The sequence below is a fragment of the Emydura macquarii genome, unplaced genomic scaffold (assembly GCF_026122565.2).
Source record: "Emydura macquarii macquarii isolate MOO-44397 ecotype Brisbane River unplaced genomic scaffold, CSIRO-AGI_Emac_v2 contig_1483, whole genome shotgun sequence".
NCBI classification, from domain to species: Eukaryota; Metazoa; Chordata; order Testudines; family Chelidae; genus Emydura; species Emydura macquarii.
The window spans coordinates 4,202,932-4,275,020 of NW_027131620.1; the positions used below are offsets into that span (position 1 = coordinate 4,202,932).

Sequence of the window (72,089 nt, forward strand, 5' to 3'; positions counted from 1 at the left end):
ACCTGGTGCCAGAACCCCGTCTCTTTAATATCTAGGTGGATCCAGCTCAGGTGACTCTGCTGACCGCCCCTGTGGCAGTAACCCCTGGGAAGAGCAGTGTGGGACAAGACCGGTCAAGGCTAATGCTATTATAAGAGCAGGATGGGCTTTTGAATCTTCCGCCATGGATTTGTCTCTGTCCTATTCCTCCTCCTGCTGCTCTGCCTGAAGGATCTACATCCCCCTGCCCCTTCTGCTGCTGCCATATGATTGCAGCCCTCTGGCCTGCCCCGCTGTTAATTTTCAGGATGACACCTCACTTCATGTATCTAATCAATCAAAAAAAAAAATCATCCCCTCGCTGCATGATAGCTCTCAAATAAATCCCCAACAGATCAGAAGCTGACTGGGAACCTTTCTGAGCCTCTTCTTTGTTCTGCACGGCCACCCGTTCCCTGCATTCAAAGGGCAAACCTGCCAGTAAGCCTGCTTCCTCCCTCCCTCCATCTCATCTCATTTTACATTTCTTTCTTTAGCATACCCCTTTGGTTACGGTCTCTTCAGGCTCACGGCTACTGTTCTTGTGTAGCCACATCAAGCACCCAGGTAGGGTCTCCAGGAGTCTCTCTGTGCCAGCAATGTGCCAATGGCTAAAAGTCAGATTCTCAAAGGTGTTTAGGGCCAGGTCCAGAAAGGTATTTAGGCACCTGCCTTCCACTGATTTTAAATGCCCCCCTAAGTCCCTTCGTGGATCTGGGCCAACGTGCCTAAAGATGCAGCTGGGCGCAAGTGGGATTTTCAAAAAAGTCCAGGTGCCTAACTCCCTTTGGTTTCAATGGGAGTTAAGTGCCTGCCTGCATATTTAGGTGCCTAAATACTTTAAAAAATTGGCCCTAATTGACTTAATGTGCAATAACGAGGTTTCTTTTAAAAGGGCTGGCTCATTACATGGTAGAGTGGCAGAAGCAGTGACTTTCATGCCCTGCTTCATTTTCCATTGGCCTGTTGTTCATTTACACCTGATCCCAGCCCTTGGGCCAAATGCTATTCCTGAGTGTATCAGCATAAATGCCACTGAAATCAGTGGAGTGACCATGGAGTCATTGAGTTGCCTGGCCCTCATCCTTCTCATTGTCCTTTGCAGCTCAGATCCGCTGGTCAGTGGCTTTTGTTGTTGTTGTTTTGCACAAAGTGTTTGTAAAGCTCCATCGCTAAAGAAGTGGGGCCAGATCCTGAATCAGTGTCAGCTGACTTCCTTCTCCAGCAGCTTGAGGATCCGGCCCCAGTTACAGGTACATTTCAGGACTCACGCTGGTATTTATAAAAGGGAGATGCTAACACTCCGCTTTAAAGCCAGGCAGTGTCTGATGTCAGCTTCTCCGGGGCTGGGCTGTTGCATTGCAATGATTCCCTCCTTGCCGGTATTTGAGTCTCTCCCAGGCAGAAACTAACAGCACAGAGACCCTTATATTGACACTCACAAGATTGGAAGAGCAGCTAAATCAATGCACGCCGCATTAGCAGCAGAGGGGATGATCCTGAGTATTGCTCTGACCCTGAATGTCCTGGACAACTGGGATATTCATTCAATCACTCTTCTGCATATGTCTGAGGGATGGGGGACCAGAGGGGCCATGCTGTGCAAAGAGAGCGTCCCTGGCTCCCTACCTCTGTTCTCTGGTCACACCCTGATTCCCCACCAGGTCTCTGTGTTGTGTGGAGCAGGGACCACGCTGCGCAGTCTCACGTATCGCTCTCTGTGGAAATGCCATGGTTTTTCAATCATCTTCTGTGCCGCACAGTCAAGGGAAACATAGGGCAGCTGCTTAGGGAAGTCTGTTGGCCTTGGTAGGAGACTATTTCCTCCAAAGTACTGTCAGAAGAACTATGTGTCCATGCAGGCATTGAGGGTGGGTATAATGCTTGGAAAATATGCAGCCCACCCTGGATCTTCACCCATTTTTAAGACCAAACTTGCATGAACCCTTCTGTAATGTTTTGAAATGCACCCGTGAATGTCATGCCAATCTCCCTAGTAGGTGTGTCTTTGTACTTTGGCACCCAGTCAGGGAAGCACCAAAATACTGTCCCAAAAGCTGTGCCTACAGTACTGCAAACTGAGACTGGAAGTGATGTTTCACAGGAATGCCTGTTCCTGAGAGGTTTGTAGCACAGTTTTGCACACTCAGGGCGTGTGGACAGTTCATATAAGCGTCACAGACATATCAGAATCAGGTTTGAACACTGAAGACCTTAAAGTTCACCTGTCACTGGGCTTCCCCTGAAATAACAACGGGAACCCACATCATTTTTAAAGAGATGTCATGCTGGGCTCTGTCATAAATTGAGCTGGCCCTTTAAGAGGGTTAGGGCTCAGTCTCACCTGTGCCAGGTGGAGCTCAGCTCCACAGATGAACAGAATGAGTCCAGAGACTGTGATGAGAACATGTGACTCAGAACCAGGCCTGTTGGAAGGTATAAAAAGCAGGTGGCTGAGTCTGCAGAGAGAGACTTAGCAGCAGCCAGGCAAAGGGCTGGGGGGTGTGCAAGCTTTCTGGGAGCTGTAGCTAGCTAGGAAAGCTATAAGAACAGGCCTAAACCTGGCCCCAAAGCTGTGAGCCATTCAGGAAGGCTGCATGGGAATTCTTGTGGTATTTTGAACTTGATGTTCATTGCCCAAGGGGGAGGATTATTGAGGCAGCACCTGCAGTATGGAATTCTTTTATGAGGGAGGAAGGGGAAACTGAGGTGGCAACAGAACCCAAAGCCAGACGGACTAAGCCCTGGTCTGGGCTCTATCACGCACCCGCCAGATTTCACTTTCTGGGAGCCCTGAGCAATTCACGCTGTTCCTCACAACAGGAGGCGAAGGGTAACCGTAGCAATATCAGTACTTATATGTTGTTTATTTCAGGAAAAACACTAGGCCTTTAAGGGAATACTAGGATGTAATGACCTGGAGGACTTAGACTCTGAAAAGTAGTGCTTCTGTTTATCGCTGCCACTCCTGCCGTGAGAGCTCTGGGGACTTAATTCTCCCTTTTGATTGTTCCCCACTGTGTCTCCCCAGCACTGCCGCAGTCTGCTTTGATAGAAGGAGTAAATCTATCCCCTTGTGTTACTAACCAGTACTGCAGCTTTCAAGAAATGCAGCTTATCTCAAATGGGGACGGAGGAAGAGATGCCGAATCTCAGTTCACTCCATGCCAGGAACCATCAGTTTTAATAAAAGAAAATTTTAAAATAAACAAATTTAAAATGCTGTAGCCCTCTGAAGAAATGTGTCTGGTTTTTGGTTTTGTGCAGTGGGCTAGAAGAAAGGAGTGAGAATGGAAAGCCAGCCATTTCTCATCTGAAGTTAGGATTGTTAATAATGTAACTTTGTGGCCGGGGGGCTTGATGTATCATAGCTAATATAATTAAGACTATGACCATGTTTTCAAAGGCGTATGTAACTCAGCTATAAAACCAGGCCAGGCAGGTTTAAAGCAAGTTTACACACATACACACTTGCCTGCCTTTCTGTTCTTACACTGCGCTCCATATGTAAACCTATAAATGCATGCACACCTACACAGTGAACGTATGCATCTGTATAAACAACAGAATACATTAAATTTAGCTGGCTTTGGAAACATTTTGTTGTCTGGTTAAAAAGTGGCAGAGTTGTATTGGAGCTGATTTATGCCAGCAAAGCATTTGATGCTAAATTCCATTTAACAAGATGGGGAACTGGATATTTCTATGTTTATTAAAAAATAGATTACATGTCACTGCTTAAAAATATTGACTGTGGGAGTATTAAATATATCTCACATACTTTTCTCAATGATTTATGCACTTCATGGTGAGCATCTTAACTGTGTGATTACAACACATAAGAAGATAGTTACAGTGTGTTCATTACATAAATATTCTGTGTCCAGTTAGGGTTTCAAAGTTGAATTATATGCAGTTTTCCATTCCTAATTATAGATTTGCTAGGGAGACTTGAGTTGTTTCAAAACAGGTGTTCAAATCTCTCGAATAAAGAAAAAACAAGTGGATTATATTTTTCCACACACAGTTGCGTATTTCCAGGATGGAAGCCAGAGGAAACAATTTGGATTTTCTCAGTACTTTACGTGTTTTTTCCCCCTCTCTTTGCTTCCATAAACATAAAGAATCAAAATCCACGAAAACAATTGTACATTAAAAAGTTACATTTAAACTGGCCAAATTTATGGAACAAATTGACCAAAAGCAGACCATCAAACATCTGTAGCTACTGATCCATATCTTAAAATGACTGAAAAAGTTTTGAGAGTCATGATGGATGATCAGCTGAACATGAACTCCCAGTGCAATGCTGTGGCCAAAATCACTAAAGCAGCCCTTGGATACATAAACAGGGGAATCATGAGTAGGAGCAGAGAGGTTATTTTACCTTCTATTTGGCAGTGGTGCAACCACTGCTGGAATTTAGTATCCAGTTCTGGTGCCCACAATTCAAGAAAGATATTGATAGGTTAAACAAACTCTCTTTTGTTCTCTCATTTCTTTCTACAGCACACAGGCTTGAGAAGGCTTCTGCCAGCCCATCAAACTCAATCTTCCTAGGGGTTAGCACAAACATAGCCCTGTGTGTTCAGAACTCAGGCTCAAATAATTTCCACCATGCTGAGAACTTATTTTTGGCACAGTTTGGTATCCATGAGGTTTGTTATCATTTCTTATTTGTATTGTTGTAATGCACAGAGGCCCACAGTCAAGATCAGTGGTATATAATGTATAAAACACTTAGTAAGAGGCTGTCCTTGCCTTGAAGAGCTTACAGTCTAAACAGACAAGACAAAGGGTGAGAGACCACAAGGTCTATCTCGATTCTGTAGATAGGGAACTGAGGCCAAGAGATATTAAGGGACTTACCCATGGTCACACAGGAAGTCAGTGGCAAAGAAGGGAACTGAACCAAGAGTTTTTGCATCCCAATCTATACAGGTACTTATACAGACTTCATCACCCTAGTAATGGAGCATCTCATGGGTATTAATGGATTTTGTCTTCATGACAGCCCTGCAAAGTAGGGAAGGATTATTCAGTAAAGAACTGTCCCAGCGGTGGCGGTTTGCTGTAACAGAAAAATGCCCATCTTCAGGAATTGAATCCTTTTAGGTCTTTCTACTTCACTCTAGCTAGGTTCAGGTCCTCTAAATGTAGTGGATGTACGTCTACTCCCTAGCAGAAGTGATTTGGTGTCTAAAGTTTTATCACGGATTCCTAGATTAGGGACCATCGTGACCAGCTGGTCCGACCTCTTGTATAACTTAGACCATAGGACGTCCCTGAATTACTTCCCATTTGAACTATAGCAGATCTTTTTTTTAAAAATCTCCAATCTTGATTTTAAAATTGCCTGTGATGGAGAATCTACCCCCCCCCCCCCCCCCCTCCGAGTGGCTAATTACCCTAACTTAAAAATGTACACCTTATTTCCAGATTGAGCTCCTTGTGTCTATCACTGTAAGGCCAGTTTTCTAACCATGGACTCATTCCCTGGCTCTTCTTTGAATCCTCTTTTTTTGAATCCACTCATTTTTGCTCCGTGTCGGGGGCGGGGGAGAGCTTCCCACATAAGCCACTTTTGACAGGTCTCTTCATGAACCCCATTTGATTCCTGCTGTCCTGAGCTTTGTCCTCTTACATGGAATGCTACATGGAATGCTCGTTTCTGAGTAGAAAGGAGTTGTAAGCACTTTGGGAAACTTAACCTGTGAGCTGGGCATCATCTTCGACCCTCTTCAGGTTCTCACATCCAGGCGATATCTAAATCTTGCTGATTCTTTCTGCGTGACATCTTTAAGACACGGCCCTTCTTATCCATCCACACAGCTAAAACTCTCATCCAGGCCTTCATGATATCCTGTCTTGATTCCTGCAATGTCTTTTTTTCTGGTCTTGTCAAATGCAATCTTGTCCCGCTCATATCCAGTCAGAATATTGCTGCAAAGATCATTTACCTAGCTCGTCGCTTCGATTATCCCTTTGCATGTCTCCACTGGTTCCTCCTCTATTGCATCAGACACAAACTACTTTCCCTTTCAAGGCCTTTCACCACTTGTCCCTATTTTGCCCATCATCTTCTATTTGCTAATGAAATTTCAATTCCTGGTTCTGATCAGCAGCACTATGACCAATTTTCAGACAAGCACTTTTGTGCTTCCTCCCATATTGCCCCTCACATTTTGGGAGGTGCTTCCCATAAACACCCACCAAACTAACACATTTATCCTCCCTTAAACTTTTCTTTTCATGATGCCTACAAAACTTGGCTGCTATTGACTTGTTATTATTATTATCATTTATTATGTGTGTTGCTGTATTGTCTCATTGTTTCCTTGCACTCTCCCATCAGTCTGTTTGTAACCACCTCTTGTGTCGTGCCTTATGCTTATAAGGTCTTTGGGACTGGGACTGTCCTTAGTTCTATGTCTGTACAGTGCCTGGCGTAATGTGGCCTACTCTATGGCGAGGTCTCTAGATGCTCCAGTAATACAAATAATTGGTGAGCCATCGAAAATAGAGACTATTAGTATTATAGTTGACTAAGGACCTACTTTCACAGAAATATAAATGATTTGGGAGTTATAAGACTATGCAGCAATTTTTTACATTTGTGGTAAGGACCTCCATCTTGTGCTCATTGAAATTAGGGCAGGTCTGGCACTGATTTCAGTGAAAGCAGGACTTGAAGACTAATTGGGGTCTTCTGTGGAATTTGGTTGCAGGCAGAGGCAAAACAAGTGATTTCTGTGTCTCTATATTTTTATTAATGCGAACATTTACTAATTGCTGGATTCAGCATGTGCAATAATTAATGAGAAACGATTGAATATTACCCTCCTTCAGTAGCAAGTGGTGCAAGATGTTGCTAATTTGCACCCTGCACGCACACTGCAGGTACCCATCATCCAGGAGTGATAGCTGAATTTTCTGACCTTTCCTTTAAACTGACACTTTGCATTCTCAATTAGCTTTCCTCTCTTGCTAGATCACTTCCTTGTATCTCCGTGTGCAAAATGATTTCATACCTTGTGAGATTAATTCTCTGCTCCTGGTTGGCCTTGATTACAGTTCAGCAAACTGTGCTAAATGTGGCAAAACAGCCACGACACACAGACATCTTCACCTCCCAAAAGCTAGGTCAAAAAGTCAGTTACATGCTGCTGCCTTTGTAAACCGCAGGGGTTTGAAGCTATTCTCTGCAACAGTAACTAAGACCTGCTGTATTTTGGCATACTGTCTGTGACTGTAACATTTATTTCTACCACTGCTAGATTCTATAGTTATTGGCAGCAAATTTTGATTGATTAGCTACAAACTTAAAACATTTTCTTCTCTGGGTAGTGTTTGTCTGGCTAAACATTTGAACCCAGATGGTGATATGATGTGTTTTGGTTATGCACTCACTAAAGCTCCCGTGACTTTCAGATAGGTCTGATATGGACACCCTGTAAAATTAAGGCGCTGATTATACAAACCTGTACTCATCCCGTGCTACTATTTACCTGAGTAAAGACTACGCCTGGGATTAAGGTTTTACAAAGGCTACTGCGAGCACATCAGACCTGTCCTGCTCTCAGCTCTGATTTCCTATAGCATTTCAAAGCAAGTTCAAGGTGTCAGGCCTTATTTTCCTGGGCCCAGGCTATTTAAAAGAAAATCGAAAGCTCTGGGATGAAAAGCCTGGTCGACAGTTGTGCACCTCTGGCCCAGTCAAGCTCCCATCTGTTCAGTAGACAGATCCTTCAGTGGGTGTGGCCTGAAACTGCGGAATGAACTCCTCCAAGAACTAACGACCACCACGTACCTCACTGCTTTCTGCTTCAACTACCAGGCACGTTTCTTTGCCCTGCCTCCTCTACCATAAACACATAGCCACAGGAACATTTATACGCCCCCTCGCCCAACAGTGCTACCCAAAGAAAACACATGACTGCACATGCTTCTCCCTCTGGGGAGAGGATGAGAAAACAAAGTACACGTGAGGGAGGTGTAGTGACATTGCTTGCTGCAGTAGTGGAAGGTGCTCAGCTAGTCCGGTGAGGAGCGCTGTAGAAGAACTTACATCATGATGATAGAGTCTTAGGTTGACGTCGACGTACAAGGGTGCAGCAAACGCCCTAGGTGAAGGCATATATGAGAGACCAACGTGAGAACCATGAACATGGTTACATGTGGGACAGCCCGAGACTGCCCATGACCAGAGCAGGCTGTTGGGTCCTTGCTTGCAGTGTTCAAGTCTTTCCCGTAAGGTGTTAACGCGCCTTGCTTCAAAGTGGTTAACAGCCACATGACAAGTCTACCCCCACCTTGCTCTGTGTTGGCTGCTGCTTCCCGGTGGCTGGGGTCAGCCTGACATGCTTTCAAGTTTAACTTCATTATGCCTTTATATTGTTTGTACTGGCCACCGTGAGAAGGAATGCCTTTCTCCAGCTGGCCATAAAATATGGCCTTGGGTATTCTCAGGTCAGCCACATGAACGAGATGTCCAGATTGATGCAGCTGGGTTTTCATGAACATATTTGAATGCCAGACAACAGACAGTATTATGGATTTCAATACTGGGACTCGTGTTCCACCATTTGACCGTCGAAAGAGACTGAAGACAGTGTATACGAAACTGATCAGGTGTCCTAATGTGGCGGCAATATGTTGTCTGTGTCTCATAACTATACAGAAGCAATGTTAGCATGCCTGCCAAAGGGTGCTGATGACAGACTTACGCTCCTCTGCAAGAATGAAGAGAATACATGATCCTCTCCCAAATGTGATTTTCTAGCATGCTTTATGATGCAAACAGCTGAGACTTTGCAAAGCAATTCAAAACACATGCAAAAAAGTCAGTTCAAGCAAGTTATTTTTATCAGGCTCCTAAGTATTTGTTAAAGTAACTGCCCGACTCTCAGATAACCTGGATTTGGCATGAAAATTATGCAACAATCTGTTTTGCACTTTATCAGAGAATCTGACACAATCCAGACCTGATCCAATGCCAATGTTGGACCAGATGGAAGTGGGCAAGGGTTTTCTTTCCATTAATTTCAAGGACTGTTGGAGCGGGCCCTCAGTGCTTTCATGGGACGTATGTGTTTATAAGGAATGCTGCGTACCTGTGCGCTGGTCTTTAACACAAATAGCACTCATCCACGTACATATTTGTTTGCAGGCATAACCCGTAAAATGATTTAATCTTGCTGGCAACTTGGCTATGATGGCTGTTATTAATTAGGGATAATTATAAATAGCGAGTGTCAAACAGTGTAGGTTGACACTGGACATTTCTATATCTAACTACTGCCATTTCATTTCAATGTAAGATAAATATTCTATTAAGTTATTATCACAAAACATTGTTCTTGGATTTCCCCCTCCCCCCTAGAAAAAAAATAGGAGCCCCATTGGTCCAGGTCCCATATACACATATGGTATACATACAATACAATATACATAGTAATTGACAATCCCCGTCCCAAAGAGTTTACAGTGTAAATAGGTAAAGCAGGCAAAGGATGGGAGGGAAATTGAGTCGCAGAGCGGGGAAGTGACTTACCCAAGGTCAAACAGCGGTTCAGTGGCAGAGATGAGACAGAATCTAGATTTCCTGACTCAGTCCGATGGGCTGTTGACTGGACCTCCTTATCTCTGTAACCTACAGCCTCCCTTAGTTTCTTTCCCAGAGGGCCTGTTGACATCCATGCAGCCATCACGTTGACCCCGTTAGTGTGTAACTAGAAATGTACCAAACATTGGCGCTGACTCTCACTGACTGTTCAAACTGGGCCTTTGGTTTGAGGCTTGGTGGGATTGTGAATTTCAACCCCCAGCTCCCTGAACATAGGCTGAGGATGTTCATGGAGCGGGGAAGGTGACAAAGACCCCTATCCAAGAGCTGACCTCCTTTCCACTCTGCCACTCAGTCTCCCCAGCTAGTCTTCGGAGCCCTGATAAGATCTAAAGCCGGGATCCTGCGTGTGGATAGATCTCTGCACCTGGGAGGAGCCCCACTGATTCTAGCAGTGCACTGTGTGGGTGGAAGGATCTGTTCACATGGAATAGCCTGCCGGATTGGGGCTGGAGGTATATAAAAATGGGTGACCTTTTGGGTTTATTAGGTGTGGCAGGTTGGTTATGCAGGATGAAGTGGCCAGCTCAATGGGAGGTTGGGGGGGGGGCAGGAGTTTCCTTGATCGATTCAAGTTATTCTAACTGAAGCCTTCAAACAAATCTACAAAGATGCATTTGCTCCCAACGCCAGAAAACCAACTGCATGGTGGAGATCACGCAACCCCCTTTACTCAGCCCCCTGCATAACCGCCGGTCTCAATTCAAAAATCAAAACAACTGCGACAAAATAAACAGCCTTCCTACACTGTACTTGCTGCATAAATTAACATAAAATGAATATCCTGTGACTTAAAAGCATTAATCAGATGGGAAGCCAGCAGAAAAGAGCTGAGCAGAATTCACAAATGTTCTTCTCTGAAGCTTTCACCTCCAGTAGCACTTCCTGCTTCTTGGCACTGATCTACTGCTGTCCTGCCTGCAGGTTTTGAAAAATCAATCCATTAGCAATTAAAGTAATGGCCAGGCCATTATTTATCACACACATTTGTTAATGGGCTGACAAAAAAGATATGCTAAAAACAGGCCCGAATGTGTTCCTCTCTGTTTTGAGCCACCCTGTTTGATGTCTGCAGTCGAGTCCAGAGATCTGTGAGTCTAGGAGTCGCTATTAAACCCTAACTCATGATTATTCATATTATAGCATCCCTTTAGGCCCAAGAGATCAGGGCCCCCTAGTGCAGGGGACTGTATGAATGCATAATGAGAGACAGCACCCACGCCAAAGAACATACACAAGACAAACGAAGGATGGGGGCACGGGGGGGGTGGGAAGCCAACTGCTCAAACTCAGTGGCAGAACCAGGCAGAAAGCCCTGGTCCTTGTGCTTCCTAGGCCCGTCCCCATAGCACCCTGTTGCCCCTGGTTTAGGATCAAATTGAATCAAAGGGCCTGATCCTGTGCCCAGCCCCCAAAATCCCAGTCCTGCCAATAGATCTGAGTGGCAAACCCCTGCGGCCTGCCCCGCTTCGGCTGCAGCATCTCCCACGGAGGTCAGGCTGTAGGATGGCGCGCTCCGCTGTTGTGCTGCATTGCAATGCCAAATATTTGAGCATCCGCTGACCACTTACTTCTATGCTTTTGGCTGTTACAGTATCACGTCAGGGCCAGATTCTTTTTAGCGGGCGCTTCGGGGGTTGGCCAAGGCAACCCCCGCTAACCACGCATGTCTCCGGGATTGCGCACATGGGTAACAGGCGCAATTGTCAGTCCGGACCCAGGTGTCCTGTGCTGTGTTACAAAACCCTGCACTGGAATAATAATAATATCCTCCCCCCCACAAAACAAACAACAGCAACAAAAAACCCAGTACACTGTAACTTTCCTCTCCTTATGCTGCTTCAGGGTCTTGGGCCCTAGCACAGGGCGTAATGTTTGAACTACAAGGAAATACTGCAGGGGAATGTTAATTTGTTGAAAAGCAAAAAAACCCCAATTTTAAATTGGAATTTAAAAAAAAGAACCGTGGGGACATTTCCATTGGCCTGTTGCTTTGTATAGGCGTATTTGTTCGCAAAAGCTACATTTTGGGCCCACTTTGGTCTGCTGCTTTCCCCTCAGTGATAGATTTTTTTTAAGCCATTCTCAGACTCTGCTGTATCTCTTTAAGGTGGCTGTCCCTATAAGAGTGCTCTGGATGCCTTTGTCTTGCACTGAGATCCAGACCTGGTCTGTGGTTTGCTGGCGGAGAGATGCATTGACATTACGCAGAGGGAGGGGTGGATTGCAGTGGTGGTATGACTGGCCAACCGGAGACTGCTTCGCTTCCCCCCAAGTTTGCTTCACTCTGCAACTGGTAGGGAGGTGATGTAAGCAGAGCTTACCCGGACCCTCTAGAAGGCTTTCAAACTGGGGTGGACAGTTATACATGGGAATGATGGGGGAGGGGGGAAAAAAACCACTCAGGTGTTTTACACATTGGGAGAAATCACAGTCCAATTGAGCTAGACCGGAACTGCAAGCCAGTCCCTCTGCACCGGGAGACTTAGAACTGCAGACAGCCCTGGAGCAGCTTTGGTTAGCAGATCAGCACTGCTCCGCTAACACCTCTCCGCACCTCCCCAAGCTCAGAAACGTGTGCATTTTCCCCTGTAGAAATATCTTCCTTCAAGTAGGATACTGTGAGCACCACATTCAAATGACTGCTAAAGCAGCAGCATCTCACAAGCAGGGAGAAGGCTGGGAGAGCTCTCGTGCATTTGCTTTGTTTCTCTTTCCTCATCTGGATTTAATTTATGGACCAGAACATTGCTGCAGCCAAAGGGGGGGGAAGATCTAGTTTCCTAACAGAAGGTAAAGGAAGTGTGCATTGAGGTAAGGAGTGAGCATGGTTATTTAACTTTGTATAGTCCGACATTCCAGCTGAATTATTCCTGTTACGATTTGATTGCATGCAAGGACAGTGGGGGCTCCCTTAGCAATGAAAGGAGCCGACAGACAGCAGCTTACAATGGACATTGCAAGCAGACAAAGATGTATTTTCTGTCCGTCGGCTCAACTGGCAAAACAGAGAGGTGTTCATCTCACCAGCTCTAAGCAAATAAGCTAGCAGGGTAATGCAGATGGTGTGTGTGTGTGTGTGTGTGTGTGTGTGTGTACGCACGCATGCAAAAAGACGGATGCTACAGTAGAGAGGGACATATTGTACCCCCAAATGAGTGCAACGTGTGGCTATGCATAGTCTCTGTGTGAGTGTGCTATATTTCTATATTTGTGTGTGTAACACAGGAAAATGCATAAGATTACTGTGCTGGGGTTGCAGAGGTTTGTGCCTGGGCTTTGAGGTTGCTTGACAGTACCCGTTTCCCTAAGGGTTTGCCACAGATGTATGATATTGCAGGGCTAGACAATTATTGATTGTTATTAATCCCATTTCCATTATTGCTCTTTTGGTGCCCCAGGTCTTTGCCCCGGGCTGGCTGGGTTCAGGATGGATCCTCTCTTCCCTGCTCATATCTTGGAAGACCCTGATCTGAGGAAACTGCTGAATGACTCCTCAATGCTGAACCTGACCTTCCCCAGTAACTGGTTTAACAACGGCACGGGGGACAGCTTCCTGCCACTGGGCATCAAGATCACCATTGTAGTCGTCTACTCCATCGTGTGCATAGTGGGGCTGGTGGGCAACTGCTCGGTCATGTATGTTATTGTCAGGTAGGCAGTGCACACGTCTAACCAAGCCTCTTCTTCCTGAGAGTGGGGAGTGAGCTAAGGTGGGTGGGGGTGACCTTAGACTGCAGGTGGGAGTGAACTGATGACCTGGGTGATAGAGGCCATCTCTGAAACTCTTGCACTTCTCCAAGTTATTTCCTTTGCGCGTTAGCTAAGGAAGATTTTTTTTCCCATGTCCCACAGGGATGATGAAGGTTTTTCAGCCACTGTTCATGTTAAACAACCCTCTGGTGCCTCCTAAAGGCAGCAGAGCTAATCCAGAAAACAGAACAGAAGGGTAAAATATCTTTGACTGTTTACAAACTGTGCAAGGTGCTGCCCAGGCTGGCAGCGGGAAGAGCAAAGGTTTGGAAATATTTAGCTGACAGTCTCTGAAGGTCCCTGGGGCCCCGATTTCACCCTGCAGCTACTGCGCCATGTTAGGGATTGCATTCAGACCGGAGAGGGAATCTAATCCCTGACTTTGGGTCTATACCAAAGGGAAATGAATTGCACGGCTGGCTTCATATCTCTGTAGGGTGCAAATCTGAGAGTTCCTAGCGTCACTATTTAAAAAAAATGCCATATAAATAGCATGCAACACTCTGCTGCAGAGATGAGGGCAACATCTCTAACTGAAGATGGATGTCTGGCTCTAGATAGATTGGCTGCATTATCTGTAACAGAAAGACTTTTATGCAGGGTGGTAGAACAATGAGCAGATCTTGCCACCATCGAGGTCCATCTCCCAGCGTTTAGTGATCTGTTTCTAGTCTTTAATATTGAATGTATCAGTGGTTTTGATGATTCTGGATGGAGAAAAATTTGGAGTGAAAGCTCCCATTTTCTTCCATGATTTAAACCACCACCATCCATGAATCCAGAACAAATCATTCCTTTAAAATAAAATAAAAATGTGCATCATTCAGGGGCGTCACCCTCTGTAGAAGAACCGCCGTTTCACTTTTGAGTCAGGTCAACGCTTATTTAGGGCTGGATTGTGAACCCTTTATACTGGGAATGGAGTACCTCAGGTGAGCAACTGCTCACTGATGTGACTGGGTTCACAATCTGGCCTTGAATTCGGAGCTATACATTCTGGAGTTATTTTATACTGATCTGAGCACATACAGATGGAAAATGTTTATTGCAGTAAAATAAAGGGTTGCATGATTATCTTTTCTTTATTCTAGTCCTGATGCTGCATCTCTTATTCATGCTGAGAAGTCCTTACTCCTGCGAGTAATCCCACTGATCTCAGTGGGACTTCTGTGAGTAAATGCTCCTCAGCGGGAGGAAGGGCTGCAGGATCTGGCCCGACCTGTCACAGCCATTCAGATGAGTCTGGATCTTTGAGATCTTGCAGTTTTTAGCAGGCAGCCTGTCAGTGCCCTTACGGCAGAGGAAGACCGTGACAGACCCTCCTGGACGTGGAGGGGCTGACCCTGGAGACTGTACAGATAGCAGGGGCGTGATGCAGCAGCTGTGCCATGTTTACTTGGTCTGTTGCAAGGGGATCAGTGTTTAGCTCGTCCTTGTCTTTCTGATCTGTTTATGCTGTTATTAGCGTTATTATTCAGTATTGTCTGTTTCACACCAGAGTTAAATAGCCAATCAGGCCAGGCCTTCTGCCTCTCTCCCTGCTCGCCTCCTGCCAGCCCCAGGATCAAGAAGTCTCTGCATTTGCAGGAGAACAGGGATTGCTTCCTCTGTGCCCCTCCTGGGCCTATTCCACTCTGATGGGTGCTGGGAGGAGTTAGGGGTAGGGCTGTGGTCCCTCTCCCTTTCCACCCTGGCCCATGGAGCTGTCCGTGTCTGGAGAGGGGCATAGACTGAGGCATGCCAAGAGCAGTCCATGCACTGGGAAGGACTGTGCCTCCAGGTGCTCCCCAGCGGGCCGTTTGGCTGTGCACCTCATCCAGTGCAGGCTTGTGCCTTTCATTGCATGACCGGTCTGCAAATGGAGAACTACATCCAATGACATAGTCAACCCGCATGTGACTGAGCCGAGGGTGCTGGGAGAGGAACTGCTGGGTGACAGAAATGGGAATGGGGAAAAGCCTAGGGGGAGCTTCTGAGGTGAGGATGAAGAGTATTCTTTAAGCCCTTGACTGTAGGGCTGTCATTTCAAAATGGGGCACCGGGGTCTTCTTTTCCCTTTTGTGCACCCACTTATTGCAGCTACAGAGCGCCTGCATGTCGTACCGGTGGGGGTGCTGGTGCCCCATGTGGTCTGGCTCAGAGGGGGAGCGACGGGGTGGGGCAGGCCAGAGCCGATGGATGTGTCACGATGTCTAAGAGCAGCCGCTGAAGGCAGCCTGTGGGTTGAGGGGAGTGGATTCTGTCCTCTGGGGCCCATGGAGTTCCCCAGACAAAGTCGGATGAGTGGTGAAATTTCGTCTCAGTAACGTTCGGAAGGAGACGTGCCTGCAGAAGCCCCGTGGGGCTTCTGTGCCATGCCTTGGCTTCGTCTACAATGCACTTGTTTCCTTTGCCATGCTAAGTGCTGGACTGAGACGGCTGCGCAGGAGGGTCGTTTATGATTTGTTTGTTTAGGCCCCTGAAAGATTTATTCTCTCCCTGCCGGAATGGATCCCTCTCTTCTCCACACCCCGTGAGAACTGCCCAAGAATGTTTTGTGACCCCAGATATTCCGGCTATACCCCAGCCCTGGATCTGATCAGCCCTGAACTCTAGGGAGCCAGGGTGAGGATTTCAAAATCCACATCCAAAGAGCCCGGGGCTTTATAAATGGCCAACCCCAAACCCCAGAGCTTCAGATTCCCACAGTTTAAGAGTTCAGAACCCAGATACAGTGTTTTGGTCCGGATCCCAGGAAATCCTCTGGGGTTCATCAGGAAAACCTGATGTCCAATAGGGGTGCGGCTTCTTGGCTTTAAAACTCTTGCAATTATTTTTCAAAAATATATTTTAATTAACCTTTCTATAAGGCTGATTAAAAACAAACATATAAACAAAAGACCCCAATACTGTGAGTTGTTACTTGTTCGTAGAGTTACTAGCACAATGGATCCCCCTGATCCTTGGTTGCGGTTTGTGCGTGTTACGGTGATGGAAATAATATATAAAACTATTTGAGTATCAAAAATTTGAATGGGAAGGTCTAATCTCCTATCAGACATGGGTGCCACCACATGCATCTTGCACTAAGAAGCTCGGGTTTAACTGAAGCAAAGCGCTGTCTCATATTTGTGTCTTAGGAAAATGTGAGCAAATGTGGCTAATTCTCTCTGCTTGCTAATAGGGCAATTCAAGCCTAATGCAAATTGAAATATATGAAAACCTGGGGAAATCAATCCATTATGGTTTCCATCAGTGAAAGAAAGGAAAGGGAGTAGGCAGGGGATTGTGCTAGTCCTTTTCAGCACCATCCCTGGTAATAAATATTTGTTGGCTGGATTGAAATGAAAAAGGAGTGTTACGAGAACAACCATAGAATCATAGAAGATTAAGGTTGGAAGGGATCTCAGGAGGTCATCTAGTCCAACCCCCTGCTCAAAGCAGGACCAACCCCAACTAAAGGATTACCAGGAACATTATTCATCCATCTGCCACTGGTGACATAGGCAGAAGAACATCAAATTGAAACGTAACCATACGAGGCCACATTTTCAAAATGGTGGCCATCATTTTGGTCCTGAAGTTCACTTTGCAGCTACAACACATTGCAGATCCCAATTTTTCAGAGGCAAATTGCACTCCCAAAAAGAAAGCCCTCTTGAACTTTTACACAATGCATTTCAGAAAGCACTCTAATGTTTTCCCTGTTTAGGGGGTGTGGAAAAACAGACCCAGGATATTTTGACCAATAGTAACCCTTTTTCCATCTTCACTGAATACAAGACCACAAACACTAGACAAGAGAAGAGAAGCCCAAATCTCCCCAGAGGTCCATGTAATAGTTTCATGGAATTTTCACGGGTTGCCTGAGTTTGTATTTTCATAGATATTTGCGTCGGGCAAGTAGGTGATCATGTTTGTTCTGAGGAAATAGGTGTCTCTGTAAGTAAATGTAGCTACCACCTTCCCCTGAAAATAGCGTATATACACACTGGATATAGTCCATCCTTAACCCCTCCTTGAAAATTGGCTTTAACTCAAGCTTAGGGAGGAAGCTGAGGTTTGTTTCACTATTATTTGAGTATTCCTAGATTTCCTTACAGCTCGTTTTCAGTACCAGTCCCTAGTTCCCTCTGTCTCTAGAGAGGCTCCAACCTCCCTTATATCCTAGTTGGATACTATGAATCAGCAGCATGTACCTCACATCTTTGTACAGAGTTCAGGCAGTGGGCATGAAGGTGACTGGAAGAAGGCCTGCCTCCCTATGAAGAATCTCAAATCTGCCATCTTCCTGCAGTCTCATTTGCACCCACTAAACAGATAAACAACTGCACAGACTAAAGCATTTCGATCACCTGTGACTTCTGGAGAATGTGTGTTCTTGAGCTGTTTATTTTTCACACTTCCCTGCTTTTGTACTAAACTGATAAGCAGTTTGCTGCAGCCTCACTTCTGACAAGAGCTTTTCAAATGGAGCACATCTTCGATTCCTTAACACTGGCTCTTTCAAGATACAACAGCCTCTCAAGATTGCTTCAGGATCTGCAGCCACTAAACTTCCAGCAAGACCAATAACAACTGTTTGCACAAACACTGTCCCTTCCTGAGGCTTGCAAAGAACATCTCAGTCAAAGTATCAGAGCTTTTGCTTTTTTTTACTAGAGTGACAGGGTGAACTTCAATGCGATCATGAGTTGTGGCTATGAAACCTACCTATTTCATAAGGTCTTAACCATGAACCATAACAAAGACGCACAGAAGATAGAAATAAACAAGACCTAATACATCAGTGAGTCCATCTCCCTGTTAGTGCAGGAGTGTTCTGTACAGGCTAACGTTTTCCTTGGTTTAATTTTAAATGTTCCAGGAGACGGAGCTTCTAACTCTTCCCTTATGAGATTTTTCCACAGCTTTATATATCTCTCACTTCTAGGATGTTTTCTGCTGTATCATTTAAGCAGTACTCTTCCCTATTCCTTGGAAAGTTTCCTTTATCTTCTCACCTAGCCAGATGCAAACTTGGCCATTCTTTCTTGAGATTTGCCTACATTATTGTCTGGTTTTCCAAGGAACTTCTGTATGACCCTGAAGAGGTTCCTTGCGTGTGTTGGGGAAAACCGTAAATCTGTCCGAACTTTTGTCTGCAGTACTATTGTCTCCAATTTCTCCTTTTCATTCAACATCTACTGGTATTTCAGGATCCTGTTTTTAAACGAATAATAATGAATAGTGTCCAGTTGAAGAATGCTTTCTTGTCTAGTGGGTGAATAAAACTGCTTCTGTCATGTCCAGCCATGAATCTATCCCACTTTCTCAGGCCTTATTATGTCTCTTTGGTTTTTCGACAAGCCCATTAGCCAGTGGGTATTAGGCAGAGGGAACTTTTTGCATGACATCTATTCTCTTGCTCAGCTTGTCAGACAGAGAAGGCCACTCACGTCAATACCAGAAATAAATCAGCTCAGCATTTACAAACTCTTCAAGCTGGCTATTTATCTGTAAAGAGTTACGATGGCAAATTAGCTTACAGCAGAAGTAAGGAAGCCCCTGATTTAGCAGACTTGTCAAGTGGAGGTTTGGCTCCAGACAATTTACTAAGATAGCTAATGGCTATCTTACTTTACTTTATCTTATCTTTATCTTTACTAAGATAGCTAATGGCTGTGATGACACAAGAAAAGTGATTCACTTTGGGACAGAAGAGAATGCTACTGCTTATTAGCTTCAGAACTCACCTCTCATCTTTAATAGGCTGAAATTTGGGTGCTTGCTAGAGGAGCCAGGATTCAGCTTTTAATAAGCTTTGCATGATCCCCCATCCACAGTCTTTCTGTTTACGAAGGACAGAGCGGCAAATAAAATCCCAGTCAGTTAGAACAATATATTTTGCCCAATCACTACTCTTTTGCAAAAGCAAGCTTTTTGTTTCAGTGCTCACATTCAGGCCGGCATAGTCAAATGTTATGATATTATTCTGCTTTGCATTCTCCCCTTGCAGCTTCCAGTGACAGAAGCGTCTCTGCTCTATCTTGTAATGCACTCAAATGTTTCCCACTATGAACATTTGCACAGGGGAAGAAAGTTGAGCTGCATGGGGCAGTCGAATCATCCTGCAATATTTAAACAAGGCTAACAAGAACTGGCCGCTCAGCCACAAGAATCATAGATGGTTATGTCCTACTTAGCAAGAGATCATGCATGAAAAACTTGACCTGAATCTTGGTCTCTGCTTGTTGATGTCCTGCAGATAAAGCCATGGGAAAGAGTGCTAAGGCAGATTAAAAAGTCAAACGTGGTCAAAGCCATGAGAAAACCTGTTTCCACATGGCCACCCTTTACTGGTCACAGTCCATCCAATAACTAACCCTGTGGAGAAACACTTCAAGAAAGTAACAGAACCAGCCACTCACACTTTCCGTCTATCTGCTCTTATTGCTTTGAGGCATCTCTTCTCTTCCATGGCTCAGTGAGGAATCTGTCTTCTGCCAAGCTCTTTTGCCACTGCGGTTGTATCTCAAATCTGGGAAATAACACTGATATGCAGCTGCTGTCAAACCAGCGACTGCTTGAAATGTGATCAGCTTATTTTGAGGTGTGTGGGGGTCGTCTGGGATGAGAACAGGGGGGTTTGTCCACTCACAATGACCCAGACTGACTGTTCTGAGTCAAAGACCAATGCCCATTTTCAGTGCAGTGCTTAGCCCTTAATGCAGCATTTTACAAAAGGTGGAATAAGTATCATGAGCTACATCTAGGGGAAACTGAGGCACAAGCAGGTGACGTGACTTGTCCAAGGTCACATAGGAAGTCTGTGGCAGAGCTGGGAATAGAACCCAGGTGTCCAGTGTCTCAATTTGATAATTGTGCTTCTGGATCCAAATGACCCTTCTTAAAGATGCACAGTAGACTTTTGTATGTCGTGTGGTACCTGAGGAATAATATATTCCAGGGGGCTAGCCAGAAACCCCCACCACTCCATCTCTCCCATAAAAGGAACCCAGATCCACCAGCCAGAAAATACTCTTTGCCCATTTTTCAGTGATTCGTGAAATACAGAGACTCTAATGGTCACATTTCATCGATATTGAGGCTTTAGGGAGGTTTGCTGTTCATCCCTTTAGGGAGGAAAGGATGAATTTCCTGAGATACAGAGGGAAAATTCTAAGATCTCTGGGTGTTTCAGACAACACCTGGAGCCACTAAAAAAAACACTCCAAAGGCTGCTTTTACCATCCAATGTATGATCCAGCCGACATCTCTATTATATTTGGAGTGATTTAAAAGGTGAACGGATTAATTTGTCGGGAGTGTAATCCTATGACTGTCAAATCCACTTCTACTGATAAGCCCTACTAATTGTAGAAGATTGACAATGCCGCTCTGTAGGAGTTCTATTTCTTTGACAGAAAAGGGCTATCATTTAAGTTTGCCTCTGCTGCTTCATATTCCTGGCCCCCGGTTTGACTTTCCTGCAAATTCAGATCGTTGCTGCCCCCCTCTCCTGGGGCCCGGAAGGCGTTTGTGTTTGCGCTACATTTTTTTGATGAATTTGAAGCAGGTAGTGGGGCGGCAGCAGAGGGAAAGGGTTAGGTGAGAAGGGAAACCATGACACAGTAAACTCTCTCCCACTAGTGAAAGCCTGAATTCTTCTATTTCCCAATATTTTGATTAAAGCAGAATAAATAAATAAATAAAATAAAATCTGTTCCCAAATCTGTTCCAAATCCCAAAGCAAGGAGATTCAGAAACAAGATCCAGCCTCCACGGCTATTGCCTGTTACTCTCTGACACTCAGTTGCCTGTGTAACCAACGGGCAAGCGCCTGTAACGAATCCCCTTCTGGGCCGATCCCGAGGCGATGAGCGGTAACCCTTTCAGCTCTGAAGAGCCCCGGTTCAATCCCCCATGTTCTGGCCAACAGGCTGGCTGCCACATGTGCATATTGAGCCATGGGGCTTTGGGCACCGGTAGCTGGGCAAGTTTTGACTTCCACAGTCTCAACGCTATTTATCTGGGCTTGTAGCCAGGAGCGTTGCTCTCCTCCCAGGGCTCTCTTCTTTCCGTGCCGCTCCTGTGGCTACTTGCTTGGCATTCTGTTTCATGCGCACTTACTCCCTGAGTAAAGTCATTTGCCTGAACTCCCTGAATTCTTCCACCGGTTTACACCAGCCGGACTTGCTTCTCCCTGGCCCTCAAGTCTGGGCTAATTGATTTTGAATGCTCTTCCTTCTATGGTAAACTCAGTAGTGTACCAATGGCGGGGGGAGGGAGCCATGGCCCCAGGGCGCCAGCCTGGGGGTGGGCACCAGCTGGGCCTTCGGAGGACCTTGACCCCAGCTCAGGCTTGCCGGCGGCCGAGGGCTCCCGTGGTGGGGGGACCAAGCATCGTCCCCCGGTGGCCACTCCATCCCCGCGCTGGGCACAATGACACCAGGGAGCCGTGGGGACCCTGCCCCCGCAGGGGCCAGGCAGCCAACCCAACGGCATGGCTCCAGAGCAGAGCCCATCACGGCTCCCCCCCCGCCGCCAGGCAGCCGGGGGCATCTGCCCCTGTCACTCCCATTCCCAGCCCGCACCCGCTGCTCCCACAACAGGGAACGTGGTGGGGGAGAGCGGGAAATGGGCCCGCAGACACCCCCCCCCTTTGTAGGGCACTGTTACCGTACCTGCCGCTGCTGCCGACGGAAAGGGTGGGGGTGCAAATGCAAACATTAGCCCCCGAGTGCCGGAGACCCCTGGTATGCCACTGCGTAAACTGGAGTCTTCTGCAGCCCAGTCAACTCAACAGTGTATTCACAGCCTTTCAGTTCTACTTACTTATTAACATTGTCTCAAGGGCAGATTTTAAAAAGTGTTTAGGCACCTAAAAATACATGCAGGCATTTACCTTTCTCTACAACTTGAGATACCTGAACATTTGTAAAAGTCTGGCTGTCAGTCCCTCTGGCACTGCTCAGGGTCACAGACCCCTTGTGAGAAAATATAACATTTCAATTATGTGAAGTTTTGCTAGAAGGCTTTCTAATGGGAAAGGTTTAACAAGCTGCACTTCTTAGAGATGAAACAGAGCTGGAGTATAATGTAACACAAATCCAGTGGACGTGAATGAGCCCTTTGAGGCCTTGTGGGCAGTCACATTGTCTCCAGGTCCTTCACTTTCATTTTCCCTTTGCGAGAGGCAATTGGTGCAGAGTGGATAGAAATGAAATTAATATTGAGTGATCTGTGCTGTGTGGAGTAATCAAAAGTTATTATACCATAGAGTGCAGAAGAACAAGAAATACAAATTGATGGAAGATGAAGTCTTTTGGTTATTACTGTGGTATGATGACAAACGTATGATGCCTGCAACTCACAGCTTGCATGTGCACATACCTATTTGACTAATTTTCCCCTCTAATGGCTGGTCAGTGGAGAGGATAATAGCCCACCACTGCTACCAGCTGATGGATTTACTTTAGCTCAAGCAGTGGAGGCCTGTGCTTTTGGAGCTGAAAGGTTCTGTTCCTGCTGGTATCACAAGTTGGTGGGTTGTCACACGCTGACCTCACGCTGGCTTTGGGGCGTGCGAGAACGCAAGTCAGTTGCACACGAGTGCATGCATACTGTTAGAAATCTGTGCCTAATGTACACCAGTAGCTGCTCTCAATGCCAATAATGCTACAGGCTGAGTGGGATTTTCAAAAGCTCTGTACAGAGCACTAACCTTCTCAACAGGACTAGCAACTTCACATCAAAGCCCAACCATGGCTAAAAAGCCAGACTAAAAACACTGAAATGACATTGTGCCCAGAACCTTTGGTGAAATTTCTTAAGTCCTGTTTAATTGGGACCAAGTCCACAGCACTTTTCAGATCAAGTGGCAGGAAGTTCCAAAGGCAGAGGTGTCACGTTCAAGATGGAAGTGGAATTCCAGTAAATATATCAGGAGGAGAGTGGATTGCTATAGAATGGCTGTTTGAAAACCAAATCAACGTCACTCATAATTTGCCACATGACTGGTTACGAATCCATCTGCATTTCTGAAAAACTGGCCATACGTGATGAAAGCTTCTGAAAGTGCCTGATTGCCAGGACTGTAGATTAAAGTGCTGCACTCATCCACAGAACAGGCATGGCACAGGTAACAGCAATGGCCTATCGACATATTTCAGTCGTCTCCCCAAGAGATGGAGAGAGGGAAGAGACAACTGCTCTGTCTTCATGGCACATTCAGTCCTTTTCTGCTCTGCTGAAGCTCACAGTAAAGAAGATACTTGAGCAGGAGTAGTGCTTGCTTGTGATTCTTCTATGGAGAGTCTGCTGACTCAAAAACCCTCGTTAGCAGATTGCAAGCATCTAGATAATTAATTAGATCTTGTTTGACCACAAAGTTGGCAGTATCTGTTGGGGCATCTGGTTGCTTTTTCTAGGACGGTTAAACCCCATCTCTGTAGGCTGTGAGGGATCCACACAGCCACTGGGAACAGAATGCTACTGAACTGCCATATAGGCTTGAATTGGATGGAAATCTGGGGCACAGGATAGTCATGCACTAGGAGATTGGTGTGACTGTAACACATACTTAGCATTCTCGCTCCTTACTGTTGCTGGCCCGGCATTTGCATGTCAAAAGACTGCCATTTCTTGCTGAACATGTATATCTAGAGAGTCAGTGTGGCTTTCCTCTTGGTAGATCAACTATTCACATGGTCTTCATACTAAGGCAACTGCAAGAAAAGTGTCCAGAACTAGGAAAAGCTCTCTACATGGCCTTCATGGATCTTACTAAGGCTTTTGACCTGGTCAGCAGAAAGGGCCTTCTCCAATTGCTAGATAGAATTGGTTGCCACCCAATCCTACTCAGTCTGATTCCATTCTTCCATGATGGCATAAAGGCTATAGTCCTGTGTAATGGTGACAGCTTAAAAATCCACAGTGTCATCAAACAGGGATGTGTTTTGTCACCAACACTTTTTGGTACTTTCTTCTCTCGGCTGCTTCATCGTGCTTTTTTCATTTTGCACTGTGGGTGTACATCTCCAGAAAAGATCGGATGGAAAACTCTTCAGCATTGAACATCTAAGAGCACAAAGAAAAGTCAAACACCTGCTGATAAAATAACTTCTTTTTGCTGTCAATTCAGTGCTCATTGCACACAGTGAAGAGGAACCCCAGCAACTTTGCTCTGTGCTAGTTTGTGAGGAGTTTGGACTAACCATCAATCTAAAGAAGACCCTGATTATGACACAAGGTGTGTTGACAGCACTAGAAGTTGTGCACAAGTTCTGTTATCTGGGGTCAACTGTATTGGATGACTTAACTCTAGATGATAAATCTTAATTCTTGCATAAATGCAACCACATCCAGTCAACCAACCAACTAAACACATGTGAGATAACAGAAAGCTAATATTGAATATGGAGCTATTGGTCTATCATATGTGTTCTGAGCATGCCGCTGTACAGTGGTGAGACCTGGACCGCCTACAACAGGTACAAAAGAAGGCTAAACACCTTCCACATCCACTGTCTTTGCAATATTCTACATACCAAGTAGGAAAGCAAAGTTCCTGACACTGAAATACATGAGAAAGAAAAATGACTAAGTCTGATCACTGTTCTCATACAAAGACATCTCTGTTGGCTTGGTCATTTGCAATGGATGGACGAGGGGTGCATTCTAAAGTTGCTCCTCTATTGTGGATGCTCCAAAGCCGTTGGGCCAACCTAGGCTCAGGTTCAAGGACCTGTGCAAGAAGGACTCGGTGAACATTTTCAGCATCGACATGGCAAGCTGGACAGATGTAGCTAGCAACAGGCTGTGCGGTACCAGAGTGGTTGAGAGAGAGGAAAGCAAAGAGAGGGAAGAGCAGCAGGGCTCAAGCACTGCTAGTGCATCAACTTCATCTGCTAGCCCTGTGCCTTATTCCCACATCATCTAGGTCAAGGACTGTCACTCGGGAATTGAACTTTTTAGCCATTCATGACTGCAGCACAACACACAGAACTTGAATTGCTTTGGCGCTTAATCCATTGTCTTCCGAGACAGATAGCTGCCATACAGTAATAGCCAGTGGGTATCGGGGATGAAAACAGTGTGAGTAAGGGGGTATGGATGGGATAATGATGATGGTGATGGCATGTAATAGGGTTTCCCAGATCTGATCTAAAATCTAGGGGCCAGTCCCTCGGCTGATTTACATTGGAGTCCTGACTTCAATGAAGCTACGCTGACTTACACGGCACGCCCGTGGAATATACAGTCTGATAGATGTGAAAGAGCCGTGCCCTTTTTCGTCTGTTTCATATCCCTTGTCGTTCTGGAGACTGCAGCCATTACAGAGCATTGCTGTCTGCAGAGGGAGAGGGAAAGGAAGCTTGTCATTGCAGCTAGAGGTCTAGTGGGGGAAGGAATGTGCACAGACTGCATGCAGATGGATGGCACAGCCTGCGTCTCCGTTCGTTGGAATTATGAATAACCTAATCAAGAGCATCAGGATCCGGAGCCAAACAGCAATGCTAATGGCTCTCCAGGCTAGAGGTTTCACTCTGTCCCTTCCCTGCCGCGTCCCAGCCCGAGCATTTGTATTCAGTTCATGACTGTGATGTCAGCGAACAATCTGTTCAGAGGCCTCATTTTGCAGCCTGGCTGTGAGCAGTGCCGGGGCTTTACGGATCTGCTCGCTAACCCCACCGGCCCTGGGTCTGGTAACTGTGGGGAAATGTAGCTATACCGTCGGAAAGCGACGCCACTTGCAACGTGCTGTAGGGATCGGTTAATAAGCACCGCAGGAAACACCGTGCATCGCTGTCAAAGGTGCTAAGATGTCAAAGTACAGGTGCAGGAAGAGATATTTCCATCTTCTCTCACCCCCTGCCCCTTTGCAAGCTGGCTCTACTCAGTGCACATGCTTTGGTCTAACATTGTTCAGGGTTTGCTTGGTGGAGGGGGGCGGAGGCAGAGCTGTAGGTTAATGCACCTGGCTTTCATTTCTGAGAGCTTAGGTTTAAAGAGAGGTAAAAACAAAACATGAGCCTGGTCTTGATTTCCCCCCCCCCAGTGGGAAATTAAAGCGTGGGCATGAGGGTTGTATTGGAGAAGAGGGGAAAGATACAGGCAAAAATAGGCTGGAAAAGGACAGGGAGCATAGCAAAAAACTAATTGAGAAAGAGTGAGCAAGGAGCTGAGACAAGAGCCAATGACAGGGGAAAAGGGACAGTTGATACACTGTATCCAGGGCTGCCCTCCAATCTGGTGGGGCTTATGAGGGTTCTTACCCACAGCACAGACTTCCCTCTCATTAGTAGTTGAATCACCCTGCTAAAAACAAAATTGCAGGAATAAAAGGTTGGCAAACTCCGATCCAGTTCCTGATTGATTGAATCGTCTATTCAGGTCCTTGTCCCAACCTCCTCACTGTAGCATTTAAGTACCTTCCAGCAATGCATTAACTGATGCATCTAGCATCTGCCAGGTGTGGTTCTTTCTTTGTCCCTTTCTCCCCCCAGGGAGAAATTGTTGGGTGGGGTTTTTAAAGATCCATTATATTATATGCGCACAGTGCTGTGTGTTATTGGAGAAAAGGTTGAAGAAGTGGGCTTGGAATAAAGGGTGGTGGGTTCTTCATGTACCGTGTGTTGGGTAATAACCTCAGAGGGCTCCATACTTGTGAAACTAGACTGGCTCTTTATTAAGAGAATGATTCACGGAGGTGCTGCAATTTGCAGCTAGCATTCCAGCCATGGGCACACAGACCAACTTCCGAGTGCCTCCTCCAAACTCTTCCTTCCTGCAACCCGAGCTCCTCCCTCCAGGTTCCATGGAGGTCGCTATATTGCAGTTTGTGGTGGTTCTTAGAGCCTGGGGGCAACAAAGTTTGGCTCAGGAGGGGTGTGGTTTTGAGCCAACTTTGCACTCCACCAGGGCAAAGGTTGTCCCTCAGTCCCTCGTAGGGAAAGGAGCCAAGGGGCCATTCCACTTCCAGCAGCTGGGGGTTGCAAGGCTGCCAGGATGCCCTGGCCAGGCCCCCTGTGCAGGCAGTAAGGAGAAGAATGGGGTTGGAGTTGCTGCGGGAGCTGTATAGCACCAGAGGTTGCCCTTGCATGAGAAGAATCCCCAAGTGGCTGAAGGTGCTGGGTTTCATTAACACCCGCTCCCCGTACCCCTTTGCAAAACCAACAACAAGTTGTGGAGTTCGAGAGTTTGTAGACTAGGAAAGTTCAACCGTCCCCTGATTATCACAGCCATTTCAAAGACGGGGTCCGGGGGCGAAGGGGGTAAATGACTGGCTCAAAATGACCCAGCAAATCAGTAGCAGAGCGGGGAATTCCCAATACCTTGCCCTGGCCTGTGGACACATTGCTGTCTTCAATAAGTTTCCTTTTCAGTCTCATGCAAAAGAAGCAGCTCTGCCCAATTGCTCACTCCCCAGCTGGGTTCATATGCTTATCTGCTTAGGGACTGTGTTAATGGGGGGAACTGTCTCTGCCTTTTAAATCTTACATTAATTTCTGCCTTTGCTGGGACTGATTTAAAGCTCTGTTGGTCTGAGTTCCTGGGGAAAAACAATCACAGGGAAATGATGAATTGATTTTGTTTGCGCTGAATATTCTGGAAGTGTTTGAGAACATTTGGCGGCTGGGGAGATGCCTGCTTACTCGGAGGCTGTCAGGAAGCAGAGAGAGTGAGCTTGCTGCATTGGAGCTGGGCAAGAATTAATTCATTCTATTTTTTGATCATCTTGTAAGAGCACAGCGAAAGCAATTTCCTCTTTCAGAAACCGCTTCCCCAGCCCATCTTTACGTTCTGGCCCAGCTGATCTCCTGCTTCAGCCTCATCCCATCTCCTCTGTCTGTTGTTGCAGAGGGGAGAAAGTGTGGGAAGCCTTGTTAAACGGGCCCCGAAATTCGATTGGAGGCAGAGAACCCACGTGACCGCGTCTCCCCGTGTGAGGGCTCTGCAGGATTACTGGGAAATGGCTGGGCAGAACAAAGGCACAACTGGGGAAAAGTGGTTCTACATAGACTCCCGTCTGGAAAACACCCATAGGAATGAATGCTGATTGCCCCCCCCCCTGCTCTGTGCTGGCACAATCCCTCAGAAGCACGCGTCAACAGCCAGGGGCAGATGGGACGGCTTCGGCAAGACAAGTCCTGAAGGAAACATCCTGGGCAAGGTGGATCGGGAACCAGAGAGTAGCGATGAGGGGCCAGCCCTCCATATTGAAGCTCCAGTCCTCCAGTGATGCTCTGAGACTACCAGGATTTCTCAGTGGCTCTTGGGACAGGGGTGGGCTTGGGGGCTATACCCTCTGCTCAGTCCATAGACACACTCATCCTGCCTCTGCTAGATTTTTGACCCAGTCTAGCTAGTAGTCCGAGTAGCTGCCTTACTGTTGTGTCCACTCAGAAAACCAATGGCTCTCGCCCCTCAGTGCTGAGGTGGTTTTTCTTTGTTTTAACACACAGATATTACGAATCTGTCCAACATTCCTTCAGGTGGTAACGTTTGCAAAACAGGGCAAAGATTTGGGGGAGGGAGAAGGTTAAGCTGTTGACGAATCGCCTCAAATGCAAACTCCCTTGAAACGATCACTCGCATGAGCTTCCATGGCTTATCCCTCAGCGAGACTATTTCCTAATGCATCCTCCAGCTGACCAAACCGCTGTCCCAAACACGACAGCTTTCCTCCCTCTCAGAATGCCTCCGGTGTCACGCTTGTCAAGGTATAAAGAATGACGGGCTGCTCATGTAAGAAGTCTACTGCAGCCTTGTCCAGGCTTTGGGTCGGGCAACGAATGAGTGACCAAGGGGCATTGTTACAGTCTAATGGAGCAGACGGAAGACCTACTGCAGGCCAGTGACTCTGATTTATGGAGTGGCACAGGAGTGGTTAAAATCATGGCCAAATTGTACAAGAGAACACTGGCTTTTTGCAAGGTGCTTTGTAATGCCCAACAAATCCGTTTGAGGGGATTTCAAAGTACAAATTACCCTGTGCACTACAGGCCTTTGACTGTTAAATACCAACGTTAAGGTTAAGTTTAAGCTAAGCATCTGTTTGCCACATCAGTTTCTGGAAGCTTTGTCTAAAAGGCCAGCTGGAGTGCCAGTTTTGGGGGCACCAAGGGTTTGATGGATGCGTAACAATTTTTCCTTTTGCATAGAGATGGGCCTGAACTAAAACCCAGGGTCTGAAAAAAAGGTTGACCTTTGGGGAATTTTGGCTCTATCCCTTTAAAAAGTATCATTAATCAAAGTCGATGATCTTCCCGTTTGGGATTCAGAACTGGAGGGCGTACGCGTGGCAGTCATGGCTCCAAATGCAATGGATACTAAGGTAGCTGAGAGCTTTCCCCTGCAGCAGGATGTTGAGCAGGTGAAAACCCTTCCAGTTTGTCAAAGGGCCTCTAAACAGCTGCGTAACAGAGTGTCCTCTCTGTATCAAAATCAGGTGTAGAGCACAGCTCTCTTCCTTTTGGGCAAACTCTGGGAGGCAAGCCATGCATTTGTAACTGGAAACAAGAATAGAGTGTGTGTTGGAAATTCAAATTCACATTGATCCGGCTGTAGCGAAATGAGATAAGTGTAAATTACTTTAGCTTCTTCTGATTCCTTGAAGCCTCTTGAGAGCACGGGAACACCGATTCACTCTCACCTCTGGCAACCCCCCCTGTGCTTGATTTTATTGCCTTGCCTTCTGACATTCCTTTCCTGTTTGAAGATCGAGATTGTTCTGAGGTTCTGATCAGTATCAACAAAACCAGGAAAGGTGCATGCGCTAGTGAATAACACACATCGGTCTGTGGGCTACCGTCAGGGAATGATTTAGCAAACACCCATTCGTGAGGCAGATGGCATGACAGGACAGCACAGGTCTCCTTTAGAGTTGGTATGATTCAAACTTTACCTACATTATCATCGTCCCTGTGCAAAGGAGAAGCTGGTTTTGTGGTTTGGGTGCCGGACTCAGGTTCAATGGAGCGTATGGGATAGGATATGTCAGGCGAGGTATATCCAGTAGAGATAGGGATGTATTAATGTCATTGTGCAAGGCTCTGGGAAGACCTCCTCTGGCATTCTGGTCACTCATGTTGAAGAAAGATAAATGCAAATGGGAACAGGTGCAGAGAAGGGCTGCTGGGATGTTCAAGGGCACAGAGAATCTATCACACAGGAGGAGATTAATAGGGGGCAATGAGAATGAATGCCAAGCTCTCACTGCTCAGATACCACTCTAAATATCGAACCTCTCGGGGTGGTGTTGTGTGTCTGAAGGGACAGGGTTGGTGGGGTGTGCATGCAGTGGAGGAAAGCACATTTCAATAAAGCAGTACACTTCAGCTTCATGTTTGCAAGGTGGGAGGGGACCTATCAACAAAGAGGAGAGCCAAACGTACTTTAAAAATGATCCCATTGCTTTGGTCCTAACCTTATGTTAAGTGAATGCAAAGTCTGACAATTGAGGATTGCCCCTAATGGAGCATCCCATAGATTTATTGTACAAAAGTTCCAAGGCTCCTTTAAATTTATCTGGGGGTCAAAGCAACCCCTGAGGGCCCAGGGGGTTGTGAGAATGCAAAATTGGCTTGAAGGTACTTTTGCTTTCCCCTTCTGCTCAGCTGTGCTGAATAACACTGTGACACATTTGAGGATCTGGCTGCCGGTGTATAAGAACAACCAGCATATAGGACCTTCAGAAATACATCAGCCCTCTAGCTGGTAATCGTGTTTTCTAAATGACATGAGTGGTGCTGGAAGGGGTTTGGTTGAGGAGATTTTATTTCATCAGAAGAGCAGCTGGGCTGTTTTTCCATAGTTAAAGGGGAGGAAATGGCTCTTTCAGGGCAAAGAAATCTTTGTCAGATTCGTTTTGAGATCTTAATTTTATGTTGGGAGGAAGCAGCCTGCTTTCATCTGCAACAGGAGACTTTCTATGCGGTTGTGTTGCTCTGCTCTGTGCACCGGGAAACAAGACTTATAATCCCTAGGAGATGTTTGTTCTGTGGGGTGGTACTGGTCTCCTGTCCTTTTAAAGCAAAGCAGTTTATGAACCCTTAATATGTAAATATAACCCCAGCTGAGAACTGGTAAGGTGGGCCAGCTGAGAACCTAGCTGAGTAACCCCAGCTGAGAACTGGTGAGGTTAGTGCATGTGGATGCAATATGCAATCTTTAGTTCATGACCAGTTCCTCCAAAATTTGAGGCTTTGTTCATACCCAAAATTTGCATTTAACCCTGCAATCGTTAGATCAGCTCACTTCTTATGTTAATCATTTCACTATCGACCAAGGGCCTGATCCAAAGGCCAATTGAAGTCAATGGGAAGTTTGCCACTGAATTCTGTGTGCCCTAATGTACAAGAAATTATCCAAGACAATGTCTAGTAAAATAAGTGGAACCAAATGAAGACGTGTTTCAAACCCCCCCATTTCAAGCGTCACGTCTTACATCTAGGAGAGAGCGTTGTTGGGGGAAACATTCTTGCACTGGCCAGTCAGCCTTGCTGAATGTTGTCAGATCATTCTCAGAAACGCACCTGAGGTACGGCATTATTGAGAATGGCATTCAGCTGAATCTAAGTGCAGAAATGATGGCTGCGGGGGTGGGGGACGGGGGGAATGCTGCCAGGCTGCTGTGATAAATGATTAGAGCCTGCCTTTTATTTACCAGGGAGCTAATGAAGTGAAGCTAGAAATAATAAGCTTTGTTTAGTGGTTTCAGTTCAGCTAGTGGCCGAGCTGCTGACTTCTGAGCCATTTGCTCGCTGCCTTGCAGATGGCTTATCGGGTAAAACTCAGAGCAACGTTATCCTACCTGGGCGACATGCGATAAAATCCTGGCCTCAGCCTTACGAAATCATTTTTCAAAAGATGCAATCTGAGCCTTCTCAGTTGATGATAACCCAGTTTCACATTGGCCTGGACATGCTTGCTGAATCAGTGCATTAGGACATGCTGGCTGTAGCACTGGGGAAGGCTTCCCAGCTCATGTTTGTGTGTGCAGTGTAACTGGTTCATGTATTAGAGAGAACAGGTCTGGCTTCAGAGCGGCTTCACCCTTCCATCCTACTTACTAGAGAGTTGAAAGAGAGTGGGGGAGAGGTTGAGTCAACTGTTTGTCAACCCTCCACTGTAACAAGGCATGCACTACCCATTAGCTCTGGGATATCCACCGTAAGTAAATTAGCACGATGAGCCCCAAAAGCAAAAGAATGCCTGGGGCAGCTATGAGAAATATGGCACCCCATGAAATAGCTCTCTCGATATTTCCAGCCCACTTCTGCAACTCCAGAGGCTTTGCATAGTTTGGATGAGATTTGAATAAGGAATTCTTCCCCAAACTGAACCCCACAAATTATCTGAAATTCCCCTGTGACTGAATCTTAAGATCAAGCCCTTCCTAGAACTGTGAAAGATTAATTCCACCTGCCTGTTAGGGGGAGAGTGAATTATTTGGCAGATAGTGTTAGTGTGGGTTTCCCCCTCTGTGATTGGTGGGCATAAACTAGGAAAGCTGATGAGGTTCCATCCTAAACTGCTTGTATGATGGTAGACTATTAATTCTCTGTTCATCTCACTGGAGTTCAAAAAAGCAATTTAATATTTTGTCTTAATTATTATGATGATTATTATTGCTTTTAGAATATTTTGCCAAAAATGAAAATGTCAGAGTCTTTTGGGCATTTCAACTTTTCTTAGCGGTCAGACAGTAAAATTTGTCCCATAGGAGCGATCTGAAAGAATTTTTGAAGCAACTACAACTAATTAAATACCAAACGTCTGGCTTCGTTTTGCTTTTTCTGATGCTGGAGAATCTACAAACTTCATTCCTCTCCATGGAAATCTATTTGTTACCACAGATTACTGGAACATGTTCCAGCCTTTTAAACATTTATTTATCTCATTACAGCCCACGGTTGCATTTTTTTGACAATAAAGAGAATTCATATAACCTCTTTGCAGTGCTCCGGAAACACTTCAGTAATTTAGTTGCACACATAAGTTCCTATTAAGTAAACCACTAAAAAACTGGGAGTTGATCAGGGAGCAGCTGAATTTGAAGAGAAAATTATATAATAGTTGAGGGCGATAATAGGCTGCACATATTTCAGCATTTCCCAATTAATTTTCACAACCAGGAAAAAAAGCCATGTAAATTATTTCTTCATGCCCCTGGCTATTATTCAAAACATTTGATTCTAGCTATAGTGCTCTGCAATAATAGTGAAAGACATACAGTTGTGGCTTTTTTATGTAACCTTCGCGGGGGCGGACATACAGAAATTTGTTGACCTCTTCTCATCATCCGCAGAAGAACTCAAAATTCAACTTTTTAATGCGAAATCAGTCAGACCAAGAACCCTCTTGGCTCCTGATTGTGGTGTAACATGCACCTCCCAATTAAATATCCCATGAAGAAATTCATCAGTGAGAAATCATCAGACAGTCTTAGGGAGACGTGGTCATGTGCTCACTGCATACAGACATAGATTGGAGATGTATATAAAGTAGGACAGCCAGCTGTGTAGACAAAGACCATCAGTATTCATAGCTTCCAAGGCCATAATCAATTGGAGAGCTTGAAACACAGACCTCAAGGTCTGCACAGCCAGCCAAACCCGCATTTTCTGAAGTTTTCTGGTATTTCTTCAGACTTCTGGACAATTGAGGTTGTGCAGTATTGTACAAATACTTTACATGCATTGAAGTAGGTTGGGGGATGAATGGCGGAATATACAAAGAAGAATGAATGAAAATACAATGCAAAGTATTTAATTTCTAGCTTCAAATTCTGTTCTCTGTACTTTCTTGTGTCGCCTTCATCACCATAGTGTCTTTCCAGCAGTGCGTAAGTGACGTGACTGAGATCTGTCACGTGTGGTTCATTTTCTCTCTCATTTTCTCCCCGAGGGAGAATCGTGTGAGCAGAATTGTGTTGTGATAAGCTATTTGTTTTTTTTCTCTGTATGTCCATGCTGCCCCATGTGTATATGAGAGAAGACAGGTCAAAGAAGTATACCTTGCACTTGAAATGGACCTGTGAGATCTGTGACCATCCGTGGTTCCTGTGGGATTCATTCCATAGTCTCAGACAAGCCTCCAGGGAAGCTCTGTTTTCTGCACAGATGAGCTTCACCTATGTGGAAGAAAGTTCCATTGTGCTCGAGAACTCAAGGTATCGACCATAGTCCTCATCCTGGAGCTTTAGGCCCAAATCAGCCCAGGTCAATAGTAACTAAAAATTGTTAGCACCTGATCGATGTCTGGTTGCCTTTGTGAAATGGATGGGTGGTCTCAGAGCTACGGCCAGGAGTCTACGTTATAGTTGTCACCTCTATGGGCAGTCAAGGCTTTAATGGCTGTCTTCCCAGCTCTGCAGCTGACATACAACCAAGAAGCTCTTTCACTGTCCCCCTAGCTAATTCTGGAGGGGCCAACTGCAGTCCCATCGTTAAAATTACGATTTGCACAATGCAGAGGGAGTCAATCTGTAGCTATATATGAAATGCACAACTCGTCCTCCCCAAAATTACAGAACTTATTCTTCCATAAACCTTCATATGTACAGCTGTTATTTCAGCATCTGTCACCAGCACTAAACATGAATAGAGCTGGGTGCAGTTTTCAAAACCATTTCATGACATTTTTATTGGTTTTTCAATCAGCTTTAGAAAATAATGATTAAAAGTGCCACCTAAAATATTTTACAGATGGAAACTTAAAGGGAGCAGAATGAGACAGGGCACCACTAGCTGTTGTTGGTTCATGGCTCCCGAGCCCTTTCGTATTTTTGCATCACATACAGATGGTTTCCAGGCTTAAAGGAAATGTCACTCGTCCAGAGGGAACCTGTTGCTCACTCCTGAGCTGATCAGTTCTGGATTCACCCACTGGCTGATGCTGCTTGTATTTGCAATCCGTGAAAAGTCTAAACACTCTTGCACTTTGCCACGGTTATCCCTACTTAGTTTCAGCTGCTTTGCCTTTCCTCTGGTTTGAAGAGCTGTTAAACTTTTCATATATACGATCGGTGTGAGAGTCCAATCTAAACACGCTCCAGACCAAAAAGAACAAATCACAATGCCTTTTCAAATCAATTTCCAATAGGGCTACTATCTGTCCCAGTTTTCTCAGGGTTATCCCTTTTTTTAGGTAGCTGTCCTTGAAATTCTGTAAGTCTCCCCGGGACCTTAGAACTCCTGGGTTTTGTCGATTATGCACCCTCCAACTCCCGCAGCCTCCAGTGGTTATAGTGGACAGTCAGCTGCAGATGGGGTGATTTCTGGTTTCTCCAACATTTTTAAGAAAATACAATGCTTTGAATACTGAGCACAAAAAAATGCTCACAAGAATTAGTAGCACTGATTTCCAAAATTCTCCACATAGTCATGTTCTTCCCTTTCTGGAAGAGGTTGCCAAGATTTTTCATTTATTTTTAATCTTTCTGTCAAGATTTAAATGCCAACAGATGAAAGAGGTTTATTTCCAGAATGTCATCTGCTTTAAAAAGTCCTCGGTAGTCATAAATATGATTAGACGCTGATTAGTAGAAAATGAAAACATAAAGCCAGCATCTGACATTTTGATGTTTGTGTTTGGTAACAAACTGTCCGCAGACAGCACTTCCACCAAGCTGGGTATTTGTAGGTTATTAGTCCGGAAGTAAGAAGTATTTTGAGCTATCATCATTCATATTTGCTTTGCATTGAATAGAATGATTAGAGATCGCTAATGAAACCTGCAATGAGCCCAAAATTGCTAAAATTAAAAGTCAAGGTTGTTATAGTTAAACCTGTACAGGTTGCAGGTACAAGATGCCTCTTATTGGACAACATTCTGTCTTAAGAGATTGCCCTCAAAGTATCCACAAACACGTTAAGCTCAATTTACTACACCTTCAGCAGAAAGTATCTCTATTAAACAGCTGATTTCTCCAGGTCCTTAGCTAGTTTAAGTCCCTGTTATTTCAGCCCATTTTTACAGAGAAATTATACAAAATAGAGATTTAAAATGGAGATGTTGAACTGAAACTGTAGTTTTAAATATTTTTAGACCTGATCTTGCTCTCCTTGAAGTTAATGGGAATTTGGGCATTGCCTTCAGTGGAAACAGGATCAATCCCCCCAAAAGCACATTTCTTCACTCCTTTTAATAATAATACCTTAGGTTAGGAAAATGGATTTTTAAAAATATCGTTTGCTTTCGGCCATTTATGCTGTTTACATTTTGTGCTACAATTAGTCAGGTGGAAACAATGAAAATAGACAGGTCAGTGTCACCTTCAGGGTCTCATGAACTAGAACACTGACATCTTTGGTTTGCAAACATGGCAGGGGCTTACGTCCTCTCCTTCAGATCTGGTGTTGCATTGGAATCGAAAAATCTAAAAGTGTGAAACTCAACACTGTGCTTGGGAGTAGCCAGTGGACCTTTGGGAGGGAGAGACGACTGGGAAGGATGCAAGAAGGGAATTTTTTTTCTGATCATGTGCTTTTTGGGAAAAAAAAAGATGTGTAAAAAAAAAAAGAGTTTTGCAAACACTTTAAAAATCTCCCACTGTCTCCTGCTGGATTATTTGGGCCGGACACTGGGGAGGAGATTTTAGGTATAAGTTTCAAGCTTGGAATGGATCAGGTTGGGCAGTCTCATTGATGCCAGCAGGAATCCACACAGGAACAGGGCTCTACCTCGGTGGATTTGATTGCGGGATCTGGGTCACAATTTGTCAATTGCCTTGCATTCCTTTTGGTTGGAAGGTGCTACGTAAGTGTAACCCATTGCAGATGCTAGTCCTACCACAAACAGTGGTCCTGGAAATCAAGCGGAAATGTGTATATCAGTCTTTCCTTTGTTTTAGATTCACCAAGATGAAGACGGCCACAAACATTTACATCTTTAACCTCGCGCTGGCTGATACCTTGTGTCTGATGACCTTACCCTTCCAGGGGACGGACACCTTCCTAGGGTTCTGGCCCTTTGGAAATATCCTCTGCAAGATCGCCATCTCCATCGACTACTACAACATGTTCACCAGCACTTTCACCCTGACCATGATGAGCGTGGATCGTTATATTGCTATCTGTCATCCAATCAAGGCGCTGGATATCCGCACCCCCCACAAGGCCAAAGTGGTCAATGTCTGCATCTGGGCCCTGGCTTCAGTCTTTGGTATCCCCGCGATGGTGATGGGGTCAGCAGAGAATGAAAATAATGGTCAGTAAAAACAAACTAATGGAGGATATTCTTAATAGTAGAGTCTGCATCCATGTAATAGGAGCACAGGGTTTCCAATACCACTAGCCCACTAAGTCTGATACTGTAACACCCCTTCCCTCACCGGCTGTAAGCATGTTTTGAACCCCAACTTTCATCTCCACAATATAGAATTTTGTTACTAGAGATAAAGTAGTAGTTCCATTATCTGGCAGCTGAAGCAAGCTGTTATCTTCTGCTGCCCAGAACAATGCTGTATGTGATGGAAAAATAATCCTTTCATACCCCAATGGCATTTAGTTTACAATCTGAAGCATGAGATTTGATTGCCCTAAGATCTGTTAGTCAGTTCATATGCATCTGTTATCCATCCAATGACTGATAGCCATTTATGGCCCTATCCTCCATGAATTTATCTAGTTCTTTTTTGAATCCCATTATAGTCTTGGCCTTCACAGCATCCTCTGGCAAGGAGTTCCACAGGTTTTCTCTGTGTTGTGTGAAGAAATACTTCCTTTTGTTTCTTATAAACCTGCTATTAATTTCATTTGGTTAATTTCATTAGTTCTTGTGTTATGAGAAGGAGTAAATAACACTTCCTTATTTACTTTCTCCACACCAATCATGATTTTATAGATCTCTATCATATTCCCCCTTAGTCATCTCTTTTCCAAGCTGAAAAATCCCAGTTTTATTAATCTCTCCTCATATGGAAATTTTTCCATATCCCTAATCATTTTAGTTGTCCTTTTCTGTACCTTTTCCAATTCTGATATATCTTTTTTGAGATGGGGTGACCAGATTCACACACAATATTCAAGACGTGGGCATACCATGGATTTATAAAGAGGCAATCTGATATTTTCCTCTTATTATCTATCACTTTCCTCATGATTCCAAACATTCTGTTAGATTTTTTTGGCTGTCGCTGCCCATTGAGTAGATGTTTTCCGAGAACTATTCACAGTAACTCCAAAATATCTTTCTTGAGTGGAAACAGCTTATTTAGATCCCATCATTTTATATGTATAGTTGGAATTATGTTTTCCAATGTGCATTACTTTACATTTATCAACATTGAATTTCATCTGCCATTTGGTTGCCCACTCACCCAGTTTTGTAAGATCCCTTTGTGACTCTTCACAATCTGCTTTGGACTTAACTAGCTTGAGTAGTTTTGCATCATCTGCAAATTTTGCAACCTCACTGTTTACCCCTTTTTCCAGATCATTTATGAATATGTTGAACAGTCCTGGTCCCAGAACAGATCCCTGGGGGACACCACTATTTACCACTCTCAATTCTGAAAACTGATTATTTATTCCTACCCTTTGTTTCCTATCTTTTAACCAATTACTGATCCAGGAAGAGGACCTTCCGTCTTTTCCCATGATAGCTTACTTTGCTTAAGAACCTTTGGTGAGGGACCTTGCAAAGGCTTTCTGAAAATCTAAGTACACTATATCCACTGGATCACCCTTTTCCACATGCTTGTTGAGCCCTTCAAAGAATTCTAGTAGATTGCTGAGACATGATTTCCCTTTACAAAAGCCATGTTGACTCTTCCCCAACAAATCATGTTTGTCTATGTTAATTCTGTTCTTTACTATAGTTTCAACCAATTTGCCTGGTATTGAAGTTAGGCTTACCAGCCTGTAATTGCCAGGATCGCCTCCGGATCCCTTTTAAAAAACTGGCATCACATTAGCTATCCTCCAGTTATTTGGTACAGCAGCTGAGTGGGTTAATTAAAAAAGAGTGCTGATTGTGACCCTATAGTGTGTATGAATACCCCATGGTGCAATTAATTAACTGACAGCTCAGCTGTTGGATCCTGATATATCAAAAAATGTAACTACAATCTCAAAGCAATCACTGCTGGAGGAGACTCAGAAATGAAGTTCCTTTATCTCTGTCTTCCTAGCCAATTTCCTTAGAATCTTTCTTTCTTTGGACATTCTGAAAATCTTCCTCTTTCCCCCCATCTTAACCCCTCTCTCCCTGCAACGCTTTCCATCACAGCCACTATTTTCCTAGTTGAAGAGGGCTGGAAGCAGGATCCCTTCAGAGCCCATCCACATTGCTAGTCAGTATTCACAGATGCAACAATAAAGCAGTCAACCTTTAAATCTCTGAAGCCAGCCGTTGCCATGTCCACACTGTTGAAGCCATAGCAATTTCTGAGCCAGGGAAGTTAATCCTTATCTTGGCACCCAGAGTACTTTTCTAAATAAATAATTTAAAAACAAAAAGCATTGATCCAGCCCTTGCTTATTCTCATTTCAAGTTCCCTGTTCTCCCTACTTGCCTACAAGCCTCAAGGGACTAATGAGCTTTCCTGACTGCTTGCCACGCTTGAAATGAGACTGGGTAATCTTGGGTTTACATAGTTTCAACTTTCTCTTTAATACCATCTTTAACACACAGCTCAAACTATCAGCACAATTTTTGGAATTAAGAGGAAGGAAGAGACTGTACTCTGTGGTGCCATAAAGCACGATGAATCATTTTTCGTGACCTGGTGGCGGATTTCATCACCTTGGATTGTCCCTTAGAATATATGCTCCCTACTTATTCTAAGCTATCTGTTTGATCTGGTATTGAGCTTTCCCCAGCCCTGAAGATGATCTCTGTGTAGCTTGAATGCTTGTCTTTCACACCAGCACAAGTTGATCCAATCAAAGATCGTAGCTCCCCTACCTCGCCTCTCTACATTTCATCAACATACTTTCTAAAATTCTTCCTAAGCGCTTGTCCTAAGTTATGGCGATGGGGAAGCTGAATGCCAAGGCAAGATGCCTAGACCAAAGATGAGCCGTTATCCGGACTTATGCATTCACCAATTTGGTGAAAGGGTCTCTTCATGAACATGATGTCTCTTTTTTTAAAGCTCCTGTGACTCAGCAGCAGTTGCCTCACCCAAATGTGCATTTGTGCTCAGTGTAACATGGAAAGTTGTAGCCCAAAGGGAGTCATCCTTTAGACATGGCTTTGTTAATGAATTACACGTTGAATGCCTTTATGTTCGCTGGGAATACTAATATTTCCAGTTTAAAGCAGTTGCAATGAGACAAAAGGCCGCTGGAAGAGAGAAGGAATGAAGAGTTCCTGTCTGAGCGTGGGCAAGTCACTTACCAATCTCTCTGTGCCTAGTTGTCCATGAAAGCACTGTGCTCTAGTGGGTAGGTCACTCAACTGCGGCTCAGGAGAGCTGACTTTTTATTCTCTGCTCTGAAACTGATCTGCTGGGTGTCCTTGGGCAAATCACTTCATCGTACCTCTGTTTTCCCTCCCACCTTAGATTGTAAACTCTTCAGGGCAGGGCTGACTCTTATTTTGTGTTTGTACAGGGCCTAGCACAATGAGGCCCTTAGCACTGTTGAGCACTGATAAAATAAATGAATTCAGCAACAAGGGTGACTGCGAGTGAATGATCAGATTTACAGATGTTACCAGTGTTGTTCTCCATCCAAGCTGTTGTCTTTTTCTTTTCTGTGCAGAGATTGACTGTCTAATTAAGCTCCCTACACCTGTGGATTACTGGGATCCAGTGTTTGGGATTTGTGTCTTTCTCTTCTCCTTCATGATCCCTGTGTTGATCATCACCATTTGCTACAGCCTCATGATTCGGCGTCTTAAGAACGTCCGTGTCCTCTCCGGCTCCAAAGAGAAGGATCGGAACCTGCGGCGCATCACCCGAATGGTCCTGGTGGTGGTCGCCGTCTTTATTATTTGTTGGACCCCCATTCAGATTTTCGTGCTGGTCCAATGCCTGGGTGCGAAGGCGGAAAGCGAGCTCGAGTTAGCAATCTCATGCTTCTGCACCGCCCTGGGATATGCCAACAGCAGCTTGAACCCCGTCCTCTATGCCTTCTTGGATGAGAACTTCAAGACGTGCTTCAGGAAGTTCTGTTTCCCCACTGCCTTCAGAACAGAGCTCCAGATGTCCAACAGGATGTGCAGCATTGCCAAAGATGTGGTTTATGCCTGCAAGAACTCAGAGGGGACTAACAATCCGGCATGACTAGGCATGGAACTGCCCATGGTGGCTGTCAGCCAGCAGAGCCCAACGACCCCCACTTCAGAACTAACTCAGATAACAGCTCTTTAATGGGAGCTTTCCGACCCAGAAGTGGAGACTGGAAATCAAGGGGGAAATTTGGGGGCAGGGCAAAGAAAAGAACTGCAAGAGAATGCAGAAAAGTGAGCCATTTTGACACCTTCCTCATTACACTGCTCTCCGCATTAAGTACTATGTTTTAACTGAACCCCTTAAATCCCCCGGGCCACTAACATCATGCACTTTGCATATGGTTATGAAGAATCCCAGAATTACAGAGTCAAGCCCAGACTTTGGTCTGGAGGCTTATTTTGCCATCACTGCTGGAAAGGAGAAAAAAATGCTAATAACTTTTCTTGCTTGAATTATTTCAGTGGCTCATCAAATAATATGGATTGCCAAGTGCTTGTGTGTGAATTTTAGTCCAGCCACGTCTATCTGAAATTGGGCTTCACTGAAGCCAAAGCGAGGAAGAGCAGTGAAACAAAACAAAGATCATTTCCAGAATGACTTCTGACTTCAGGGTATGTGTGTGTGTGTAGGGGGGGAATTCCAACACTCCAGCCCGCAAAGAAAGAAGACCAGGCAATGTCACTGCACGGCCGGACAGCTCAACTCATAGCTGTTTAGGGAGAAGTGTGCAACTTTCACTGAAGAAATGTACAAAACCAACCCTGTGCCACGGAGGTGGGGGGCAGGGAGGAAGGGGTGTGAAGGGATTGTAAACAAAGACAAACAATAGCTTGGAAGGGATAGAAGGAAAGACAAATGAGAATTGAGAGGAAAGAGCTGGAATTGCTTTTTCTATATTTTCATTATAAGGGATTGTACTGTGTGTCTGTGTTTGTTTGTGTATGTATAGATAGATACACTCATGTCTGTATAGCTATAGATACAGATATATAATTAACATTTCAACTTGCCAGACATTTCCCGGAGGTATTTCCAAAGGAGTCAAGATGAGAGGAGAAATCAATGGAGTGGCTTCATATGGAAAGACATTTCAAGTTAGTTATTATGATGATCGGGGGGTTGGACTAGATGACCTCCTAAGGTCCCTTTCAACACTAATCTCCTATGATTCTATGGCTGTCCTGAAGAAAGTACTGATATTTCGACAGCAAGGCATCCAAAACACTCCAAGTTACTCTGCTATCCTCCCTCCTGCTCCCCGTAATATGGACAAACAGTTTGACAGACAGACAGGCTGCATGGCTTAGCAGACAGAATGCTGGAAGAGGGGGCCTTTTTCACCTAAAGTGCTCTGGGCGTACTACTCCAGTCAGCTGATAGGTGCCCCCACCCAGCTGTGCACTGATTTTGTGACGCAGCAGACCTGTGACCTCAAGTAAAGTCATCCGCCCTCTTTTCATTAGACAATGAAGGTATTTATGGAGTACAAACCACTCAAGCCTTCCTCCATGGTGCCTATGAAAATGGAATCTTTTCTTTCTGTAGAGCAAGAGACCCGAAGACTATAGGGAGGAGCGGAGACTCCGAAGAGTGGAAAAGAAGCTTCCTGACCGGCTGAAAGCAACAGGACTTTTAAAAACAGTTTGAGCCGGGGGGGGGGGGGGGGTGGTAGGTAGCCTTCGGACTAAAGAAGCAGCATCTCCTGCACTTCATCCCGACTGTACAGATTTCATGTGAAGAAATGTCTTGTGCTCTGTTCTGCGAAATGATGTATTTTTAATGTGTTGATATGCTGACATTTTAATGCTGCACTGTTCTTTATATATGCTGGATGAGAACATAATGTTATATTTCTATGTAAAATGTTTTCCTTTTGGTGAGGCTTGGAGTACAATGAAAATTCCTGTGTCACACACATAGGAACCAGACCACTTGTAAACTATGCTATGGGCCGGGAACCAGAAGGAGTCTCAAGCCTCTTTTGCCTTTGTCATGGGATTTAAAGGGATTCATTAGAAAACTTTGTAATTAATATTTTCTATTAAGAATTGAGGTGGGAAAAGACAGGCACAGTAAGTACTTTGCAGTGAACAGTTGCCCCCAAAAAATTGCACCAGCAATGAGGACTGATATGATTGCCCATAATAAAATATTAAGCATGCAGAGAAGTAACACCTGTAAGCAACTTATCCTAAAGCCACTGCTGGCAATTTGCATCCATGCCCTTGGATGATAAAAGTAAGTTTTCTTTCTTTCTTTCTTTCTTTCTTTCTTGCACGTAATGACAACACTACTATTCAATGAGGAATCTTGAGTTTTCTTAGCCATTGGTTGTCATCTCTTTTGACAGGATGTTTACGTTTTGTCCACAAAGTGTGAAGACGTTGAAATTGCTGCACAAACACTTTCTGCAGTGCTGCTAGGGGACCCAGGCAAATGAGGTTTTTGACAGGAGAGAATTCAATTAGTGGCTGATCAAAGAGCCTCAATGATCCCTTTTTAGTTCTTGGTTGGATTGTTAAATACTTTGATGTCCTTTAAAAAACCTCAGTGGTTTCTTTGATCATTTAAGATGACACTCACTCTCTCTCTCACACACACACACACACACACACACACACACACACACACACACACACACACACACACACACACACACACACACACACACACACACACACACACACACACACACACAAAGTTGAGTGGCATTTTTTTTAAACATAAATGATTTTATTATATTAACTTATGCTCAACGATACTACAGTACTCAGCAAGTGTCTGCCTTCTCAGCTTTTGGATGATTTGTGGCATTTACTGTGAGTGTGTTATACATTCTGATTTATGCTCAACGAAATCTGTTATAAGAAGCAACAATAGAAGCTTTATTGTACTGTGCCTCTGGAATTAAAGGATCATGGCTGGCTGAAATGCAAGCTCTTTAATTAATTATCTTCTGAAATGGTTGTGATGCTATGATTCAGCTTATGACTACTGCAGTGTAAATGGCAATTTCCTAGGTGGTTTACTTGTGCTTTAATAATGGAAAATAAACCCTTGTGCTTTGAATGATGTAAAATGTGATAGCTTAAATCTGTGAACTGCCTGGATGTCACCACAGCTGAACCACTGGAATATTTGCACTTTAATACATAGGTTTATTTATAGGGTAGTAGCCATTGGTGGGTCAATCCCAATCAGTAATGTTGATGGAGTTGATCCCAACACCCACTGAAGTAAATGGGAGTTTTTTGATGTTGACTCTCTGGAAGCAGGGCAACCTAGAAACAGCTAAAATAGAAATGATAGAAAATAGGAAGCTTGATGCTAACATCCCAAATTCAGTTGTATTTGTTCATTAAATTAATCAGTAAGGGATTGATCCAAAACCCACTGAGACCAATTGAAAGGATCTCATGGAATGGGATCTGGCCCATAGTGGACAATTGGGGAAAGGGTCCACAAGTGCTGATCAGTCACTAGCGACAAACCAGATGGTCATTCCATGAGCAAGGTAATCCCATCTAATAAAATTTAGTCAAACCCAATCTTTGCGGATTGTTGTACTGTTAAAAGTAGCCATGTTGTAATTGTGCTAGCTGTCGGAAAGAATGTTAATACTTTTGAGCTGGGAAAGATGAATCATTTGGTAAGAGATGTAATAATGAAAAGTGGCTGCTATCAGCACCCTGATCAATATTCTTCTCAAGCCAAGGAAATGTCAGGAGTGGGGTTTTTTTTAAAAGAAGAATGAAAGCCAAGGTGTAAAAAAATAAAGCTTGTATTTCCCCCCATAACGTGTTTAATTTTAAGCACCCTAACCCTAAGCCTAGTAATATCTGATCTTCTGGCACTTCAATAAAACTAATTGCCTTATTAGGTACTATGGAGTATGTTAATGAACCTAAGAGCTCTCTCTGTCACAGATGGCATGAATTAGTCCCCTTAATAGCCACCCAAGCGGGAAGGACAAGGATTAGTTAGACTGAACTTTCACTCCCAGTGGCCCTCCCTTTCAGTCAGGGTCAAGGCATGGTTAGATCATATTCTGGGGGAAGATTCCACGTCTCAGGTGGTTTCTGCTGCATGGATAATGGAATATTTTCCCCTAAAGTTGTCAGTCTGTCACCTCCCACTAGCACTAGACTCACTGGACTCATTGGACTCCCTGGAACAACTTGCCTGAGGAAGTGGTAGGTTCTCCATCACTTTATTAAGTCTTTAAATTGGGATGGGTTATCTTGTTAAAAGATATACTCTGAATCCACCAGAATTTATGGGCTTGATGAAGAAATTCCTGGGTGAGCTTCTCTGGCCTGCATTATGCAGGTGGTCAGATTAAATGGTCCTAATGGTCTCTTCTGTTCTTAAAATCTATAAATCCATGAATAAGGTGACTTCTCCATATTCCAGTGAACCAAAACCGCAAGGTAAAGACACAGGAATAGTACCTGGAAGAAAACCTGACTGTGGAAACCTACAGCTGGAGTTTATCTATGAAAGAATGCTTATTTGTATTTCCACTGAAGATGTGCCCTTAATAAAAACACTCTCTGATGCAAACAAAACACAAAGTCTATAAAGATCTTCATGGGAGTGCAGAAATACTCATTAACGTCTCTGATTTCCAGACAAAGATTTGTTAAATCCCCAAAGAACTGCACCTCCGCCTCTGCACTCCAGTCTCTGGTACATCATTGCTAGACGTGATAATATGCGTATAGAAACTGTGATTCTTCTCACCAACTGCTGCTTTATAGCTGTACATTTAAAGTGAACGCCGTGGATAGCTATTTGTTTATTTTAATGAAATGGACTTCCCCAGAAGAAGGTCAGAGCTACAATTCCTTTTATTTCATATTAAAAAGAAACTTTCATTTTTTTAAATGGAACAAAAGATAGCTCAGCTATAACAAAAGCCATTCACTTTCCCACTAATTTTCTGTATTTCCCCAGGTATTTCTCTCTCATTTATGCCCCTCTAGTCCATGCAGAATGTAGGACCTTCCATCTTGGCTGCAATCTTAGCTGTCTTCCCATATATTCTGATAGCTTTCAGCTCTGTTTCTGTTGTGCATTTCCATGTTGTCCTTGTCTACCTTGTCACCTCTTGCCCTGGGGTTCACAGTCCAATGTCTGTCTTGTTATGTTACCAGGTCTTTCTTCCATGTATGTACTAGCCATCTCCATTTTTGTTCTGTAATTTCCTGTCTTACTGGTTTCTGTTTTGTCCTCCTCCAGAGTTCTTTGCCATCTGTTATTGAGGATTTGTCTAAGGCAGCTGTTTATGAAAACTTGGAATTTAGATAATAAGGTATTCATAAGTCTCCAGGTTTCAGCATTATATAGTAAGACTAACTTTGCAATGGTGTTAAATATTTGAAGGTTAGTTTGGTGGACACGATTTCTGTTTCTCCAAATCAGCTGTAGAGTTACATAGTATGTCTGGCTTTCACTACTCTTGCTTTAATGTCTTCATCTGCTTCATGTGTTGTATTTATAATGCTGCCAAGATATGTGAAATATCAGACCTCTCCTATGTCTGTCCCAGAAAGCATTACTGACTTTTCTTGTTGTGTGTTGATTTTCATGGTTTTAGTTTCCTGTGTTGATTGCTAATTCTACTAATTGTGCATTGACCTGGAGATCATTTGTTTTGGCTTGCATAACTCTATGGGTGAGGGAGAGTACGTTGACATCATCTTCAAAGTCAAGGTCCTCTAATTTTAGGCTGAAATTTCACTGTATGCCACTTGGTTTTTCTGCTGTCTCTCTCATTACTTATTCTACTACCAGTAAAAAATGTCATGGGTAATGTAAGACATCGTTGTCTGAGGCCTGTAGTAACCTCAAATGGATAGTTCACTGTTACATATTGCTTGGCATGTCATATTTTCTTTGAAGCTCTGGATGATGTTGGCAAATTTCTGAGGGATTCTAAAGTGGCGTAGCAGCTTCCATGAAACTATTCTATACACTCTAACAAAGGCTTTTTAGAAATCTGAAACATCCATCTAAAGTGGTGCCTCCCATTTGATCACCAGTTCTGTGATGACACATAGGAATACTATTTGATCTATACATGATTTCTCCTGTCTGAACCCAGCCTGTTCTTGTAGTAACCTTGAATCTATTGCTTTCTCTATTCCGTCTAGAATAATACGTGTAAATACCTTACTTGGGATAGACAGCAACTGAATGTTCCTCAAATTTTTACACTGACTGGGGTCTCCGTTCTTTGGCAGCTTCACTATATGACCCTTTCCCCAGTCATTTGGTATGTTTTTCTTCTTCTCATATCTTTGGGAAGAGGCCTATCAAAAGATCTACTGTGTTTTTCAAGTCTGCCTTAAGAACTTCTGTTGGAATGTTATCTGGACCTGGTGCCTTTCCACTTTTACCTGATTGATGGCCCTCTCTGCTTCTACTCTGGTGATAGGTCCTAGTAGTTTGACAGCTGGATCTTCACCTTCTGGTATATATGGGGGATTAGTCAACTACTGAATGGCAAGCCAGTAGCCAAAGTATTGCCTCCATATATTTAACTGTTCTGATGTCTTCGCTGTTTAGTTGTCCTCGTTGTTGTGAACTGGTTGGTTATTATTTGTTTTTCTTCCTGACTACTCTATAATAACACTGTGGTGTTTCTTCATGTCACTTTGTGCTGCATTTGTTGCCATTTTTTCTATAAAGTCTCATTTGTGTTTCCTAGCACTGTTTTGGGCCTCACTGTTCTTTACGGTATGTTCCTCTTGGAGTTATGGTGTTCGTATTCTTGTTCTTGCTTGATTTAATCTTTCATCTTTTTTCTATTTTCTGCCATGTATCCTCAATAACTATTTGTTGTGATGTTTTGTCCTTGAATCCTGGCACTTCTTCACAAGTTATAGTGAAAGTTTCCTGTACCCGTTTCCACTTGTCTTCTACTGTTCTATCATAGAATCATAGAATGATAGAGTTGGAAGGGACCTCAGGAGGTCATCTAGTCCAACCCCCTGCTCAGAGCAGGACTAACCTCAGCTAAATAATCCCAGAGAGGGTTTTGTCAAGCCACAACTTAAAAACCTCTAAAGATGGAGATTCCACCACCTCCCTAGGTAACCCATTCCAGTGCTTCACCACCCTCCTAGTGAAAAATCATCTCCATCTTCAAGCACCTGTTATCTATTTAAGCCTCTGACTGCCAGATGCTGAGACTAGATGACAGGATGGATCACCTTATGGTTGCCCTATTCTGTTGATTCCCTTTGAAGCATCTGGCATTGGCCATTGTCAGAAGACAGGATACTGGGCTGGATGGACCATTGGTCTGACTCAATATGGCCGTTCTCATGTTCTTATTTGGTAGTGTAATTCTAATTCCTGTTGTATTGTATTGTTTTAGCTTGGTGACATTAAAATGTGGTCGTCTCTGTTGTTCAGGTCTCTTCTTTGTCCTTATTTTTATTCTCAATTGATCTACCACTCGTGCATGGTTTTTTTCCCACATCTGCCTCATTTCTGCTGTGTACATCTTCTAAATTTACATCTTCTTAGATTTCCAAAGATATTTGTTTTAATAAGTTCCTTGTTCTTCAGGAAGGAGCTTTTACTTTTGCTGCATCTTGAATTGAAACTCATAACTGTGTTCCTGACTTCATGCTGTGTAGCTATGCATATGCTGATGATTGCATACATTCATCATTATGACTTTGCAGAATTCAGCAGTCCATGTACATTCTGCACATCACATTAATTCCTCATTCCTTACATGCACTTGAAGGTTATAGACCTCATCTTCAATACCCTGACTGGAGGCTACCTGAGGCACTACCTCTCTCTGTACCAATCCCTGAATATTGTGTCCAGCAAGGACAATATAGCGTATAGCTGGCTGTGCAGTTGATGAGGTAGGAGAGGGGAAGGATGGTATAGTGGTTAGGGCATTAGACTAGCAGTTGGGAGACTTGGGTTCATTTCTTTGCCATGTCCCAAACTTCCTGTGTGACCTTGCGCAAGTCACGTAGCTTCTCTGGTCCTCAGTGTCCCATCTCTCAAGTGGGGATAACAGCACTTCCCTAACTTCCGGGGCTATGGTGAGGATCAATACATTACAGATTTTGAAGACGCCTTGAGGTCTCCTGCTGAAAATCACTATGTAAGAGCGGAGTATTATCATAAGCGCTAGAAAAGGAGAAAATGGGGAGACTGGTGGAGAACGAGACAAGGTCCGTGAGATAGGCTAAGCGAGTCTATGGTGAGCCTTCTCAAGAAAGCAAGCCCCTGAAATGACAGAGAAGCCAGTGGCGTGGTGTGGAGATAGGAGCGGTACGATCATGCTTCTTTGCGCATGGGAACTGGGGCAGTGGCATCTGCTCGCACTGAAGTCTGGAAACTGGTGAAACCGTGGAGAAGGGAATTCGAATGGGCTGGGTGACAGGAAATGAAGTCATGGATGTGGATTTCAGAGGAGGGTTAGAAGCCTTGTCCTAAATAGTCAATAATAGGAGGATACACAAATATGGGAGGAGAATTCAGTGTCATGGTAAGGGGAGGAGGTGGACTGAAAGGGAAGAAACCCTTATTCCAAACCAAATGTTTTTAACAACCAGCAAAATGAAGAAATAACCATGCCCCCCACATCTAGACTGTTAAAATATATTCTAAGCTTTTCCTTCATGTACACGCCACTATTCAAACCAATGTTTGAAGGGCCAGGCAGTCAGACTTGCATGTGCCTAATTGTATAGATAACAATGTGTGCACCCAATCTGCACTCCAAGTTACTGGGATGGCTTGAGTGATGGTGGCTGAAGGGCAGGCAAATAAGCAGTTCGATGTCTAGCTGGATCTTTGTACACACAATGGTAGTCATTGATCATACAAACGGGATGTGCCAAAAAACTTTCGACCGTGTGCCCAATTCTGAGGCTAAAGAAAGGTCAGGAGGGAAGGAATTATTTTTACACTGACGGGAACTGCCGGCTATATACACTGCCCCACAGCCCTGCCATGTAAGGGGACTGCGGGAGTCTGCTTGCTTTTTAATGTGACACGGTGGGCGAGATAATATCTTTTACCGGACCCACTTCAGCTTCTCGCTCACACCAACGGAAGTTGGTCCAGTAAAAGATATTACCGCCCTCACCTCGTCTCCAGGCACCAACACAGCTACAGCACCCTTGCATGTGTGCTTTTTAACGTGTCCGGGCGAAAGGAGCAATCACTCTGCAAGGCACAAACACAGAACCCTCTCTCGCGGCCTCTTACATGTAGGGACAAATCCTGTCCTTTGTGACAAGCGAAAATACAGGGACTTGGTGTGGAACTCAGCAGGCGCCTTCCCAGGCCATAGAGAAAGGGTGGAGATACCCACGGCCGTGCCTGCCTCAGAGGGTCTCTGCTCCACTCACACCAGTCATTGATCCGCCAGTCCCGGTCCACCTCTCAAGACCTCCTGGAGCTGGTCTCTGCAGAGTGCTAGGGCTGTTCACACAGCCACAGCCCAGGGCTTCTGGCGGCAGTGGAGGAAGGAGAAGTATTTGCTTTTGTGCCCGTGGCGCCTGGAGAAGGCCACACTGAGAATGCTCAGTCAAGGCAAACTGCAAAGAATGGGGCAGACGATCCCTCAAAGCGGCTGCTTCTTCTAATAATTAGATAATTAGATTCACCGAGCCGAACCTCTGGGGTACAGCCTGAGAGCTGTGGAACCACTGGGTACGCGTATCAACTATCTAGCGTGGAGTGAGCTCTCCACCAGACGCTGGCTGGCCTCCATTCCCCGTCTGTACAATGGGAACAGTAACCCTGCCCCACATTACAGGGGTGCTGTGAGGATAAATACATTAAGACGGTGATGCACGTTGAGATCGATTGATGGAAAGCTCCAGGTTAGAAACAGGCATTATTCTTTATTATCCCTGCCCTCGAGCAGCCAGGAAGCCAGGAGCCAACCCCGCAGAAGATCCAGGATGCACAGCTTTCAGTGCAGGGTCCTGGGGTGGCCAGCAACCAATGTGAGAGTAGGACTCAAGAGCTCAGCAGCGATCTAACGAGTCAGGAGCCTGGGAAGACAGCAAGCCCACATGCTGCATGCAGATTAGAGCTGGACGCAAAATGTTTTTGGGTTTTTTTTTAATTCCAGCAAAAAACGGTAACAAACTGAAAAAGGTTTTTTTTTGGTCACAGTTGTTCTTTTAAATGTTCTGTGTTTTCATGAAAAAAAGAAAATGGAATCCCCCCAGAATTCCAGATGAAAACATAGCGGTTCTGCAAGCCCGGTGGCCGGGTAAGCCACAAGCAGGGGAGGATGGCAGCAGGGCATCCCAGCAGGCCTTAAACCAGGAAGCCTGGGGTGGGATGGAATTGACATGGGCTCATGGAATGTTCTGATGCCATCAAATCAGCATTTTCCAGTGGAAAACTGTTGCATCAGAACATTTTTTGACCAGCTCTATCCATTTTATAAAGCCAGGCTTTTAACTATTTTCCTTTCCACCAGCACTAGAGTCCATCCTCTTCAAAGCGTTTTGTGGAAAAAATGCACCAAACTGATTGATTGATTGATTGATTGATTGGATTGACACAGCAGAACAATGCTGCTGATAGGTAATCATGCTTAGTGGCTTTTTGGCTCACTTTTGCCCATGTGAAACGGAAAACTCAGTGAAAACTCAGTCCTGGGTGATGACTTGGCAGGCAGACTTTGCTATTGAATGTTTGTTTAATATAAAGCATTAATAGCATCTTGCAGCATTTCAATGTCATTCCTTTGTATGATATTTTCGATTTGTTCTAATCTTGCTGTTTCAATGTATTGGCTTTGCTTCACCACTGAAAGGATTCTGAAAGATAATCACCCTCCTCAAAGGAATAAGCATCAGAAAGCAGAAAATGAGCCTGACCCAGAGAAGATTATTTTTTGTGGCCCGTCTCCTCCTGGAGAAAGTGGAAAGCTGGGTATGGAAATCGTATTGACGAGACGCCCTCCATAGTTTGCTTTGGCTTCCAGACTACGGCTTAGCTTGAATGTGCTTTCCTGGAAAAACCACTTCTTGACTTTCATTAGTACCTGTATGTATTAGGAAAGCAACCTAACCCCTTTGGCAACACTGGAGTGTAGTGATTATGGTATCATTAGTCAGATCAGAATCAAACCCTTCATTACCTATGATCATCACAAACTAACAAGGGCCACCTCATACCCTCCTCATAGCACCACATTAAGGACACAGGGGCCAAATCAGTGTAAACGCCACCTATGCTTCATCTCAGTTCAAAGGGTTGCATGTATATAAGAAAGCTGGAGTGCACAAATGTTCTCTGATTTTGGGGCGGGGGGCGGTGGCTTGGCTCTCAGTTGATACGTTGGATTCACAGGAGTCACTGAAATGGATGCAGTACAGATGTATGAGGACACTAAGGTCTTGTCTTGATGAGGAGAACAGGTGTAGTCCTAACCTGTGTTAGCTAACGCAAGGTAAACTCCTACTGAAGACAAGGCAGGTTCTAGTTTTCACATCATTTACCAGGTTGAGGTAAGCCCTCGGTTCCACCATAATTTTAACTTGGCCTGTTAATATGTGGGAAAACGACAAACTGCCTCATCTTGCCTGGATTTTACGTCAGGTTAGTTACCTCATGTGTGGCAGCAGAAGGTCAGAACATACCTTCTTTCCCTAGCGAAGATGCGCCCTAGTGGGTGGTGCATGACGGTGATGGCCAGGGGTTACTCCCGGCGACTGGTTTGCTTTCATCTGCAACACGGCTGCATGGATTTGACTCTGAGGTTGACGGTCATGGTCTGGTGAGATGGCTTCTTAATTGGTAAGTTCTTGGGAACAGGGACTGTCTTCTTGTTCTGTTTGTCCAGTGCTTAAGGCAGTGGGGTCCTAATCTGTTTCTGGAGAAGAGTGGCACGGAGATAGGTTCCCCTAGGGATTGCAGCCAGCCCACACTGCACATTGGTCTCTGGGAAAAGTAAAAAAAGTTAAATGAAATCAGTGGGATCTGAGGCCTAGCCGCACTTCCCAGTTCACAGTAGTATAGCGGCTAAATCAGGGTTGCCAGGTGAACACATATGCTGCTGTCAGCAGCAAACATTGGATGGCAGCAGGGGGGTGATGAACACATTACTGCAGCTCAGAGAAGCAGCAAAGCGCATTTGTTATATAGCAAGTTGTCCTGTCCCACCCCACGATTCCTGGTAGGTGCTGGTTGGCAGGGTCTGTGCTACGCCTTGCTTCCGCGGGCGGAGGAACATGATCTTGTCCATTTTGTGATGAGACCAGTGAGAAAGGGGATATTTGTTTCATGCTTGGGATGGCGTGGGCTTCTTCTGGCAAACTTTGAACTGGATCCAATCAGGACCCTTTGGTGTCCCAAATGTCTTTGCTTTTGTCTCTTTTGATTTTTCTAGGTATTTTTTTGCCTCTTGGAGTCATTCATGAGGACAAAGTAATACGATACCTGGCCCCTACCTTCCATGGCACACAAACAATGAAGCTTTCAGAATCGAGAGAGGTAAATAGCGGTGTCTCCCAGGCGTCTGTACTGGGATCGGGACTGTTCAACATATTCATCCATGATCTGGAAAAAGGGGTAAACAGTGAGGTGGCAAAATTTGCAAATGATACAAAACTACTCAAGATAGTCATGTCCAAAGCAGACTGTGAAGAGTCGCAAAGGGATCTCACAAAACTGGGGCAACCAAATGGCAGCTGAAATTCAATGTTGTTAAATGCAAAGTAATGCGCATTGGAAAAGGGCAACTAAACTGATTAGGGGTATGGAAAAGCTTCCATATGAGAAGATATCAATAAGACTGGTACTTTTTAGCTTGGAAAAGTGATGACCAAGGGGGAATATGATAGAGGTCTATAGAATCATGACTGATGGGGAGAAAGTAAATAAGGAAGTGTTATTTACTCCTTCTCATAACACAAGAACTAGGGGTCACCCAATGAAATGAATAGGCAGCAGGTTTAAAATGAACAAAAGGAAGTATTTCTTCACACAATGCAGTGGAACCTGTGGAACTCCTTGCCAGAGGATGTTGTGAAGGCCAAGAGTATAACGGGGTTAAAAAAAAACCTAGATAAGTTCATGGAGGATAGGTCCATCAATGTCTATTAGCCAGATGGGCAAGGATGCTATGTGCCAGAAGCTGGGAATGGGTGACAGGATGGATCACTTGATGTTGACCTGTTCTGTTCATTCCCTCTGAGGCACCTGGTATCGACCACTGTCAGAAGACAGGAGACTAGGCTAGATGGATCATTGATCTGACTCAGTATGGCCCTACTTATGTTCATATGTTCTTCTTATGAAGTTAGATACAAATATAAATACTTTCACTGGAAGGTTGCAAAGTAACACAACTTTATTTTTTAAAATACATAACACACGAGAATCCCAAAACATAGAGATACAAAGCAGGCTGCTTCCTGAAACAGGAGGCATGACTCACCCTAGGCTGTCTGTCTGCTGCCTGATTGCTGATAGGCCCAGATCTCAGGCTTTCCCCTGGAGCCTCCTACCCGGTGAACTGGATTAGGAAAACCACAGAAATGTAAAGTGATAGCATATAATTTTAACATAGTTTTCAATACACCACAGTCTCCTTTCATAATTTTAACCTACCAGGAGATCAAACCTCACATCATTTCAGCCCCCAAATCTCTCTCTCTAGGTCTGACCCATTGTAGCATCTGGCCACCTTTTCACCTGTTTTGTATTAATTTCTTTTCACAATTCTAGTTCGGATTGAAGGGATTCAGACGGGAACACAGCCTGCAGCTCGGTCAGAGATGAGCCACTAGCACATAGGAGACTATTGTTTGAATTGCACTGATAAGAAGCGAAATGTAATTAACTACCCATCTCATTTACTTAAATACAAAGCATCTGTGGGCTGAGTCTTGGGAGACCATTTTCATTACACTGAAATCTGACTTTATTAATTATCAGTCTCTGATCTCTTTAGAGAGAATTAAAAAAAATAAAGAAAAAGAAGTTCCATACAGTCAAATCCCTATTTCTGTGCTTTAGTTATTAGATTTGGTCAATGTCTTTGCGAGTCGTGTCTACAGATCTTTTGGGAAATGCAGATTGTTGTGTCTTAGGTCACTGGCAACTTCTTACCATAAGACTGAGAATTGATATATAGCTATGAGTGAGACTGATCATATCTGCACGGCATGAGTATTCAGACAACATTGACTAACTTCCAGGATCCTGTTCCAGAGTGTCCATGGCCCACTGTAAAATGTGGGATGAATCTTCTCTAGATGACATCTTCTTTGGTTGGTTCAAAGTCCCTGTCAGGAACCCACAGGGGACATCAGATGTTATATACATTTTGGAGCTCCAGTGAAAAGTTACTTATTAGTAATAATTATACTTTGGATTTGTATATTACAATGATGGCTAAAAACCCCAGTCAGGGTCTGAGCCCCATTGTGTTCAGGCACATAGTGAGAGACAGTCTCTGCCCTGAAGACCATACATTCTAAGTAGACGAGTCAGAGAAACAGAAAGGGGGGAGGAAAGAGGCGTAAAGAAGGGAAGTAGCCCAATCATATACATATAGGATATAAGTGGCCGATTCAGGAATAGCACCAAGGTCTTCTCAGAGCCCAATAAACTGGGCCATGCCCTCTTCTCTAGTAGGAGCTCAGTGTTCAAACCTGTGACCCTACGCACAAAATGGTTACAGTTTCAACCCCCAGGGATGTGCATGTTAAAAGGCAAGGGGTATTTTCTGCCGGAATGTATAGCTAGCTTTCTTGGGCTGGAACTCTGCTCTATTGTGTTGGTTTTATACCAGTATAATGTCATTGCCTTCTGTGGAGTTACCCCCATGTTCACCGACGTTAAAGCAGAGAATAAGGTTATACCTCTGTATGAAATACTTCAAGGATTACGGCTTTTTAATGACAGCACTATGTTCCTGGTCTTGGGTTTATTAAATAGTCACTCCCTTGCTCTTTTTAAAAATAAAGTGAGGCTCGTGCTCAGATAAGTAGAATAAGTGACAGTAACAAATCACAAGTGCTTATTACATAGAAACGCTTTGGCCTGTTTTGCAAGTTTAAAATGTAGATAAACAAGAGAAAAATGAAAGAAAACCTTTTCCCAAACGGAGATAAAATCTACTTAGGCCTCACTGATCTCAGAGACCTAAATTAGTAGACGGTTAATGCTAATTACCACTGAATTGTTAACAGACTGTGGTTCTGACTCTGCGTTAGACGCACGAGGACAGTGATGTAGGCTATCATGCATGCCAAGTCTTCATATTTGGTGTTTTTCTTAAAGCCTGAGTGTCCCAGTTACCAGGCGAACTGCACCTCTGAGCCTCCCTGGTCTCCTTGAGCGTGTCGCCTTTCCTGGGGTGGAACCACACGATCCTCCCACTCTCAGCCTGGGCCTTGGACTGCAGTTCCCATGTACCAGCTGCAATTACCTCAGCAGGCCCGATTTAGGTGCTGTACCTACCCTCCAGGAGCAATGACCAGTGGTACTCAGAGACCATGCAGCCTTTTACGGGTGAAGTGTTACTTATCTAGAATCGTTTCAAAGAAAAAGGTCTTAAAACAATACACCGTCTCTTCTCACACCTACCTTTCCATAAAGCTCCCCACTCCCCAGAACTGGGAAAGGCCCCAACTCCTTCTGACAACTCCACCTTACCTGTTCATTCTCACCAAGAGTTCCTTGACAATTCCCACCTCCCTCTGGAGAGGCTTTGTAACAGCGAGTGTCCTAGTGATTGCTAGCCTTGGCAAAGCAGCCCTGGAGCCTGGAAGTTGCCCCTTCACGGCTGACAGCCATTGTCTCGTACTTGCCTCCTACCCCCCCAAGTGTTTTTTGGGGGGCTGCTTTCCTAGATTCACTGAGTTGCCTTCCTGATTGTTTTTCCAATAGCTCCCCCCCATATTAAGTAGCTCTGTAACGCAATATAACGATACGATGACTATCTCACTGTCCATCCTAGTCAGTGACCCCCCCGTCACACAAAATACTCATGAAATGATTGCAGAGCAGGATTACACAGCAGCTCTACATCCACCGCGGTGAGCTCCTGGAGTCATTTGCTTATTGGAGACTCTCAGCATTCATTTGTTTCAAAAGTAGGTCTCCAGTCCATGGGGAAAAACCTTAAAAACAAGGACCATCAAAGCTCAAAAACCTGAAAAGAGAGTACCCCCTAGTGGAATGATGAGTGAAATGCAGAAAATTTCTGAACATGCCCTAGTTCAATCAGAAGTTGTGGGCGTGATGCAGGAGTTACTGGGTAAAATTTTGCAGCTTGTGTTATGCAGGAAGTCAGATGAAATGATCATAAAGGTCCCTTCTGACCTTAAAATATATGAATCTATGAAAATAGTGACACCTAGAGGCTGAATGATCGAACAAACAAACAAAAAACCTTTCTGGCGCTGTATTTTATTTTTTTATGTTTATACAAACGTACAATGGTGACCGTTCCTGCACAAATTCGGAATTTTTGATGGGCACCTGTCGGCAACTCTCATGAGTCTCGCAGTATTTATGGTTTCTCTTAAGGCTGCAGCTTCTTCAGTTGAGAATCTCAGCTCTCATTTTTTTTAAAAAAAAAGTCAGATTCCAGGCCTCATGGTTGCGGAGAAATAGCTAGAATTGTGACTCAAGGGTATTCGAAAAGCTCAGAAACAAAGAAATCAAATAAAAAGAACCCCAAAGTATTTTTTAAAAAAGATTTCATGTATTTTTTAAAGCAATCTTGTGATTTTAGAGGTCTTGACTTGTGATTTTTTAATGTTTCGGGTTGGCAATGCTGTGATCACATTATTCAAATTAAAATGTAATATAATTATATATCACTAACTGCTGGTTTTCAGATATGTGTGCTGGCATTCTTGATATGATTTATTGACATTTAATTTTAAAGCAGCGGTAGGTCCAGTGCTTTGCTTAATCAATGGCATTTTATACTCAGTTCAGAGTGAATTCACTTAGATTATTGTATTCTGGGTCTTTACCGACCGTTGCACCGTGATAATGACAATGGGACAGTAGAGTGCTATTTAGTTTGAAATGGGAATCTCAATCTGCGACAATGTTCTACTATGATGATTTCTGAAAGGCTGGTTTAGAGTGCAATATTGTTTACTGGACCACTAGAGACCTATTGCATTATGACTGTCTTGTTAAAGAAAGACGTAGGGAGAGGTTCTCAAAAAAGGAGTAACATACGTTCTCACACCAGAATTCTGTGCAAAATGCATGTGCAAGCAAACCGTGTAATAGCTTTGTAATTAATTAGACATTTCTGTGCACAACTGATCAGTTTGCACATGCAATCACTGTAATTGCACGGTGTTTGGGCATGCAGTTGTGATACAACAGCTATGTTAACCTGACAAGATGAACCTATCTACTCCCTGGTTTAAAGGGGATAAAGATGGAGGCAAGATGTTTTCAGAGACAAGACCTTGACAGAAGTGGAGCTTTGTACTGGAGTGAGCCAGTGGGTAGAAAAAGTGCTTGCAAGATCAGGCTCACAATATGTAATATTCATGAGTGGATGAAGAGGTTGATAAAAGGTACTGGATGATTAGCTGTGCACAGGTTTTTAAAGCGGTCGCATAAGACAAAATTGTTTAAATCAGTGGAGATGTATAAAAGCCTCAATCTTGTGCAACAACCCAGCATGGCAGCAAAACGATCAGATGTGAAATCAGTACAAAAAGGAGTATTCTGCATCCTCGGATCTCCTGGGACACTTGTCAGTGATGAAATATGCCACCCAGTGCTTCACATGCTCAGAGAGCTTCATTGTCTGGAACCTGAAAGCAGAAACGGAGTATGAAGTTGTCAGATCCCTGACTAATCGTGATAAGCGCTGGAATTCTGGAGATTCAGTGCAATAGCAGAAATAAACTTGTTTTCTGTAAGAGCTGAAAATAAAGGGGCCTATTCTATGGCTGTGCTGATTAAAGTGGGAAATTCTGGGGCCCAGTTCTCCAGGAAGTTCCTCCATTTTTAGGTCACTATGACTGTTGAAATCAACCCTTAGAGAATCCTCTTAGATATAGCAAGAGACCCCAGAATGGGATTTAGCTATGGCTGCCTCAGGAGAAGTACTGTTGCTAATGAATTACTCTAAGAGGATGCACAACAGAGTGTAGGAGACCTCTCCCCATCCGACATGAGGTCAGGCTTCCCTAGAAAACATTTCCTAGCAGTGTCAGGCCCAAGAATCAAGATTGAAGTCTCTTTCTTAGTCTAAATAAGTTCTGATCAATCTCCTCTTAAATGGACATTGTTATGCTGGGAGGGCACCTAACTGCATTGTTTTTTCTTTTATATCTATCTCTTTGAAAAGTCATTGCAAGCTGGCTGTGACACACGCGTTTAAAATACTTGTCAATGTTGTTTTCTTCCACAAAAATAGCTAAAACACAGTGTAAAGATAACACCTGGGGCTAGGCCCGCTGGCTGCAACAGACTTTGGCTCACGCTTCTTGACTCTTAATGTCCTTCTAGGACCAGTAATATAGTCGTGCTTGTACGTTTGGCTAAAGCAGGTTAAAGGGCAACATCTCATTTGAACAGCTTTTGAAGGGACTGTGCTTGAATTCTCTTTGTGACTCATGGCTTGAGTCAAATGCATTTTCTCCACTTTGAGCTCTGAAGCGTCATACTGTTCGGGTTTATTTTCCTCACTGAAGATCTCTTTTTCCTATGGGAATATATATATATATTTCCCACCAGGGGGCACACTTGCTAAAGAATAGGAAATCCTCCAAAATGCTAAGACATTGGTTAAATAAATACACAGTATCTGCTTATAGATCTGGGCTTAAATAAGGACTTCCCTGTATCTTCCCCAAATTGCTGCTAACACTCCCACCCTCCCATGTCTGCCGCCTCGGAAGATTACCTTGGGGATCAACACTCCCAAAACTTTCAGTGACAAACTCCCTTTCCAGCCTCTAATATAAGCAATGTCATCACTTCCCTAGCAATGCTCATCTATCTATCTATCTATGTATCTATCTATGTATCTAATTTCTTCGTTCTTAGCACGACACTTCTGGCATTCCCTTCTTGCAAAACAGCTCATACTCTCTCATTTGCCAAATCTTCCAACACTCCTCCAGGTGCTTTGAGGGTCCCTGAAGTAATGTGGGATCCTTGCACAAATTACATAACTCAAGGCCTCAGCAAACTGTGCTTTGGCAGATTCCTTTGTTTTCTAATAAAGAGCATTCTGTCCAAATGAAACACAAGACAGCTCATTGTCCAGTTGCACGTCACAGCTAACTAGAAATGGAACCAAGCCATGAAAATTGGGTCTGGATTTCAGAAAATGAAGTTCAGGGATTTGGTCATCCAAGGGGACTAAGGTTCAGGAACATTTCTACACTTAGCTCCATGTGAGATTGGCTCAGCTGATGATTCAGCACCTGTTTTGTGACAGGGTAATAATTAGAACTGGTCAAAATTTTCCCATTGGAAAAGTCTTGACATTGACATTTTGCACTGGAAAAAGTAGTTTTTGACAAAGTTGTTCAGTTTTCTGATTGGGAGAACTGAAATGACAAATGTCATTGTGACACATCAAATCGTTTTGTTTTGATTGGAAATGTCTAAATTTTCCGTTTCAGAATCTCTGATTTTAAACTTTTTGGAATCTTTCAATTTTTTTTTTTTTTTTTTTGGTATTTCAATTTTTCATTCCCATTCAGAACGGGAAATAATGTTGGAATGTGGAAATTTCCCACAAGAAGCAACTTCCATTTTTCGATCACCTCTGTTGATGACAGAGTCAGGGGCAGAGCGTGCTTGTAAGCAGTGGTGTGCATTTCAGCATTTCCATGCACCAAACAGCAACCACACTATTCTGCAGTTAAATAGTGTTTTCCATGTATGATACAGCTAAATAATGAAAGGCATAGAGAACTAAAAGGTATCCGATTGACCTAGAGAGGTAGTAGAGAGGCAGCAGGGAAAGGCTCTAGTGGGAGGAGACAGTGGGGGAAAGCTCCGGCGGGGGGGAGCAGCAAGACAGACAGGTAGCAGTGGGCACTGCTTGGGAGGGGAGTGAGCTGGGCAGGGTATTTACACCAGAGTCAGTTGTGTTGGGTGCTCTACTCTGCTCAGCTTGCCTAAGCAATGCCTTGTCATCTACACTGCTATTTATACCCATGCTAGCTGGGCAGGCAGTGTCCGCACTCTACATGCCAAAGTAAGTGTAGACCTTACCTTGAGCCCTAGCCGTAAAACTCACTTGCGCGGCTGTTTAGATCTCAAGGCCGTCAGATGGCATTTCATCTCCACATTTGATTATGCCAGTGCACTTAAGAGGGAGGAATGCTTCAAGGTTGCCAGCTTCCTCCCCAGTGCTAATAATAACCCTACTTCATCCAGAGAGCTCAGGGCACCTTACACAGGTAGTTAAGGATCATCATCCTGATTTTAGGGATGGAGAAATTGGTAGCTCTTTTACTACTTGAAGGCTATCTCCCTGTATTCATGGGATATTGATGAAAGCGTGATATCACAGCGCGGTCCTGGTCTGTGACTAGGGTTCCTAAGTGCTACAGTAATACAAATAATAAATAATAACAATATTTAAAGTTCCTTTAACAGAAAGGATTTTAAAATATGTGGAAACACAAGTCTACATAAATGTTTTGTTAACCTCCAAAACTTCCTACTGCAGGATATTGTAGCAAGAAATATATTGGTGAAAGACAAAAGAAGAATCCACCCACATATTTGGCTCTATGTTGCTAGTGTCATGACTGTCTGGGGGACTGCCTCGCCCCTTATGTACCACCATAGCAGCTGCTGTCCTCTGGGACAGTGAGCACCTGATCCAAAGTCCATTTAAGCAATGGGAACCTTTCCACTGACTGTAATAGGCTTTGGATCAGGCTCATGGAGACTGAAATGTCTGCGGGATGGGTGTTGTCAATGGAATGCTGCAGACTCTGGAATTTGCGTTCTCCTCTGCAGTGATAGAATGAGTTTGTTGAAGTTTAGGGCATGGTCAAGGCCCATTTCTGTTCTCAAGCCTTTGTCCAACGGGCAGGGAGGTGCGTGAGGGAATTTTTCAGCGTGAGACTTTTGACTTTGCTTAAAGTTATGGCTTAGGTTGAGAATGACATGGCTGCCCAGAGGTTTTGCATTGGGCACATTTCAGGAATTTAACACTCAATACAGTCGGAACAGTGGGCCAAATTTTGCCCTGATTTGCACCCTGTGCAAGTCCACTGAAAACCTGCAGTTGCACTCACTGAGGAATACAGCTAACAGCTGTGCTTAATTTGTAATGAAAGAGGTGTGGGGGCTCAAGCATTTCTTTGACATTCATAATTGATGCAGCCAGCCCAGAGGTGCTGGGGCTATGAACTGCCAAGCCTACTGCTGCCGTGGCTCAGTCCTGGCAAGCCCTGGCACAAATTAAGCACTGGTTAGCAGGCTCTTAGTCCTTTTGTTTCAGGACAACACGAGGCAAGGTCTGGAGGAATGTTCCTCCCATCTACACCACTGCACAATATGCTAAGCATAGGTTGGGGACTCTCTCCCCGCCCCTCTTCTGAAACAGCGAGTGCTGAGCATTGTTGAATATCGGATGCCAGGATTGAAGGACTATTGGTTTATTGCATTAGGGGAAGTCCCAAATTCCCATCTGACCTACCTGAACCTGGGGCTCATGTCCCTTTGCACTTGAGAGAACGTTGTTTTACTTGCACTTGGATCGTGTTTTTCAGTTTTTCTGCCCTACACTTTCCTTTGTATTATGGATATTTACAGTCCCAGGCTGGTGCCTCAGTCTCCGAGGGAGTGCAATTCCACCGATGAGCTTTAATACTTTTCTTGTTAGGCAGAATGAAGGAAAGAAAGAAAGAAAGAAACGACAAGAGGAGAAGTGAAGAAAGGAACGATTATTTATTCTCAACGGGGGGTAGGGCAGCGTTGATTATTAATGGGTTCTTCTGCTACAAGACAGCGGCTCTCTGACTGCATGATGCTGTGCAAATGTCCCCCAAGCAACACTCTGCCAGTGTAGTTTGACCCTGTCCTGCCCCACTCCTCACCTAGTTCTTGGTGTGTCTTGAGCCAAGTTTGACAATTGAGATTCAATGATGTGGTCTGGGGACACAAACTGATAAGAAATAATGGAACGACTCAGTTTCATGTGGGCAGCACAGGGCTGATCTGCTCCGTGTGATTCCCCCTCTCTGAGCTCCAAATCCGTACAAACCTGGGCATTGCAAACCGCCCTCAATGTGAAGCAGTGATGCCATAGCAACCTCCCCCCCCGCCTGGTGCTGCCACTTAAAGTTAGATCAGGCCCTGATTTTGGGCTCAGTCCGTGGTTAATGAGAAGCAGTGTTTCCGAGTGGAGAGTGCACTGGACTGGACTCATTCTGGGCAAGTCACTTTCACGTCTCTCTGACTCAGTTTCCCCATCTGTACAAATAGAAATCACGATCCTGACGTCCTTTGTAAAGAGCCTTGAGATCTACTCATGGAAAGTGCTAGGTAAGAGCTAGGAATGACTCTTATTAATTTCCCCATTCAGTCACCGTGAACGTGTGCACACATCAGGGAACTGGGCATGAAAATGTGCTGGATCAGCCGTTTTTGTGAGAACGTAGCTGACTTGCATGTCAACATTGGTGCTTGAGTGGACAAATTAGGCCACATGCTCATGTGCACTGAACTGGTGTAAAAATACTTACTGGTTAGAGAAAAGAGAATTATCCAGCAACTTACTTGACACCTGAGACCCTTTACCAGTGGAGTTATCGTCGACTTTCTCTCTGCGTTGTAATTCTTCTTTGGAACTTTGCATTAAGGCTAGAAATGATGGGGAACACTGTCTACTGCACTGCAATAAAGTTCTCTGATCCGTGTGAGATTTTCCAAAGCCATGAAAGTCAATGGGGCTTGTGCTTCTTGTTCCCACCCGTCATAAATACAAGAAGAGGACGGAGAGAAGAGAAATCCTTGTTACCACCAAGCACTTGGCCCCAAGCACAGCCTGAGTCAAGGGATAAAATAAGCAACTGAAGGTCAGAAAAGCATGCAGACTTTTAAACACTGCTCCTGACTTGAGCTCTGTATCGTCTGAGGCTCTCCAGCACGCCCTGCAGACTGTGTTACATAGGGCTGTGTTGGTCTCAGGATAGTTTTTCAGCACAATTACCCTTTGTTACTATAACTCTACGAGACAGCGTGAGATTCCAGAGCTTCTGAATTTCTCTCTCGCTGGCCCCGATGCAGGAAAACACACACGGTATGTCTCCACTGCAGTTACACACCTGCAGCAGGCCTGTGTCAGTTGACTCAGGCTGGGGAGGGATATAAAATTGCAGTATAGACATTCGGACCCATCTCAGACTGAGCTCTGGGACCCTCGCCAAGTCCCATCTTCATCACAGTTTTATAGCCCTGCAGTCCAAGCCCCCTTCACCTGACACAGGCCGGGCACAGATGCTTCACTACAGTGTAGATATACTCTTAGGTATGTCCTTAACTTGACCATCTTCCATTGAATGGGACTACGCACTGGTTTCAAGTTATTTGCTTGGCTGAATGAAGGTCGCAATGTGTCACCTTTCCTAGGACTTTTCTTGTGGTTTGCAGGACATATTTAGTATATTATAAATAACAATACAGGGCTATGCATCAGGTGACATGAAGTTTATATGGCAGTGACATTGGGACGAGCAGGATAACAGAGTTTCTTATAAAAGTTGCTTTTAGTAGAAATGCCAGACACGTTTCAATGTGATTTATTTCACCAAACACTTTAAAGTATATGTATTTTTAAACATTTTTTTTAAAAAAAGAAAGAAAATTCTTGGCACTGATCATACAAAAAATCATTTTTTCTGCAGTCACCACAATATTGGTATATTGTCTTGTTTGGCTATTGTAACTTTCAGATACTTTTTTTTGATTTCACTGTGAATCACGTTAGCAGTTCAGGAAAGGAGAAATATTGGGAAAAACAGCCTTCCCCTCTCCCTCCCTCAGAGTATATCCAAGACACACACGCACACAGACAGGGATGCACATTTTTTTTCTCAAATGCACCATTTTCTCCCGTCATTGAAGTCCATTTGTATAATGTACAAATATACCTGGTAGCTCAACCTGCCCCGTTATAACAACATGTAAATTAATAACTAAAACTTACATCCACCTTTAAAAGGCTAGGCTTTTCCACCAGCATCATAGCTTCAATCGTTTAAGAGACCCAGTTCTTCTGTGATTGTACAGTAGGTGGCAATACAAGACCTTGACACGACTAGAGTATACTTTATAAAAAGGTTTTCTTTCTATAATATTTCAGGATTCCCCCCCCCCCCCCTCCAAACCAGCCACAAACAAAAAACCAACAAATCGACCCCACAACTCTGAGTGATTGTGAGATTCACACAAGGAAAATGAAAGCGTTATGATTAGAGTTATGAAAAATGCAAAAGAACACACACACACACACACACACAATTAGTTAAACTAAAAGCCTTACTAAAAAGAAAGCATAAAGCTTGTCTATTCCTCAGCCATTCACAGAAAAATTTGTAAAGTTTCCCCTGCAAAGACATGAGAGGGAAAGGAACAGAGAGACACAGTCCATCTGTTAAGCAGCTCTGCATTCCAGCATCTTTCTGAAACTTTTCCGGAAACTGTCATCCAGGAAAGCATACAAGAAAGGATTCAAGCATGAATTGGCATAACTCAGACTGGTGATGAAATAGGAGATACCAATGACCAGGGAGGTCTGTGCTGGGTCAGTGGTCAAAGCTACGATGGTGGTCAGGTGGAAGGGGGTCCAGCAGAAGAGACACACAGCCAGGACGATGAAGACCATGATGGTGACCTTCTTCTTGGCTTTGTCCAGGGCTTTAGCATTTGAATTCAAGCGCATGTTCCTCAGTTTATACAGCATCATGGTGTAGAGGATGCAGATGGTGGATACAGGAATGGCAAACCCAAGGATGAGGGTATAGATCCTGCTGGCTTTGAACCAAAACCTCTCAGGTTTGGGGAAATTTAGACCACAGCTCTTGATCTCCAGGTCATCTACATAGACGTTGGCAAAGACGATGAAAGGGAGAACTATGATGGTGACCAGGGCCCAGACACACAGACTGACAATTCTGGCTGCTCGGTAGGTACGATGGGGCATCCTCTTGGACCTGACAGTGGCCAGGACAACCAGGTACCTATCTATGCTCATCACTGTTAGGAAATAAATGCTAGAGAAGATGTTGTAGTGGTCTATGGACAGGATGATCTTGCAGAGGATTTCTCCAAAGGGCCAGTAGTGCAGGAGGTGCTCAGCAATGTTAATGGGCAGGACCAAAGTGAACAAGTCGTCAGCAATAGCGAGGTTCAGAATGAACATGTTGGTCACCGTCTTCATCTTAGGGGCCTTGAGGATCACGTAGATGACAGCAGTATTGCCCGTGAGCCCCACGGCACAGATGACAGAGTAAATAACTGGGAGGACAATGTAGAATTCAGGAGACTGTTCATGGAAGGTGCCGTTGGACCTGGTGCCGTTGTCCAAGTACCCGCCATTGCTTGTATCATTGCAGGTGGCGTTCAGATCGCTTATCCTGAAATTATTTCCCATGCCGGCTTACTGGGATCATGAGCTGTATTCAGATTTCATTGCAGATCTTTACAGCCTGACAGGGAGAGCTCCTCATCCAGGGTGGAAAGAGACTCACGTTTCATCAGGACACGGGTCATTTTCTGAAGGAAGGTGGGAAGCATGGCAGGAATTGGATGTTTAGTCCCCCTTGTAAAAAGCTGAAATGTTTAGCTCAGCAGTGGGGCAAAAAAAAAGCCAATTAAAAACACTTGCTGGGAAAACTTGGGGTTCCTCAAACCAAAAGAGAGAGGGAAATAAAAAACACAAGAGTTCTTCAGTCTTATGCACATCAGTCTCAGCTGTAGCTTTTCCGTGCTAGAAAAGTCAGGCCACTTAGGATGAATTGGCTGGAGCAAAGATCCCTCTTGGGTTAGACAGAAGCAAAAATTGGCAGGCGGGGCAAGCTTTGTGCTCAGCAAACTATTTACAACAAGCTGCAGATTTCTGGGAAGGCTGCTGTCTTTACTTACACAGCAGCCGCTTGCTTTTCCACCCACAGAGAGTGGGAGCTGTTTAGTTTTGAGTTAGTATGCTCCGCCAGGTCAAGGGGCTTCCAGAATCTTTTCACTGCCAGCTAATTCTCTGACAATGAGATGTCTGCTTTCTAACCCAGTCCAGCTGGAGTCCAGCCACTGCACGCATCCCAGGCACTTCCTAAAGCCCCTGCAAAAAGAAAAAAGAGCAATGTGAACCAAATGGGCATTTCTGAAAAGGAAAAGAACTCAAGTGCAATTAACTTTAGCCCCAAAGCCGTTTAGGACCTTATTAAGTAGCAAGAACATCCCTATGAAAAATAACAGTATTACAGTTTATGAGACTCAGCACACACACAGAGATACACGAATCTTCTGGGTCCCAAAAGTTCAATGTTTATACAGAAAAAAGAAGAAGAATCACCTGCAAACAAATACAGCTTTCATCAGCAGGAACAGTTCCTTGCATTTACATCTTCCTCCTGGGTGCTTTCTCTGTTGCTATTATTTGTCCTAGGCACTTTCAAGAATTCCTCTGCAGAGAACAAATCCACTAAAAGCAAAGATTCACGAACTAGTCTGCAGGCTTTGCCAAAAAAAAAAAAAGAGAAAGAAAGATAAAAAAAGTCAGACACCAGCTGCGTTTTGCCAGTACACAACAATAATAAAAGACATGCCCAAATTCAAATCTTTAACATACAAATCCAGAGCCATATGTCCCTCTTACCTACATAAGCCAGGGGATTTTGCTGTTTTCTCCAGCACCTGCTGCCTTCCACTGTTGAGTCTCTTCTCGCTTTCATCAGAGTTGGAGGAGTGTCGCTAAGCTATGCTGACGTTCTCAGTCCTTGCAATCACATCTATTTGGTGGTGGTGGTGTATGTGTGTGTGTGCAAAGCTGATCAATAAACATTTCTCATATTGGAAAAAAACAGTTCTATCTGCCCTGGGCTATTTAAATAGCAAACAACCTTGGTGCCACAAAAAACCAGATGATAACAACAGGGCATTTCTTTTTAGGAATGAAGGGGATGTTGAAGTGCATAAGCAGCAGCCAGAGTTGTCAGGCTGTGACTGTTCAAATGTGGGAGATTTTTAACTGTGTCTTGCTCAGAAGCAGTCACTTGGTTGTTTTCACTGGTGTAAGGTGTCCAGGGCTGAGGGTGATAGACAACATTATAGATCTTTCAGTGGAACATTCTGCCAGATCCTCAGCTGGTATAAATTGACTTCAGTGGAACTCAGCTGATTTACACCACCTAGGGATCTGGCCCTGGCGTGGAAACACAGCAGAAGCCTTCATCAGCGAGAGATGCAATCCAATGCAAAATGAAGGAGGCTCCCTTCTGGAGAATGGAACTGCCCCTCAATTGAAAAATATTCATTTTCTGTACTTGCACGTGTCTGTGTAAAATGCAATGGGACTCATTCTCCTAGAATTGATTTTATTCTGGTGTAACACCACTGATGCTCATGGCGTTGCCTCTGATTCAACAGTGCCGGAAACAGGGGGAGGGGCAGAGGGTCATGCTCTCCCTTTTTAACATGGACGTAGTTTGGTGAGGCATGCCCCCCCCCACTTCTTCAAAGGGTCCGGCGTCCTTGCTCTGATTTACACCACTCTGAGTGATAAAGGTTTCTATTCTATTAAAAATGTACCAGTCAGATCCAAACCCCTTTGTTCAATGATGCTAGTTCAAAAGTATTTTAATCACCTTTCAAAATACCATTTGATTCTCCGAGGCAAGGTGTCTGCAAACATCCGGGGGCAATCGGATGATGTTAATACTCCCTGCAGAATGGGATTCAGACCAATGTCTTGTATATTTAAATGAGCCAGGAATTTCAGAGAGCAGGTTTGCCCCGGTTGGGCTGCTGGTTTTGCGCATGTTTCTTACATTTGTACTTTGGGGCCATGGCAAAGTTAGAGTGCATCCAGTAACTGAGCGCGGATGGAGTCATTGCGCACTGCAATGTTGCATTGTAGACATGAAGGTAACACCTTAAGGCCATCTGGGATAATTGTCTTTGTGGCTGATATTGAAGTTCCATGCACCCAGGGGGTAACTTTTATTTCTCTGCTGAACACAGAAGCTCAGTGTCTTGAAGAAAAGAATAAAGAGTTCCCGGGGGGAAAAGCAGATTCTTTTCCCGGCAGCAATCTAGGCAGCCACTGAGACTGAACTAAATTGAACTTAAATTGCCGAGGGTTCAGAGAAGAGTTACGAGAATGATTAAAGGACTGGAAAACATGCCTTCCAGTAAAAGACGCAAGGAACTCAATCTATTTATCTTATCAGAGAGAAGGTTAAAGGGATGACTGGATCACAGAGCCTACACGGGGAACAACAATTTGATAACAGAGGGCTCTTCAATCTAGGAAGCAAAGGTATAAAAAGATCCAATGGCTGGAAGTTGAAGCTAGATTGTTTTAGACTAGAAATAGAGCATAAATTTTTAAGAGTGAGTGAATTAACCACTGGCACAATTCATCGAGGGCTATGAGAGAGTCTCTGCTACTCACAGTTCCTAAAAAATGTGCTCTAGTTCAACAGGAATAGAATTGGGGAAGACTTTTGACCTGTGTTATGCAGACTAGAGAGGCTCACAATATTTGCTTCTGGCTTAATAAACCACATAATCTATGAAAACTACCAAATGTTTTGCCTAATTTACTTTGGTGTAACTATTGCCACAAAGTAAGATATACAATGTTACTTTTAAGATGGAAATTTGGGGCTTACACTGATGTAGCTAAACTGATCTATCTACTCTGCTGCAAATGTGTTTAACATAGACAAGGTTGGGTATCATGTACATGGAGGTACCAGGTAAGATGTTTACAGGCAAACAGTGCCCTGGAGAAGTCACACGTTTGAGTGTTTAGTGGACTGTTAAACTTCCTGGAAAATAATTTCCTGGGGTTAAAGAGATCATCAGAATTCCCTGGAAAAACTTCATAATATGAAAGTGATCATCCCCGCCCTGAGGAAGAGGAGAAGAGATGAGAAGTGGGCAAGAAGCTGATTATTATTTGTTTTACGATAGCAGCTCGGCACCCCCAGTCATGCACCCGGACACCATTGTGCTGGGAATGGTACAAACACAGAATAAAATATTGGTCCCTGTTGCACGGGACTGAACTGTCGTGAGGTTTTCAAGTGGTAGAAAAAGGAAGAGAAAGGGATCCTTGAGACCTGACTCCTCTCAGGGTTTGTCTACATCCAGGAAAATTAATATGAATTAACCAAAGGTGAAAATTTGAAGTGGCTTAGTTAAATCACATTAGTTCCCTGGGTGGATGATGTTATTCAGAATTAAACTTGCCTTAATTTGGTTTTTCTTAATTTGCTTTGAAAGTGAATTAAAGTGAATTGAATTTAATGCCACTTTAATTTTGAATGAGGGTATTCACACGCTGGGTCCTGGCAATGTGCACATGGGAGCTCATCCACAGTGTGAGCTGTCCATGGCCATTTTGAATTGGTGTCCTGTGGTGTTGGTGTGGTCATCACAGAGGAAAAGAGTCGGCAGCAGAGGAACCTGGAATGTAATAAGCCCTGCTGTTTTATCAAATAAGGACCGTCTCAGTCTTCCTGTGTGCATTGGTTACATGTTCGTTCTCCTTGTATTTCTGTAAAGACGGGCTGGCAGCATGGCGAACACTTCAGAAGGATCCGTTTAGCCTGTGTGCCTTCTGCATTTCTCCTCCTGCCTCCCCAATTGTTAAAGACACCTGCATTAAAACAGCATCTCTCTTTCTTAATGATTCATTTGCTCTACAGTGACAAGGAGAGGTGTAGGGACAACAGACGTTGCCCATTGCTCCAGAAGGTCTGAGACAGCGTTATCAATAGTGGCTGTGTCCCACTGGCAAAATGGTTTCTACAGGTTTGCACTGGAAAACCTTCCAACCAACCTGCAGGCACGACCAAGCTGATACCAGCTATATATACCAAATGCACCTGTTTTCCACTGCCCTCTATCCACTCTCCTGCTGAGACTGGCACACATACAGCCTGGATGGTGTTGAAATTGACCGTCTAAATCTCAACTAAATCCTGTGCAACTTTGATCTGGCCATCTGGTGCGCACGCATTATGAAGTGGTCATTGATTACATGACCGCAGATTATTTTTTCCAGAGAGCTCAGACCTCATTCAGTGCAGAGGGTGGACTGGCTCTGGGGATGAATCAGGGTTGTCTGGTGAAGGAGACTTTGTCTATAAGACCCTGGCCCATTTGTTGCCGAAGCTGGATGGTGTGTAGCGAATAAGACAAGGGACTGCAGGAGGAGAAAGGATGCTCTTATAGTTAAGGCAGTTGGATGTGGCAAAACATACAGCCTGTTTTTTATTTTAAACTGTTTAAAGCTGTTCTGACCCATTCTTTTGCATGCCTTCTGTTACTATTGTGATA

General features: G+C 44.3%; 2 protein-coding genes and 1 long non-coding RNA gene across 3 annotated transcripts; 2 read left to right on the plus strand and 1 right to left on the minus strand.

Moving 5' to 3' along the window:
* Positions 1-2,518: 2,518 nt before the first annotated feature.
* Positions 2,519-3,601, plus strand: LOC137157309 (uncharacterized). Its single transcript, XR_010921054.1, has 2 exons — positions 2,519-2,630; positions 3,050-3,601. It is a non-coding gene; the product is annotated as an uncharacterized lncRNA (long non-coding RNA).
* Positions 3,602-12,411: 8,810 nt separating this feature from the next.
* Positions 12,412-41,597, plus strand: OPRL1 (opioid related nociceptin receptor 1). The gene is made up of 4 exons (XM_067554600.1): positions 12,412-12,457; positions 13,045-13,297; positions 37,218-37,573; positions 41,074-41,597. Exons 2-4 carry the CDS (start codon positions 13,074-13,076, stop codon positions 41,595-41,597), a joined length of 1,104 nt encoding a protein of 367 aa, XP_067410701.1. The 5' UTR covers positions 12,412-12,457; positions 13,045-13,073.
* Positions 41,598-66,177: 24,580 nt separating this feature from the next.
* Positions 66,178-67,215, minus strand: NPBWR2 (neuropeptides B and W receptor 2). Its single transcript, XM_067554601.1, is given in 1 exon segment — positions 66,178-67,215. A coding segment is annotated over 1 exon segment (1,038 nt).
* Positions 67,216-72,089: the final 4,874 nt, after the last annotated feature.

What these genes read in the sequence shown, in the direction of transcription:
- OPRL1 (XM_067554600.1), top strand. Translation starts at nt 13,074, where the DNA reads ATGGATCCTCTCTTCCCTGCTCATATCTTGGAAGACCCTGATCTGAGG. An exon ending in GTCATGTATGTTATTGTCAG is followed by an intron (nt 13,298 to 37,217) that starts GTAGGCAGTGCA and finishes CCTTTGTTTTAG; the next exon opens with ATTCACCAAGATGAAGACGG. An exon ending in AGCAGAGAATGAAAATAATG is followed by an intron (nt 37,574 to 41,073) that starts GTCAGTAAAAAC and finishes TTTTCTGTGCAG; the next exon opens with AGATTGACTGTCTAATTAAG.